Source organism: Hordeum vulgare, chromosome 4H (assembly GCF_904849725.1).
Source record: "Hordeum vulgare subsp. vulgare chromosome 4H, MorexV3_pseudomolecules_assembly, whole genome shotgun sequence".
Taxonomy (NCBI): Eukaryota; Viridiplantae; Streptophyta; class Magnoliopsida; order Poales; family Poaceae; genus Hordeum; species Hordeum vulgare.
The window spans coordinates 564169340-564241428 of NC_058521.1; the positions used below are offsets into that span (position 1 = coordinate 564169340).

Below are 72089 nucleotides of genomic sequence, written 5' to 3' on the forward strand. Positions count from 1 at the left end.
GCCAAGGGAGAGGAGGAGTCCTACTCCAATCCTACTCCAATTAGGATTGGAAACTAGAGTCCTTCTCTTCCTTCCCGCCTTTCTTTTTTTTCTTTTTCTTTGGTTTTCTTTCCTTGGAGCTAAGGCCCTCTTGGGCTGTCCCACCAGCTCACTAAGGGTTGGTGCGCCACCCCTAGGGCCATTGGGCTTCCCCCGGGTGGGTTCCCCCCTCCCGGTGAACTTCCGGAACCCATTCGTCACTCCCGGTACAATGTCGGTAATGCCCGAAAACCTTCCGGTAACCAAATGAAACCATCCTATATATCAATCTTCGTTTCCGGACCATTCCGGAAACCCTCGTGACGTCCGTGGTCTCATCCTGGACTCCGAACAACATTCGGAAACCACACATATAACTCAATTATACTAAAACATCATCGAACCTTAAGTGTGCAGACCCTGTGGGTTCGAGAACTATGTAGACATGCCCTTAGGTACTCCTCGGTCAATATCCAATAGCGGGACTTGGATGCCCATATTGGATCCTACATAGTCTCCGAAGATCTTATTGGTTGAACCTCAGTGCCAAGGATTCATATAATTTCGTATGTCATTCCCTTTGTCCTTCGGTATGTTACTTGCCCAAGATTTGATCGTCCGTATCCGCATACCTATTTCAATCTCGTTACAGGCAAGTCTCTTTACTCGTTCCGTAATAGAAGATCCCGTGACTTCCACTTAGTCACACTTCTTGCAAGGCTTGTGTGTGATGTTGTATTACCGAGTGGGCCCCGAGATACCTCTCCGTCACACGGAGTGACAAATCCCAGTCTTGATCCATACTAACTCAACGGACACCTTCGGAGATACCTGTAGAGCACCTTTATAGTCACCCAGTTACGTTGTGACGTTTGATGCACACAAGGTATTCCTCCGGTGCCAGTGAATTATATGATCTCATGGTCAAAGGAACAAATACTTGACACACAGAAAACAATAGCAATAAAACGACACGATCAACATGCTACGTTCATAGTTTGGGTCTTGTCCATCACATGATTCTGCTAATGATGTGATCCCATTATCAAGTGACAACACTTGTCTATGGTTAGGAAACCTTGTCCATCTTTGATCAACGAGCTAGTCAACTAGAGGCTTACTAGGGACAGTGTTTTGTCTATGTATCCACACATGTATTTGAGTTTCCAATCAATACAACTATAGCATGGATAATAAATGATTATCACGAACAAAGAAATATAATAATACCTAATTTATTATTGCATCTAGGGCATATTTCCAACAAGACAATGATAAAATAGTTATTATTATATTTCATGTTCCAAGATAATCGTTTATTATCCATGATATACTTGTATTGAATGAAAGCATAGATACATGTGTGGATATATAGACAAAACAATGTCCCTAGTAAGCCTCTAGTTGAGCCAGTTGATCAAGGATGGTTAAGGTTTTCTGACCATATGCAAGTGTTGTCACTTAATAACTGGATCACATCATTAGGAGAATGATGTGATGGACAAGACCCAAATTATAAACGTAGCATGTGATCGTGTCATTTTATTGCTATTGTTTTCTGCGTGTCAGGTATTCATTCCTATGACCATGAGATCATGTAACTCACTGACACCGAAGGAATGCCTTGTGTGTATCAAACGTTGCAACGTTACTTGGTGACTATAAAGGTGCTCTACAGGTATCTCTGAAGGTGTCCGTTGAGTTAGCATGGATCAAGACTGGGATTTGTCACTCCGTGTGACAGAGAGGAATCTCGGGGCCCACTCGACAATACAACATCACATATAAGCCTTGCAAGCAATGTGACTCAAGTGTTAGTCACGGGATCTTGTATTACGGATTGAGTAAAGAGACTTTTCGGTAACGAGATTGAAATAGGTATAGGGATACCAACGATCAAATCTCGGGCAAATAACATACCGAAGGACAAAAGGAATGTTATACGGGATTATATGAATCCTTGGCACAGAGGTTGAACTGATAAGATCTTCGTAGAATATGTAGGATCCAATATGGACATCCAGGTCCCGCTATTGGATATTGATCGGGGAGTGTCTTAGGTCATGTCTGCATAGTTCTCGAACTCGCAGGGTCTGCACACTTAAGGTTCAGTGACGTTTTGGTATAGTTGAGTTATGGGTGTTGGTGACCGAAGGTTGTTCAGAGTCCTGGATGAGATCACGGACGTCATGAGGGTTTCCGAAATGGTCCTGAAACGAAGATTGATATATAGGATGGTTTCATTTGGTCTCCGGAAAGTTTTCGGGCATTACCGGCAATGTACCGGGAGTGACGAATGGGTTCCGGATCTTCACCGGGAGGGGCCCGTCCACCCGGGAGTGAGCCTAGTGGCCCAGGGGTGGCGCACCAGCCCTTAGTGGGCTTGTGAGGCCATCCCAAGAGGGCCATGTTGGCTAGGAAGAAAAAACCAAAGAGAAAAAAAAAGAGGGAGGTGGGAAGGGACAGGAAGACTCCTCCTTCCCCAAACCAAATTGGAGTTGGAGTCCTCCTCTCCACTTCGGCCAGCACCCTAGGGGATCCCTTGAGCCCCAAGGATAGACCCTCCCCTCCTCCTATATATACTAGAGGTTTTAGGGTTTTTCAGACACAACTTTTCCACGTGCAACTCAAACCTATACCTCGTAGTTCTTCCTCTAGATCGGTTTTCTGCGGAGCTCGGGCGGAGCCTTGTAGGAATAGATCATTACCATCACCGGCGCGCCGTCACGCTACCGGAGAACTCATCTACTTCCCCGTCTCTCTTGCTGGATCAAGAAGGCGGAGATCCTCATCGAGTTGTACGTGTGCTGAACGCGGAGGTGTCGTTCATTCGGTGCTAGATCGGAACGGATCATGGGAGGACGGTGATTTGAATCAGGAAGCTGAACCACTACATCAACCGCTTTTCTTAACGCTTCCTGCTTATTGATCTACAAGGGTATGTGGATCCGATCTCCCTCTCGTAGATGAACATCACCATGATAGGTCTTCGTGTGCGTAGGAAAATTTTTGTTTCCCATGCAACGTTCCCCAATTGTGGCATCATGAGCTAGGTTCATGCGTAGATGTAATCTTGAGTAGAACACAAAAGTTTTTGTGGGTGTTGATGTTCGATTTTCTACCCTCCTTAGTATTCTCTCGATTCGGTGGATTGTTGGATTGAAGCGGCCCGGACCAACATTACTCGTACGCTTACGAGAGACCGGTTTCATCGACTAACATGTAACTTGTTGCATAAAGATGACTGGCGGGTGCCTATTTCTTCAACTTTAGTTGAATTGTATTTGATTGAGGCGGTCCTTGGAGAAAGGTTAAATAGCAATTTGCACATCTCCATTGTGGTTTTGCGTAAGTAAGATGTGATCATACTAGATACCCATAGCAGCCACGTAAAACATGCAAACAAAAAAATTAGAGGACGTCTAACTTGTTTTTGCAGGGTATCCTTGTGATGTGATATGGCCAAAGACATAATGTGATATATTGGATGTATGATATGATCATGTTGTAATAGTTAATATCGACTTGCACGTCGATGCTACGGCAACCGACAGGAGCCATAGGGTTGTCTTTAAACTAACGTTTGTGTTTGCAGATGCGTTTACTATATTGCTAGGTTCTAGCTTTAGTAGTAATAGCATGGATAGCACGACAACCTCGATGGCGGAACGATGATGGAGATTGTGATGATGGAGATCATGGTGTGGTGTCGGTGATGATGAAGTCATGTCGGTGCTTTGGTGATGGAGATCAAGAAGCACAAGATCATGGTCATATCATGTCACTTATGAATTGCATGTGATGTTAATCCTTTTGTGCACCTTATCTTTCTTAGAACGACGGTAGCATTATAAGGTGATCCCTCACTAAAATTTCAAGATAAAACTGTGTTCTCCCCGACTATGCACTGTTGCGATAGTTCGTCGTTTCGAGACACCACGTGATGATCGAGTGTGATAGACTCAACGTTCACATACAACGGGTGCAAAACAGTAGCACAGCGGAACACTCGGGTTAAACTTGACGAGCCTAGCATCTGCAGACATGGCCTCGGAACACGAGAGACCGAAAGGTCGAGCATGAATCGTATAGTTGATATGATTAGCATAGAGATGTTTACCACTGAAACTTCGCTCAACTCACGTGATGATCGGATTTGAGTTAGTGAATTTGGATCATGCCACACTCAAGTAACTAGAAGGATGTCTATTTGAGTGGGAGTTTATTAGTTAAACACTAATTATCTTGAACATAGTCTAAGTCCACTTTGCAATATTTTATGTTGTAAATCAATGGCTCACGCAATAGCGACCCTGAATTTCAATACGTTCTTAGAGAAAGCTAAGCAGAAAGATGATGGTAGCAACTTTGTAGACTGGGCTCGTAATCTTAGGCTCATCCTACAAGCTGGGAAAAAGAATTATATCCTTGATGCTGCGCTAGGAGATGGACCACCCGCTACGTCTGACCAAGATGTTTTGAACGCTTGGCAATTGCGTAAGGAGGACTACTCAGTAGTTCAATGTGCAGTCTTCTATGGCTTGGAACCGGGACTTCAACGATGCTTTGAACGTCATGGAGCATATGAGATGTTCGAGGAGTTGAAGTTTATCTTTCATAAGAACGGACGGATCGAGAGGTAGGAGACCTCAGATAAATTCTATGCTTGCAAGATGGAGGAGAATTCGTCTGTCAGTGAACACGTGCTCAAAATGTCTGCATACTCAAACCGTCTAGATGAGCTGGGGATTGAACTCCCGCAAGAGGCTATCACTGACAGTATTTTTCAATCACTGCCACCTAGCTACAAGATCTTTGTGTTGAACTATACCATGCAAGGGATGAACAAGTCACCCGGCGAGTTATTCGCGATGCTGAAAGTCGCAGAGTGAGAGCTCCGAAATGAGCATCAAGTGTTGATGGTCATTAAGACCACTGGTTTCAAGAGAAACGGCAAAGGAAAGAAGGGTAACTCCATGAAGAGCGGCAAGACTGTTGCCAATCCGACGAGGAAACCCAAGGCTGGACCTAAGCCGGAGTGCTATTATTGCAAGGAGATGGGTCATACATCCATTTTGCATCGTGCTTTCATGTTGATATTTATCGCTTTATGGACTGTTATTATACTTTGTGGAACCATACTTATGCCTTTTCTCTCTTATTTTGCAAGGTTTATTTGAAGAGGGAGAATACCGGCAGCTGGAATTCTGGACTAGAAAAGGAGCAAGTCTGAGTCCTCTATTCTGCGCAACTCCAAATGCCCTGAAAATCAACGGTGATTTTTTTGGGAATATATAAAAAATACTGGGCGAAAGAAGTGTCAGAGGGGAGCAACCAGGGGCCCACAAGCCCGGTTGCCGCGGCAACAGGGCTTGTGGGCACCCTGGTGGCACACTGACCCCCCTCTTTTGCTATATGAAGGGTTTCGTCCGGAAAAAAATCGTGGTGGAGCTTTTTCGTGGATTCTCCGCCGCCACGAGGCGGAACTTGAGTAGATCCAATCTAGAGCTCCGGCAGGATGATCCTGCTGGGGAAACTTCCCTCCCGGAGGGGGAAATCGTCGCCATTGTCATCACCAACACTCCTCTCGTCGGAGGGGAGTCATCTCCATCAACATCTTCATCAGCACCATCTCCCCTCCAATCCCTAGTTCATCTCTTATAACCAATCTCCGTCTCGCGACTCCGATTGGTACTTGTAAGGTTGTTAGTAGTGTTGATTACTCTTTGTAGTTGATGCTAGTTGGATTACTTGGTGGAAGAGTTTATGTTCAGATCCTTGATGCTATTCATTACACCTCTGATCATGATTATGATTATGCTTTGTGAGTAGTTACTTTTGTTCCTGAGGACATGGGATAAGTCATGCTGATAATAGTCATGTGAATTTGGTATTCGTTCGGTATTTTGATATGCTATATGTTGGGGATATTACCTGTTACTAACCCTCCCTAGTGGGCCGGGTCACCGATTCAGGCGATTCATTTGAGCATGATTCGGGCCTTGGCCTGGCAAGGCCGAAGGTTGTGTGGCAGTTTACAATTTCTGGAAGGTCTCCAAGCTTTGGAAGATGGCGACTTGGAGATGGTAGAGGTCACGATTCGTAGGAAGGAAAGTACCCTTGTAAACCCTAGGGACTCGACCTGTATATAAAGGCGAGTCCCAGGGAAGCAGAGGGCGGGTTAGAAATCATCGAGTGCTAGGTTTGGCGAGTTACGCCCTCCTTGTAATCGAAACCACATCAATACAAACCAAAGCAGGACGTAGGCCTTTACCTCCTCACGAGGGGCCGAACCTGGGTAAATCGCCGTGTCTCTCCTGCTTAACCCCTTTGAGTCGCCACCAAGGTGCGATGGCTCCAGTACTAAGTCCTTTCACGAGGACATCTGCCGTGACAAAACCACGACACTATATGTTGTTTTTCCTCTAGTGGTGTTATGTGAACGTCGACTACATAACACTTCACCATATTTGGGCCTAGAGGAAGGCATTGGGGAGTAGTAAGTAGATGATGGGTTGCTAGAGTGACAGAATCTTAAACCCCAGTATATGTGTTGCTTCGTAAGGGGCTGATTTGGATCCACTAGTTTAATGCTATGGTTAGACGTTGTCTTAATTCTTCTTTCGTAGTTGTGGATGCTTGCGAGAGGGTTAATCATAAGTGGGATGCTTAACCAAGTAAGGGCAGTACCCAAGCGCCGGTCCACCCACATATCAAACTATCAAAGTAACGAACGCGAATCATATGAACATGATGAAACTAGCATGACAGAAATTCCCGTGTGCCCTCGAGAGCGTTTTTCCTCTTACAAGACTTTGTTCAGGCTTGTCCCTTGCTACAACAGGGATTGGGCCACTTGCTGCACCGTTGCTACTACTTGTTACTTGTTACTTTTCGCTTGCTACGTTTCACTTCACTACACCATCACTTGTTACCGCTACTTTCAGTGCTTGCAGTTATTACCTTGCTGAAAACCGTTTATCAGAGCCTTCTTCTCCTCGTTGGGTTCGACACTCTTACTTATCTAAAGGACTACGATTGATCCCCTATACTTGTGGGTCATCAAGACTTTTTTCTGGCGCCGTTGCCGGGGAGGAAAACGCCTTTGGTAAGTGGAATTTGGTAAGGAAACATTTATATATTGTGCTGAAATTTATTGTCACTTGTCACTATGGAAACTGTTCCTTTGAGGAATTTGTTCGGGGTATCTTCACCACGAACAGAAGCACGAGGAGTTACTCCTCAACCTGAGGTACCTACTGAAAATATCTTTTATGAAATTCCTTTGGGTATGCTTGAGAAACTGCTGGCTAATCCTTTTACAAGACATGGATCATCACATCGAGACTTGCATCTAATCTATGTAGATGAAGTTTGTGGTTTATTTAAGCTTGCAGGTTTGCCCGAGGATGAGGTAAATAGGAAAGTATTTCCTTTATCTTTGAAGGATAATGCCTTGACATGGTATAGGCTATGTGATGATACTGGATCATGGGACTACAATCGGTTGAAATTGGAATTTCATCAAAAGTTTTATCCTATGCATTTAGTACATCGTGATCGGAATTATATTTATAACTTTTGGCCTCGTGACAGGGAAAGCATAGCTCAAGCTTGGGGGAGGCTTAAACCAATGCTATATTCATGCCCCAATCATGAGCTCTCGAGAGAAATTATCACTCAAAACTTTTATGCTCGGCTTTCTCATGAAGATCGTACCATGCTTGACACTTCTTGTACCGGTTCTTTTATGAAGAAAGATATTGATCACAAGTGGAATTTATTGGAAAGGATCAAACGTAACTCTGAAGATTGGGAGCTTGAAGAAGGTAAGGAGTCAGGTATGAATTTCCACTTTGATCGCGTTAAATCTTTTGTTGAAACAAACACTTCTAGAGATTTTAGCGCTAAGTATGGACTTGACTCTGAGATAGTAGCTTATCTATGTGAATCTTTTGCTGCTCATGTTGATCTTCCCAAAGAGAAGTGGTTTAAGTATCATCCTCCTGTAGAAATCAACATAGTTAAACCCAATCTAGTTGAAGAGAAAATCATTGCCTTTAGTGATCCTATTGTTCCTTGCGCCTACGCTGAGAAACCACCTTACCCTGCTAGGAAAAAGGATTATTCTAAAGCTCCAACTGTGATACGTAGGGGTTACATTAGACCACTTGCACCCCCTGAGGAAATTAGAGTTGAACCTAGTGTTGCTATTATCAAAGATCTCTTAGCCGAAGACATAGATGGGCATGTTATCAAATTCTGTGAGGACTCCGCTAGAATAGCTAAACCTCACGTGAAAGACAAATACGGACCTGTAGTTGGCCTGCCCGTTGTTTCTGTCAAGATAGGAGATCACTGTTATCATGGTTTATGTGATATGGGTGCTATTGTTAGTGCAATACCCCGGTCCCTATATGATGAAATCAAAGATGAGATTGCACCTGCTGAGTTAGACCCATTGATGTCACTATTACGCTAGCTAATAGAGACACTATCTGTCTCCTGGGAATTGTGAGAGACGTAGAAGTCCTGTGTGGTAAGACGAAGTATCCTACTGATTTCCTCGTCCTTGCTACTACACAAGATAGCTTTTGTCCCATCATATTTGGTAGACCCTTTCTCAACACTGTCAATGCTCACATTGATTGCATTAAACAGACTATCACTGTTAGTTTCGAGGGCGTGTCTCATGAATTTAACTTCTCGAAGTTTGGAAGACAACCCCATGAAAAGGAGTCGTCTGGTAGGGATGAAATCATTGCTCTTGCCTCTATTTCCGTACCTCCTACGGATCCTTTAGAGCAATATCTGCTAGAGCATGAAAATAATATGCATATGGATGAAAGAGATGAGATAGATAAAATTGTCTTAGAACAATATCCTATTCTCAAGAATAATCTGCCTGTTGAACTGCTTGGGGATCCTCCCCCACCAAAGGGTGATCCTGTGTTCGAGCTGAAACAGTTACCAGATACTCTTAAGTATGCCTATCTTGATGAGAAGGAGATATATCCTCTTATTATTAGTGCTCACCTCTCGAATCACGAAGAGAAGAAGTTATTAAAAACTTTGAGGAAGCACCGTGCTGCTATTGGATATACTCTTGATGATCTTAAGGGTATTAGCCCCACTCTATGCCAGCACAAGATTAAAACCGATCCTGATTCTAAGCCAGTTGTTGATCATGAACGGAGACTAAATCCGAGGATGAAAGAGGTCGTGAGAAAAGAAATATTAAAGCTTCTAGAAGCAGGAATCATCTATCCTGTTGCTCATAGTGATTGGGTAAGTCCAGTACATTGTGTACCTAAGAAGGGAGGTATCACCGTCATTCCTAATGATAAGAATGAACTAATCCCACAGAGGATTATTACGGGCTATAGGATGGTGATAGACTTCCAGAAACTGAACAAGGCAACCAGGAAAGACCATTATCCTTTGTCGTTTATCGACCAGATGCTAGAAAGGCTATCTAAACACACAGACTTGTGCTTTCTAGACGGTTATTCTGGTTTCTCGCAAATACCTGTTGCACAATCTGATCAAGAGAAAACCACCATCACATGCCCCTTCGGTACCTTTGCTTATAGACGCATGCCTTTTGGCTTGTGCAATGCACCTGCCACCTTTCAAAAATGTATGATGGCTATATTCTCTGACTTTTGTGAAAAGATTGTTGAGGTTTTCATGGATGATTTCTCCGTTTACGGTTGTTCCTTTGATGATTGCCTCAGCAACCTTGATCGAGTCTTACAGAGATGCAAAGATACCAACCTTGTCTTGAACTGGGAGAAGTGCCACTTCATGGTTAATGAAGGCATCGTCTTAGAACACAAAATCTCCGAGAAAGGCATTGAAGTTGATAAGTCTAAGGTTGATGCAATTGAGAAAATGCCTTGCCCCACAGATATCAGAGGTATACGAAGTTTCGTAGGTCATGCTGGTTTCTATAGAAGGTTCATTAAAGACTTCTCTAAGATTTCTAGGCCTCTTACCAACCTCTTGCAGAAGGATGTTCCTTTTGTTTTTGATGAGGATTGTGAGGAAGCTTTTGAAATACTTAAGAAGGCCTTGATAACCGCACCTATTGTTCAACCACCTCAATGGAACTTGCCCTTTGAAATCGTGTGCGATGCTAGTGATTATGTTGTTGGTGCTGTTATAGGACAAAGAGTTGACAAGAAGTTGAATGTCATTCACTACGCTAGTAAAACTCTAGACAGTGCCCAAAGAAACTACGCCACTACGGAGAAGGAGTTTTTAGCAGTCGTGTTTGCATGCGAAAAGTTCAGATCTTATATAGTCGACTCCAAGGTCACTATTCACTCTGATCATGCTGCTATTAAGTACCTCATGGAGAAGAAGGACGCTAAGCCTAGGCTAATCAGATGGGTTCTGCTGCCACAGGAATTTGATTTGCACGTTGTTGACCGAAAGGGTGCTGATAACCCTGTAGCAGATAACTTGTCTAGGCTAGAGAATGTCCTTGATGACCCACGACCTATTGATGACAGCTTTCCTGATGAGCAATTGAATGTCATCCGCACTTCACATAGTGCACCGTGGTATGCTGATTACGCAAACTATATCGTAGCCAAATACATACCACCAAGTTTCACCTACCAGCAAAAGAAGAAATTCTTCTTTGATTTGAGACACTACTTTTGGGATGATCCTCACCTTTATAACGAAGGAGTAGATGGTGTTATTAGACGTTGTGTGCCTGAACATGAACTGGGACAGATCCTGCAGAAGTGTAATTCCGAGGCCTACGGGGGACACCATTGTTAGAGCATATATCTCCATATGTGGTTTTGGTAATTGATGACAATCCCTATGGACTAATGGGTGCCTTAAGTTATATTTATAGGATTTGTCCATAGGCACTTCTTGAAGTCCATCTGTTGGGTTCAAGGAGTTTATACGATGACCAAGATGGTATTCAAGGTTTTATCCAAGGAATGGTCATAGAGACACTAGGTTGATCAAGATCTTAGACAAAGAGTAAATCAAGATGATCAACACACAAAGCGTATAAGATGTACCGAGAGGGATCAAGTGATCCCATGGTATGGTAAGCATTGTCCATTACGTGTTTGTGTACTAACCCATGGTCTTTGTGAGAGTCCTATGTGGGGGTTAGGTGTGCTTCCATGGGCTTGCGTCAAAAGGAAGATCTCATACAACCCATGAAGGATGACGTCAAGTGGCGATCGTCATCAAGATTGTGGTGTGCAAGTTCAAGTGGATCAGCACGAATATATCATTGAAACTATTGTTAATGATCATGTGTTGATAAGGACAAGCTCATGTGCTAACAAGGACAAGATCAAGATAAGCATTCCTGAGCACTACATGCTTGATTCTTGTGGATGTTCACATGGTGGACAAATGAAGATGAATACATAAGCTAGGCTTTCCACATTGTGTATGGGAGAGCTACTTGAAGACCTCATCATGTCTTGCTTTCAACTTGAGCCAAGAAGGAACAACAACATCAAGCTCAAGTGAAAGGGCTAACTCAAAGGTATCAGTTCCTTTGACGTTAGTTGTGCGGAGTGATGATCAGCGAATAAAAGTATACACTCAAGTATGGATCATCAGTACACCTTTTATGATTCTTGAGTCTTTAGGGATCCCGCACTATTAAGAGGGGATCACAGGTTTTGCGATGAACTTTCTCAAACTACATCGACACTGTTCTGCTCAGACCACATCTCCACTGCTCTGCTGTTATCTGAAAACAGAACCAGTGCCTCGGACATCCGGCTTCCTCCGTACGCCCGAGGGCCGGACGACCGACTGCTTCGGAAATCCGGAATCCTATACCAGAGAAATCAGAGCCATATAACTCGGACTTCCGGCTCCCTCCGGACGTCCGAGGCCCGGATATCCGACCAGCTTCGGAATTCCGGAACTATGCACCAGAGAAACTTGAGCCATATAACTCGGACTTATGGCTCCCTCCGGACGTTCGAGGGCCGGTCAAGGGTCGGACGACCGACAGGCTTCGGAAATCCGGAGCCCTGCACCAGAAGAACTTGAGCCCTATAACTCGGATTTCCGGCTCCCTCCGGACGTCTGAGGGCCGGACGTCCGTCCCCTTTCGGAAATCCGGAACCTCCCACCAGAAGAAGTTGAGTCGAATAACTCGGATTTCCGGCCTTCTCCGGACGTCCGGTCGCGGTTCAATTCATAGTATTTTCAGTAATATCTACAGGCCTCGGACGGCCGACCCCTGTCGGACGTTCGACCCCTCGCGGACGCCCGGACTTCCGGCAACTGTCGGACGTGCGGACCCTGTGTGACTTAAAGTGTCCCCAACGGCTGTTTTTCTCTCCCCACTATAAATACCCCCCTCCCACTTTGTGAGAGGGTTGCTCAACACAGCCTTATCCTCATAAGAACACACTTCTACCTCACACACATTTGCTCACACCAAATCTTAGATCCCAAGAGCATTTGTGAGCCCCTTTGAGAGTTGTTCCAATCAAAAGATAGATCGTCTCCCTCTCCTCCTCTCAACCCAAGCTATTTGAGATTTGAGCAAGTTTTGAGCATTCCCCGTGATCTTGTTACTCTTGGAGGTTGGAGACTCCTAGGCGGTAGGAGTTCTTCGGAGAGGAATCAATCCGTGTGATTACCCCCCGGAAAAGTTTGTGAGGGTTTGGAAGCCACCTCAAAGGCTTACCACTAGTGGTTGAGAAACGCCTTCGTGGTGTTATCTCAAAGGGAGAATAGGGTGAGCCTTCGTGGCGTTGGTGTGCCTTCGTGGTAACATCCACCTCTCTAACGGTGACTAGCTTCCCTCCAAGGAAGTGAACATCGGGATACATCTTCGTCTCAGTGACCTTGGTTATCCTTAACCCTAACTCCTTACTTGTGGTTTACTTGTGTTACTTGAGCATACATACATTGCATATTGTTTGTGCTCATTATATTGTGTTGGCCATTTCTTGTACAAGATTAATCATTCAAGCATACCCTCTATATCCACACGTTCATACTTGCAGCCTTTAATATATCGTGTGATATAGTGTGATCTAGTATCTTGTGTTGTTCACCTACTTGTCATGTGATATAGCTCAAGTAAGTTTGTGTAACTTACTTGTGCTTGTTAGTAACTGTATTGTGTTCATCTTGGTAGATCGTGTTGTTGATACACGTTGCAGTGCCTAGTGCATTTAGGATTTGTGCTTGACAAGTACCCTCTTAGTTTATTTCCGCATTAGTTTCAAGCCAAATCCGAAGAAGTTTTTAAATAGCCTATTCACCCCCCCCCTCTAGGCGTCATCGAGGTCTTTTCAATTGGTATCAGAGCTAGGTCTCTCTTGAATTAGGTTTCACGACCTAGAGAGTATCGATGTCGACTATTGGATTAGTGCACAATGGCATATTTGACTTTGATGACACAAATTATACCCTATGGAGAATTCGTATGCTTCATCACTTTCGGGCCATGGGCCCAAATACTTTACGAATTGTTCTTGTAGGGATTGCCGACAAAAAGGATGATGCATCTTCATCTACTAATGAAATGTATCTTGATTGTGAGGCTTTTCTTGCCATTCATCGAACCATAAGTCCTGAAGTGTTTAAGTCTATCTCGACTTGCAAGTCAGCTCATGAAGTTTGGACTAAACTTGAAGATATATATGGTGGGTCCAATCTTAATGAAGACGGTATTATGATGAAGGAGTTGGTGCATGAGCTCTTCACTCTTTTCGATCTTGAAGAGTCCACCACTACTTCCATATCCGATTGCTTGCACACCTCAGCATCTTCAATCTCACAAGGTAATGACATGGTGAGTGAAGAAATATATGTTGATGAAAATGTCATAGCCTCTATGGACACGAGCATATCTAGCACCACACATAGTGTAAATTATTGTGCTGATAGGTCATGCATTTCACCTAAAGATCCCTCGACAAATGTCTGTGGTGATATGCCTGCTTCCTCGTGTCCTCTTGATCAAAATATCTTGTTTCTCCCTAGTTGCTCTATGACTAATCATTTAGGGGAAATCAAGAAATATGAAGCACTTTTAACTAATGAAGAATCTGATTCACCAAAAGAATCATCATCAACTCCTCCAGTTCACATGTGCCTCATGGCAAGAGGTAATAATGAGGTATCATCTTCCCTGTGCAATAACGATGATATTTGCGATGAGGATGATGATGATGACTTGACTGAAAATATCTATGTGATCAGTAAAATTCTTCATAAAGCTAAAAATAATGCTCTTCAAAGGTTCCAAGATGTTCTTGCTTACTTTGAAAATTGTAATGATTCACTTAATCATGAACAAGCTAAAAGTGAACAACTTGAACATGAACTTGAGAAGAGTCATCAAGCATGTAGAGACTTAAGATCTTCAAAAGGAGAGATTGAAGCTGCTCATGATAAACTTAAAAGGGATTTTGAGGTCATTCTCCTTGAATGCAAGAATGTCAAGGGAGAGCTCGTCAAAACCTCTAAGATATTTGAGGAGCTTCAATCTACTCATGAGAAGTCTCTAATCGCTACTTAATCCTCTCATACTTTCGATGATACTGATGGGAACGTCGCATGGGAAACAAAAAAATTCCTACGCACACGAAGACCTATCATGGTGATGTCCATCTACGAGAGGGGATGAGTGATCTACGTACCCTTGTAGACCGTACAGCAGAAGCGTTAGTGAACGCGGTTGATGTAGTGGAACGTCCTCACGTCCCTCGATCCGCCCCGCGAACTATGCCGCGATCAGTCCCATGATCTAGTGCCGAACGGACGGCACCTCCGCGTTCAGCACACGTACAGCTCGACGATGATCTCGGCCTTCTTGATCCAGCAAGAGAGACGGAGAGGTAGAAGAGTTCTCCGGCAGCGTGACGGCGCTCCGGAGGTTGGTGATGATCTTGTCTCAGCAGGGCTCCGCCCGAGCTCCGCCCGAGCTCCGCAGAAACGCGATCTAGAGGAAAAACCGCGGAGGTATGTGGTCGGGCTGTCGTGAAAAAGTTGTCTCAAATCAGCCCTAAAACCTCCGTATATATAGGTGGGAGAGGGGGGACCTTGCCTTGGGGCTCAAGGAGCCCCAAGGGGGTCGGCCGAGCCAAAGGGGGGAAGGACTCCCCCCCCAAACCGAGTCCTACTTGGTTTGGTGGGTGGAGTCCTTCTTTCCTTTCCCACCTCCTCCTTTTTTTTCTTTTCTCTTTGATTTTTCTTCCAATGCGCATAGGGCCCTTTTGGGCTGTCCCACCAGCCCACTAAGGGCTGGTGCGCCACCCTCAAGGCCTATGGGCTTCCCCGGGGTGGGTTCCCCCCCCCCCGGGTGAACTCCCGGAACCCATTCGTCATTCTCGGTACATTCCCGGTAACTCCGAAAACCTTCCGGTAATCAAATGAGGTCATCCTATATATCAATCTTCGTTTCCGGACCATTCCGGAAACCCTCGTGACGTCCGTGATCTCATCCGGGACTCCGAACAACATTCGGTAACCAACCATATAACTCAAATATGCATAAAACAACGTCGAACCTTAAGTGTGCAGACCCTGCGGGTTCGAGAACTATGTAGACATGACCCGAGAGACTCCCCGGTCAATATCCAATAGCGGGACCTGGATGCCCATATTGGATCCTACATATTCTACGAAGATCTTATCGTTTGAACCTCAGTGCCAAGGATTCATATAATCCCGTATGTCATTCCCTTTGTCCTTCGGTATGTTACTTGCCCGAGATTCGATCGTCAGTATCCGCATACCTATTTCAATATCGTTTACCGGCAAGTCTCTTTACTCGTTCCGTAATACAAGATCCCGCAACTTACACTAAGTCACATTGCTTGCAAGGCTTGTGTGTGATGTTGTATTACCGAGTGGGCCCCGAGATACCTCTCCGTCACACGGAGTGACAAATCCCAGTCTTGATCCATACTAACTCAACGAACACCTTCGGAGATACCTATAGAGCATCTTTATAGTCACCCAGTTACGTTGCAACGTTTGATACACACAAAGTATTCCTCCGGTGTTAGTGAGTTATATGATCTCATGGTCATAGGAACAAATACTTGACACGCAGAAAACAGTAGCAACAAAATGACACGATCAACATGCTACGTCTATTAGTTTGGGTCTAGTCCATCACGTGATTCTCCTAATGACGTGGTCCAGTTATCAAGCAACAACACCTTGTTCATAATCAGAAGACATTGACTATCTTTGATCAACTGGCTAGCCAACTAGAGGCTTGCTAGGGACAGTGTTTTGTCTATGTATCCACACATGTAAATGAGTCTTCATTCAATACAATTATAGCATGGATAATAAACGATTATCTTGATACAGGAATTATAATAATAACTATATGTATTATTGCCTCTAGGGCATAATTCCAACAAATACTTGTACATCTAACCCTATCTCTTTTGAAGTATCAACATTGAAGGAGAATGTTGAGCTACGTGCTCAACTTGATTTACTAACTAGCAATTATGGGAAGTTGGAAGAAAACCATGTAATGCTCACAAGCTCTCATGCCGATCTTCTAACATCCCATAATGTGCAAAAGTTAGCTCATGAGGCTATCATCACCAAGGTAACATCAAGTGAGCCTCATGTGGATAATGGCACTACTTATAGTCAAAGTACTATATTTCCATGTGCTAGTCCTCGTAATTCGTCTACTCATAATGTTGCTACCTCGTGTGATGAATTACTTTCCTTGCCTTGTTGCTCTAACATTGAAGCTTACACTTCCTCTAGTACTTGCATTGATACTAACCGTGCAGAGGAAATCGAAGAGCTCAAGGCCCAAGTCACTTCTTTGAAGAAACACTTGGAACAGTGTCATGAATGGATGTCCACACTCAACAACGTCCTGTGTGAGCAAACATCTCCGAATGACAAAAATGATGTTGGAGTAAACTCAAACAAGAACAAGAGGGGCCTAGAACAAGTCAAGAATTCGGCCAAAATCATTTGCTTCAAGCGCAAAGTTCAAGGGCACCATGTTAGATCTTGCCCTCTGAAGACGAAGTCTCAAAGTCACAAGCAACAAGGGAAGCGGCCACAAACTCAATCACATATTCAACTACAAGTTGAAGGAAGGCCTCTTCCCAATAAGACCCAAGCCAACACTCCCCAAGGTGAGAAATCAACTGAGAAGAAAACAAAGGGTAGATGTTCCTACTTATGTCGTGAGAAGGGTCACGTCGCTTCGTCTTGCACGAGAGGTAACTTATCCAACCCAATCACTATTGATGATACCTATTCCCTTGGGAAGGATAAGGTTGGCAATGTGTTTGCCAAGTTTGTTGGTATTCAAAATGGTGTCAAGAAAAGAACCATTTGGGTTGCCAAGCCTATTGTGATTAACCTCTTAGGACCCAACATAGTTGGGGACCAACAAGCTCAAACTTGATCAATAGGTGACTATGGAGGACATTAGAGACTTGGATACATAATGAAGAATTAAGGAGTCTTCATCATTCATATTATCTCAAGCCAAGTCATTTGGATTATCGAGTTTCTATCTTATATCCAATGTGCCTCCTTACGGTAACTTATACTTAAACTGTTTACATTGTTAGGTGCTTGCCCCTTTGCATGTTGTGGTTTTGTACCTTGCATGCGTTTGTATATGTTGTGCTTCCAACTTGCTTATCTTGAGTAATCGAGTATGGGTATGTTGGTTTGCATATCATGTACATGTGAGTCTTGTATTGAGCCTTTTTGCATCTTGTTTATATATTTTTTTGTTGGCTCTTGTGAGAGATTAATGGATTATCCCATTGTGGGGGAGTGATGTGCTTTGCACACCTCACAATCCTATAAATGTGTATACATGGGGAATACCACTTAGTTTTGATACTTCAAGATTATCTAGTTTCTATGTGGTATGTCTTACTCATGAGAAATTCAAATTCTATATGGTCCATTAAGTATCTCTTGTTGGTGTTAATTTACCACTTGTTAATGTTGTTGGTTTATCACATTATGGGGGAGTAATATGTTATGTGCATATTACAAACCTAGAAAATGTGTACATTTGACGTGTTGCCACTTAGTGTTGATATTATAAATTATCTTGTTCCTAGGTGGCATGTTAGCTCTACAAGTGTCATTTGCTTGCGTTTTATGGGTAAAGGTGATCTTGGATATATTTGTGATCTACCAATGAGTATCACTTCGAAAATACTTCTTGTCCTTGACAATTGGTATTCCCATCATGTGATAGGAATTGATAATCATCTTTACATTGGATTTTGTGTTTCGTTTGTCTCCCTTGCCTCTTATGAATCTATTTTAACATGTCTAGTGTTTTTATAGATATAGAGAAAGTGATGATCCCATCGTGTGCGTTTTGTATTCAAAATGCAAATTCTATATAATGCACGTCCCTTGGGGGAGCTATCCTATTTTCTTTAGAACACTCTCTTTATTCACCCATCATAAAATCTTTTGATCCCCATCAAGTATGTGTTGATGGGAGGCAAGTCTTGCTCTTTATGATGCCTTCTGCCATCATGAAAATTTGTCGAGGGATTGGTCTGTTGGAACCTAGCTCTCTTTTGGAAATTAGATACCTCGTGTTTGTTTTCCTTCAATTGGTTTCTTGTTGCCTTCTATTTGGCATGTGTCAATGGATATCTCATTCCTTGAGGTATCTTTTAATTGATATCCTTCAAGTGATAGTTCTTTTTGTTTTAGGATCTTATTATCACTTGATACCTTGTCTTTTGGTGACTTATCAACTTTGTGTTGAGTTGATTCTTGAGAGTCTTGAGCATGCGTATCTAGCTACTATATACAACTTCTTTTGCTTGCTTTCCTTCTTTGACCCAATATATAAGGGAAACTCCACCTTGTCATAAATTGGCTAAAGTGTGCATGAAATTCAAATTCATATATATATATGCACATATGTATGTGGAGTTTGTCCTATGTATTGCTGGTTTTGTAACTCTTTGGTCCCAATGAGTTTGGGTACCATTTTGTTTGTTTTGTTGTTCCAGGAACAACTGGAGATGCATTGGATGCTCGGCTCACCTATAAGGAAGATGTTGAGACCATGTGATTATTGGAGCCAAGTTAGGATGATCAAAGAACAACTATCTACTACATCAATCCAATGTTGTCTCGGTAACAAGTATCCACTTCATGCATTCTTTTATTGCAAAGGACCCAACCTGTCTTTTCTTTTCCAGGTTGCATCATGGCATGAATCTCTTGATTCGTTCTTGTAGTACTTGTTTGCTTTCTCAAAGCATCCGAACGATGATGTCTTACTACTAGTTGGGATGTCTTTGATGTTCGTATGTTGGAAGTTCATATTATACAATCAGAAAATATTAGGCCATGTGCTATGCTTCCAAGCAAAAGATCTCATTGATATATTTATGACTTCCTCTTTGGATATCTAGTTTGTTCCTTCTTGTAACCATTTTGTGTGTATATCCTTCTTTGTGGATATATATCATTATGATTGTCTTCTACTTAGAATCTTTTACACATAAGAGAAGTTACATCTCTAATTGATATCCTCTTTTTTTTCACGTCCATCGTTACATTCGGTCTGGAAATGAAGATTGATATATAGGATGGTTTCATTTGGTCTCCGAAAAGATTTCGGGCATTACCGGCAATGTACCAGGAGTGACGAATGGGTTCTGGATCTTCACCGGGAGGGGCCCGCCCACCCGGGAGTGATCCTAGTGGCCCTAGGGTGGCACACCAGCCCTTAGTGGGCTGGTGAGGCCATCCCAAGAGCGCCATGTCTGCTAGGAAGAAAAAACCAAAGAGAAAAGAAAAAAAAGAAGAGGGAGGTGGGAAGGGAGAGGAGGACTCCTCCTTCCCCAAACCGAATTGGAGTTGGAGTCCTCCTCTCCACTTCGGTCGGCGCCCTAGGGGATCCCTTGAGCCCCAAGGATAGCCCCTCTCCTCCTCCTATATATACTAGAGGTTTTAGGGTTTTTGAGACACAACTTTGTCACGTGCAACTCAAACCTATACCTCGTAGTTCTTCCTCTAGATCGATTTTCTGTGGAGCTCGGGCGGATCCCTGTAGGAATAGATCATCACCATCACCTGCGCGCCGTCACGCTGGCGGAGAACTCATCTGCTTCCCCGTCTCTCTTGCTGGATCAAGAAGGCGGAGATCCTCATCGAGTTGTACGTGTGCTGAACGCGGAGGTGTCGTCCGTTCAGTGCTAGATCGGGACGGATCGTGGGATGACGGTGATTTGAATGATGAAGCTGTACCACTACATCAACCGCGTTTCATAACGCTTCCCGCTTAGCGATCTACAAGGGTATGTGAATCCGATCTCCCTCTCGGATGAACATCACCATGATAGGTCTTCGTGTGCGTAGGAATTTTTTTTGTTTCCCATGCAACGTTCCCCAACAGTACCAACTTCGGTATTGGTAACCTTGCCTCTAGTCCCCGTGCGGACCTCTCAGAAGAGGAGGAGACCTTTGGCATCTTCCTTGTGCGTGCGGGCTATGAGCCGACTGCACGGTGTCTGCCTGGACGGACTTGTTGTGAATGTGATGCCGCGACTGTGACACTCGGAATTCTGCCGCAGGGTGGTTTTCAACCGAGGATGGATTTATCAAATGTCTTCCCTGGCCGCACTGTCACTCTGCTGAATTGAATCGGCTATTCTAGTGGTCGCGGTCATGTTCAACAAAGGTGTCCGTATCACCTTAATGTGATGCTGGCGGTTGTTCGGAAACAACTGTCGACGACTGTGGCTGGTGCTCGGCTGGTCCCTCGCGGCCCAAGCGTCGAGCGACCGCTGGATTCGCTCGAGTCGCCCGCACTCGACCAGATTGGCCAGGCGCACGTTCTCCAGCGCGATCTCCTACGGGGTATTCCCTATGATGGGGGTGCGGAGAGCTTGATCGCTCCTCCGCCGAAGTTCCTCCCGTTGCTGCTTGGTGAGCGGCTGCGTTACGTGGTGGTTGTTGTCGCCGTGGCTACTTTCTCTTCCATCACGTACGGGGTAGTTTTCCGCGGCGAAACCGATGTTGCCTCCCCTGTTCGTGTCGGACATCAAGACCTCAGTGGCACCCCCACTGCTTTCGCAGTCGAAGTCGACGAGTGACTCCTCGCTTGATGACGGGAAGAGGTTAACGGTGGGCTCATCGGAGATAAGCATAGCCACCTTCCCGGAAATGGCCTGATTGGCCATGGCATGCTTGATCCACCGCTGCATTCGCAAGCACCCGGAGCGCTTGCGACGAACAGTGGCGGGCGCGGGGGCGCCAAGCGATACGGCACCGACGGCTGCCGAATCAGGACTCCATGTGCGATTGCACTGAAATGTGACGTACCTCGAGCAGGGAGGGCGTCGGTGTCCAGTGGCGCATCATGCAGCCACACCGAGTCGTCGACGGTGAAGCTAAGGGAACCGAAGAGGATCTCTCCGCCGAGTGTCATTATGTTGATGAAAAATGCAATAAATCTCCAACAGCGCTGGATTTGCTAGACGCGCAGCCCCATGGTGGGCGCCAACTGTCGTGGGAATGACCCCGAGAATAGTACCTAGGGGTACTAACGAAGGGGCGAAGTCTAACTAGGCGCAACGGGTACACTCGGATGTACGTGTTCATGCCCCAGTCAGAGGTGGTAACATCCCTACGTCTTGAGCCCCGAGCTGGTGTTTTCTTATGGGGTATGAAAGATTACAAGGTGTTGAACCCTTGAGCAGGAGCATGGGAGTGGCTTATATAGAGTGTGCCACGACCGGCCGAGCTTCATTACAAGGGCAATTAATGCTAATAACTATGGAAGTTACTAGAAACTACACCTATAACTCAGCCATTACTGGTAACGCGGGCCTTCACTGCACTTCATGAGGTAGTAGAAGTCCTTAACCGTTGTAGCCTATTCGTTGTCCTCGCCTTGTTGTAGACCAAGTGTCGGAGGGCGTCCGACTGTCGTAAGGCGATCCGAGTGACCTCATGTAACCGAGTGAGGACAGAGTTACCGAGTGAGGTTGAGACTACATCGGTGACTTGTAGGACAATGATGTAGTATCAGGTGGGCCTATGGAAACAGGTCTGTAGGCCTAGCCCTAATGTACAACCCTATCACTAGGCGCTAAAGAGAAGAAAATTTGGATCTGAGATAGTCTTCATGCTCCCAGGTTGCTTCTGCTTTGGTATGGTTGCTCCACTGAACCTTGAAGTACTTGATGGTGTGGCTTCGAGTGCAATGCTCGGCTTCATCCAAGATCCGAACTAGTCTCTAAAGATAAGTAAGGTCTGGCTGGAGGTCGATAGCTTGATGATCGATGTCCTTGTAGAGGTCAGGGCGATTGGGAACTTGGAGGCACTTCCAGAGTTGTGACACATGGAAAACATTGTGCACATCGGATAACTCAAAAGGTAGCTATAACTGGTAGGCAACTTTTGCTTGTCTTGTGGTGATCTTGACGGGGCCAATATATCTTGGTGCAAGCTTTCCCTTGATGTGGAAACGCTTGGTTCCTTTGAGAGGCGTGACTCGGAGATAGACATGATCTCCGATGTTGAGGTTCACTTCTCGGTGGTGGGAAATCGGTGTTGATCTTTTGTCTTGACTAGGCGGTCTCTCGATGTTCTCTGATGAGTTGAACTTGCTCTTGTGCTTTGCGGAGGACATCTGGTCTGAAGACTAGTCCTTCTCCGGTTTTCGACTAGTTGAGGGGAGTGCGACACTTGCATCCGTACAACACCTCAAACGGTGTCATTTGCAGACTGGACTGGTAGTTGTTGTTGTAGGAGAACTCAGCAAAAGGTAAGCAGTCGTCCCATTTGGCTCCATACGCCAATACACAAGCACGAAGCATATCTTTGACTATCTGATTTACTCGTTCCATTTGTCCGCTTGTCTGGGGATGAAAAGCAATACTCAAGGATAGCTTCGTCCCCATGGCTTCTTGAAACTTCTTCGAGAATCTTGAGGTAAATTGGGTACCTCGGTCCGACACATTCTCCTTTGGAACTTCGTGAAGGCTCACGATATGGTTGATGTAGAGGTTGGCTAGATGGCTTCCATCATAGGTAGTCTTGAAGGGAATGAAGTGGGCTAGTTTGGTCAGGTGATCGACAATGACCCAAATGGAATCATGTCCCTTGCTTGACCTGGGCAACCTGGTGATGAAGTCCATCCCAACTTTGTCCCACGTCCATTCAGCTTTCACTCTCTAGCTTATGTCACACTTAGCGACAAAAGTATCCATCTCTCTCTTCATGCCATGCCACCAAAATCTTGCTTTGAGGTCTTGGTACATCTTGGTTCCTCCTGGATGGATGGAATATGGAGTGTCATGGGCTTCTTGCAAGGTCAAATTCTTGAGTTCAACTTTTTTGGGTATGCAAATGCAATTCCCAAACCACATAACTCCATGTTCATCTTGTGAGAATATTTGGGCCTTGCCTGCCTTGATCTTCCTCTTGATGGCTTCAATGCTCTCGTGTCCCTTCTGAGCTTCCTTAATATCATCCATCAAGGTATGCTTTGCTTCGGGGTTGGCCAGAATTCTTGGTGTAACTAGTTCCAAGCCAAAGCTTAAGCTCTTCATACAAGGCGGGTAGCCTTTCCTTAATCATAGCATTTAAGGAACAAGCCTTTCTGCTCAAGGCATCTGCTACCACATTAGCCTTTCTAGGGTGGTACTAAACACTGAGGTCGTAGTCCTTGATCAATTCCAACCATCCTCGTTGCCTCATATTCAACTCCCTTTGAGTGAAAATATACTTCGGACTCTTGTGGTCCGTGTATATCTCCCATCGCTTCCCTAGAAGGTAATGTCGCCACATCTTGAAGGCATGAACTACGACTGCTAACTCAAGATCATGAGTAGCGTAGTTCTCTTCGTGAGGGCGTAGCTGTCTGGACAGATATGCTACGACTCTGCCTACTTGCATCATAACACCACCAAGCCCGGTTCTCGATGCATCACAATATATCACAAAATCCCTGTGAATATTTGTGGTGGCCAACACTAGCGTTATTGTCAATCTTTTCTTGAGCTCTTGGAAGCTCTCTTCGCACTTTGGCATCCCCTCGAACTTATTGTGCTTCTTCAAAAGCCGAGTCACGGACCTAGCAATGCTCGAGAATCCTTCGACGAACTTGCGGTAATATCCCGCTAGTCCGAGCAAGCTTGTAACTTCCTTCACATTGCTTGTGGATTTCCATTCAGTGACAGCTTCATTCTTGGCAGGATCCACTGATAATCCTTCGACAGTCAACACATGACCCAAGAATCCAACTTCATGCAGCCAGAATTCGCACTTGCTGAACTTGACATAAAGTTGGTGCTCTCAAAGCTTATCCAGGACAATTCTCAAGTGTTGCTCATGCTCTTCTTTAGACATGGAGTAGATGAATATGTCGTCATTGAAGACAACGACAAACTTGTCCAAGTACTCCATGAAAACTTTGTTCATGAGGTGCATGAAGTAAGTTGGGGCATTGGTTAACCCAAATGACATGATTGTGTACTCATACATGCCATACTAGGTTACGAATGGCGTCTTCAAAATGTCTTGGGATCTGATCTTCAACTGATAGTACCTAGACCAGAGATCGATCTTGGAAAACACCTTGGCACCATTCAGCTCATCGAACATGTCTCAATCTTGGGAAGTGGGTACTTGTTCTTTGTTGTGACCTCGTTGAGAGACCGGTAATCGACACAGAGTCGGATAGTTCCATCTCTGATTGGTTCTCCAATGTCTCCATGTGTCGACGACGGAAGGAATGAGAGGGTGTGAGAAAAGAGCGGGAAGTGGATGGAGAGCAGCAGGGAATGGAAGAAGAGAAGTGGAGATTTTGGCACGGAAACAATACGTGATGCTACAAAAGCATAGGCTACACCTTCCTTTTGGGTACATCGGGGGGTAGACAACGTCATTTCTCATGTCTGGACTCCCGCAACCCCCTCCCCCCGTGTTTGTCTCCGGTTTGCAGGAGAAATCCTTTCCGGACCGCTCAACGGACTGTTACAAGACCGCGTTGGATGGCTTCCGCGGTCCGGACGGCATGGTCCGGATGGATGCGGGCGGTTAGTGGGTCGGCGTTGGAGATGCCCTTAGTCATTGTTATGGATGAAAAACTTACGTGTGCTTACTTTCTAATGCCAACCCAACTCATGAGCTAAAAGCTTGAAAAGGAGTCTTTTCGACTTACGCGGACCGTTGGCACAAGCAATGCGCTTCTTCAACTCAACAAGAAATCAAATTTTGAAATCCAATTCAAATTCAAACAAGAAACGGGCTCCACGATGCTTGCGTATACCAAATCTCTTGTACGAGTTGATCTATGCATGAGCCTAAACGGCTTCGAAGTATTTTGTACGGGAGAAATCATACATCGAAGCTGCCCAAAAAGGAGAGAGCAAGGAAGAAGAGCAAACATGACATTTTTCACCCAGCAACAAGCAACCGAAGTTGTGCAAACCATTGGCAGAAAACTGCTCTTCTTCGACTCGAGACAAGAGCAAGAACAACAACCCATCACCCATGCTCAAACTTCAGAAGCCATTTCAAACGAGAAACATGTTTCCCGAATGCCCCTCGTGCTAAACCTCGTATAACATCCGATCTATACAAAAGCCTAAACCGTTTCATTTTTCCAAGCGTGGCACGGTCAAACTTTTCATATCAACATCGAATCAACTTCATCAGATTCATCGTGGCACATATTTCCGTTGCAGACATCAGCAATCTTTTCTATAAAGTTGGTCACAACCTAGAGAAGAAGTTTGAATTAGTACAAACCAAGCCTAGTACTCCCTCCGTTTCTAAATATAACTCTTTTTAAAAATTTCACTACGCACTGTATACGAAACAAAACAAATGAATCTATAATCTAAAATATGTCTATATACATCTGTATATAATTCGTGGTAGAATCTTTAAACGGAGGAAGCAGAACTTAAAAAATATTTCGAAACAAGCGGAGCACGCAGGCGAAACCGCGCACCGAATCAGCTGCCCAAAGAGGAGAGACCAAGCAAGAAGAGCCAACAAGCCAGCAAGCGAAGGGGGATGGGAAACGAGCGTAGAATGTGCGTACAGCCTCAGCCAAGCGTTGGGTCGCCACGCAAGGGGGAGGGGGGGGGGGCTGAGGGCGACGCGGGGGGGGCAAAAGCGAGATGGTGGAGCGAATCAAAAACCGCACCCCGGAGGCCACAAACCCAACTTGTGGCTCTCTGCCCGCGCCCGTGGCCCCCACCCCCCCTTTCCCCCTCCTTAAAACTCGACTATCTCCAATCCCATCCACCCTCAGCAGCTCCAGCGACCCGCAGGCACAAAAAAATCTCCCCCTCGATAGCGCCACACCTCGCCGCCTACTGCTGCCCGCTGTTGTCCGGGAGCGAGCGAGCGAGCCTAGCACGGTAGGGGGTAGCTCCGACGACCGGGGAAAAATCTAACCACAGAGCAGACGAGCATAGCCGGAGAAGGAAGCAGGGGGAGAGCATATAGGCAGCCTCGAAGAAAGAAAGAGCGTCGGGGAGTGATGGGGCAGTTCAGGGCGGCGGCGGGAGGCGGCGGAGACTGCCTGATCAAGCTCTTCGGCAAGACCATCCCCGTGCCGGACGCCGGCGCCGGAGACGTCGACAAGGTCGGTGTCCATGCCCCCTCCCCCTCCTCCTTTGTGTTCTTGTGTATGAAATCCCGGGAATTTTGATTGGTTTCTAATAGAGCCTGTGAAAAAAAAAAAGGCCATTTCGAGGCCTGCTTTCTTTGGCTTTGGAGCCGATCATGGCGACGAGTCGTGTTTGGTCTAGTCATCAGGTCTTAAGCATGGAGTTCCCTGCCTGTTTTGGGAGGTACTAGTAAGCGCTAAGCAGGCAGGTTTAGCTTCCATTAGCAAGGGAATTTCGCCTTTGCTGGTCTCTAATAATAATAGCAGTTTCAACAGTTTTAGTATTGCATGATCTAGTCGTCTGAACATCTGGACTTCTGAAAGACAGGCCTTTCTAGGTTATTATCTTGCCTCTTTTAATAGGTCGTTTTCGCGTGCTCCCAAGGATTTTGCTGAAAGTGGCTACTGATATGTGTTGCCGTAACCTACTGGACTTCAGAAGTTCAGATGCGTCCGACTCTGAGTACATCACCCACTGCAAATTAAAGCACCATAGCTTCTTTTTTTTCATTAACAGATATAAGAACTGGAATATGAACAAACTTTGTCAAATTTTACACTTGGAGTCAGATGGGGGAAAGCATGTTGTAGTCACCGGTCAATAACCCGAATATTACACCGTGTTTGTGGACCTCTAATTCACAACAAAATTATTTCAAAGTTAGACTATATATATACAAGGAACTCATCGAGATTTTCTGAATGTTTACAGGACCTTCAGCACAGAGGAAGCACCACGGCTGAACCGAAAGTACAAGAAAGCGCCCCACAGGACTCCACGGGCTCGCCTCCGCAGCCGGAGGTTGTGGACGTCGAGGATCCATCTGCTGTCAAGAACTCAGCAGCAGATCAACAAGAAGAAGAAGAAGAACAGAGTGACACGGCCAACCAGAAGGAGAAGCTCAAGAAGCCTGACAAGATCCTGCCCTGCCCACGCTGTAGCAGCATGGACACCAAGTTCTGCTACTACAACAACTACAACATCAACCAGCCGCGCCACTTCTGCAAGAACTGCCAGAGGTACTGGACGGCCGGCGGGGCCATGCGCAACGTGCCCGTGGGCGCGGGCCGCCGCAAGAGCAAGAGCATATCGGCCGCGTCCCACTTCCTTCAGAGGATAAGGGCCGCTCTGCCCGGTGATCCTCTCTGCACCCCGGTCAACACTAACGGCACGGTGCTCAGCTTCGGCTCCGACGCATCCACCTTGGACGTCGTCTCAGAACAGATGAAGCACATGAAGGAGCTCAGCTCAGTAACCCGGACCGAGAACACCGATGCCCCGTCAGTAGGGTCTTGTGCTGAAGGATGGGCAAAGGGAGAAGAGTCGAGCCAGATGAACTCGAGGGAGAGAGTTGCAGCAGATAGATCGCCAAATTTTGCGCAGCACCCGTGCATGAACGGGGCAGCCATGTGGCCATTCAGTTGTGCACCATCGCCTGCCTATTTCACCCCAAACGTAGCAATTCCATTCTATCCAGCTGCTGCTGCTGCCTACTGGGGCTGCATGGTTCCGGGAGCCTGGAACACTCCATGGCAGCCGCAGCCGCAGCCGCAGCCGCAGTCTCAGTGTCAATCTAGCTCACCACCTAGTGCCGCTTCTCCGGTATCAACAATGTCCAGTTGCTTCCAATCCCGGAAGCATCCTAGAGATGGTGATGAGGAAAGAGATACCAAGGGTAATGGCAAGGTGTGGGTGCCCAAGACGATCCGGATCGATGACGTAGATGAGGTGGCCAGGAGTTCTATCTGGTCACTTATTGGGATCAAGGGCGACAAGGTGGGCACGGATGATGGCAGAGGGTGTAAGCTTGCAAGGGTTTTTGATCCGAAGGATGAGGCGAAGACGACAACTCACAGAGTCGACAATAGCCTGCCATTCTCGAAGGGGAACCCAGCTGCACTGTCGCGCTCAGTGAACTTCCAAGAGAGATCTTGAGCACCATCTTCATGCTGCCTTCTGCTACTATAAAACATGTAGCATGATACAGCTGAAATTTTGTACATTAGATAATTGTATACTAGATAAGAGACATGAGTGTTCAACATAGCTATAATCAGATCCTGTAACTGTAGCTGTACTAGGTAACTTGTAGATAGCTATTTGGGTTGGGGAAGATTGGGAGCAGAAGTTCCCGTATCTGTAGATAAATATGGTATATTGATTGGAATATTTGGCAGGAATATCTTTGGGCGATAGCACCTAAACAATTGGTAGCTGTCTGATTCCATTGTATAAAAATATTCAGTCCACTGCATCCTTGGAAATGTGATACTATGTGTACATATCTCCAGCTTGTTGCCATTCGCCTATTTCTTCTGGTGTTAGAATTTGCAGAGATAAGCAATATCTGATATATTTGTTCCTTTCTCCCTTTCTTTTTCTTTGTTTTCTCTTCCTTATAGTTGAGATAATTGGGTTATGAAAGTGATGCAAAAAGTGGAGGAAGCCATGGAAGAAAGATAGAAAGTGATAGACAACTACCGGATGACCCATTAACCTTAAATGTGACAAGTAATATATTATCTCCTTCACACATACTGCAAGCTGTCCTGCATAAAGAAAACCAATAGGTAGTGATGAGCACAAAGAAAACCTTCCAAATCCATGCATGGTCTCATATGAATATCGTTTTTCATTTCATGGTCATATGAATATCTCAGAGGCGTACTTCAGTAGATCAACGTTTTATCATGTGATAAGGAAGTAAAATCAGGAGCTGACAAAAAAGAAATGCCTGAAACTTGTGCCATCATATCAACAAAGACAACGGTAGTCCTACAAATAAACAGAGTGTGGGCGGCGGGTATAGGCTGGTAGATACCACTAAACAAAATTTTCTATCTGTTAGGTAACATCCTACCTTTCAAACGTTTCCACAACATGCATTATTGTCCCCGGCCATTCTGCTTTTCGGTCATTGACATCTGGCAGTGCTACTTCCACTTACACAATCGTCAACCAGTTTGACCTTTAACAGGCTACCGTTTTTGACCTTCTATCAAACTTCAATGGTTATCTGATTGCCGGTCAATGGTTATCAGAACACAAACAAAATGTGCAGCCCCCTCTCTCCTCTAAGGCAAAGACACAAACAAAATAAAACATAATACGGTAAGAAGAACAGCATAAAGCTTTTCCAACAAAGCATGCCTCTGATTATTAATATTATTGACTCTCTTTTTTCTCTTTCAGCAGTCTTCTGATGGTGAGAACACATGTTTAATATGATGTGCTAAAAAAGTCTATTTTTCTGCATACTTAACAGGAAAATAACCGTATTTCCTCAAGTATTGGGGGCACAGTGGCCATCATGTCTATCCTTGGGACTTTCGGCCACGTTATGAAAGAAGTGATGAAATACTTTAAATAAAAGAGTTAAAGGTCAAACACAACAAGCAGTAGTCACTTTTTTATAGCACCAGTTGCCTTTTGGAGTTTTGGTGTCTTCACATAATTGGCAGCTAAAACCTTAAGGATGTTAACTTTACCAAACTTTTGTAGCGCACTTTCCCATCAAAGGCGCATAACGCAAAAGCTGCACTAGTAGAGTGCTAAAGTGGATAACACTGTTCACTAGGAGAATAACTACTTTCAAGTCCTCAGTCCACACTTAAGTATTTAACAAACTCATCATACTTGCTTTTAAACACTATTTATATGTGAAGACAAGCTTAATACCAAAATAAAAATAAAAATGGAAAGATACATGATAGTGGGATTTCAACATACCCACCATAGACACGGTTACATGCAAGCAAGCTGAGCTCTCGAGTGTTTGACTATGGGTGTGTTTGGTTTGAGAACCAAAAGACATGGCATGTCATGGTCTCGTTCTGAAGGAATGGGTTGGTTCCATTCTTGTGTTCGGTTGAAGATAAAAAATGTCATGGGTTCGTTCCATTCTTGTGTTTGGTTGGTGATATGAAATGAGAAGAATATGACTCAACTCACCTTGTGGGGTTTTTATTTTTCTTTTATCAAAATATTATATAAAATCCAGCAACATTTCCATTGTATTTTTGGTTTTAACAATTATCAGGGATGTTTTCTTTTTTTTCTTCTATCAATAAGAGAAGAATAACCAGGTGATTCCTAAGATTTGGTGGAATCGCTTGATGAAGCATATATAGGGAATATTCCTTTTCTGAGGATCACCCGGTTCCGGTTCCATCCTCAACTAAACACTGGAATGGTGGACTGCGGACGGAATCAACCCGTCTCGTGCAAGTATATCCTCAAAGCAAACACACCGTAAGGGAACACCTAGAACATGCAATTTGTAACAATTAAATTTCAGGATTATCTGTGCATGAATAAGAAAAGAGAAACGGACAGAAACAGTGAGGATTGGGTTACTATTACTCTATTAGTATGTATCATCACTCCTAAAGTTCATCAAGATCTGGAGGATCAGAGGTCTGTATCCTTATGCTATTAATTTAGCTAGCTACAGGTGAAACTTTTGGGGATAATCTCGCAGCATACTTCTTTTCAAATATAAACAAAAATTAGCAAGCAAGATTCGGATGTAACAAATTTTAAACAGTGAAATACGGTAAGCATGTGGCATGGTGTTCTTAGAAAAGAAGATGCATGTCTCAAGGATGGTCACTTGGTGACTTCTGATGAAGTAATTTAGCATATCAGCAATCAATAAAATTATGAAGATAAATATGCCATGATCACTGGACAGTCTCAACATATGAAGCACAGATCTATTTAGACTGCTAAAAAGATAACAGCTATGCAACATTTGTCTATTTCAAACTGTACAAAACATGCAGTGAACTACACTAATTTTCCAGCTCAGACACTGAAGTTAAATTATACAATACAAGAAAAAAAACTTAGGTTTGAAAATTCAGAAGCAGTGTAAGATGTAGAAAAAGGTTTCAGGAAGTACAGCAAAAATCCCAAGACAGCCAGTCATTGTCGCTTCAGTGGTCACCATGCCTTGGATCTGGATATTGCATCATTTGTGAGTTGCAAAGTAAGATTCATATATCTGCATCTGCATGTCTCCACATCCACTCATATATCTGTGGATACAAATGTCAGATCAATCAATTCGCATGGAAAGATTGCATTACCTGTGCAAAATCATGTATGCGGTGACCGCACTATCAAACTGGGGTATTCAACACAAAAAAAGGTAAAACCCTTAAATCAGGATTCAGTATCTGTGCCCATCATTCTGGCGTCCTGACAAGTGCAGCTAAGATGGCACAGCTCACTTAAGTCACAATTCACATCCTGATGGTCAATCCTCTGGAAGATGGATGAAAGAATGCACAAAGCTTCTCAATACACGATAACCTTGCTTAGGTATTTTACAAAAAGAAGCAACCACAAGTCTAAGTATATACAATAGCGCAAACATTAAAATAAAACACACAAAGTTCAGGTGTGAATCTGTAGATTATCTGGATCCCAACATTAAATCAAATTGAACATTATTCCTATGGCCTTCACTCGCATTACTATTTCCAGATAAATTGTAGTAATAGATATATACTCCGTACTGCACACAACATATATCAGGCTGCAAAATAGCAGATTCTTTTTTCTTGGATAATTCACTCAAAGTGTCAAATTACAGACAAATAACTAAACATATTTGACACAATCTCAACCAAGCTTTGTCTTCACTGATTCGAGGCAACTGGTGAAAGTTGGTTAACATCACACATCAGATATGTTCATTTCTTCACTGGATTTTGCAGCCCCCTGAATCTGGCCCTCGTCGAACATTCCCAAAGGCAGAGACTTCGAAAAGATCCATATCACGTCCTGAGGAAATCATAAAGAGTTACTTAGCATGTTGGGTGTCTGAATAAATTATGTGCTCAGTGACTGCTTCACTAAAGGCAGCAGGCTCATTCAAGGTACACATTACTTACCTGAAACCCGGCAATATGCACTTCTCTGCGCCAGTTCAGATTTGGATATCTCAGTATTGTTCCCTTTAGATCGGTTCACAGTAGCCTGCAAGTAGAAATTGATATATCAGTCACGCTCTGCAGAATAAACTGATTCGCATCACAGTAATGAGCAATATACTGGTCAGTAGAACGGATCAGTGGCTGAAGGAAGTAGCACACATGACACATGCACAAACAATGTGCTAACAGGTAGGCATAAAACTGGAAGTTTGGTTCTCTCAGTTGCCTATGAGCATAAACAGAAATAGTCTGCTGGACCATGGTAGTATCCACTATCTTGCTATAGACATAGCACATTTTCAGGCAAACAACACAAACTTGAGTGAGCAAAGAGGGATCTGTGGCTACTAGCGACTACTTCGAAAGATCCGTGGCTGAAGAAAGTAGCACACGTGCACAAACAATATGCAAACAGGTAGGCACAAAATAGGAAGTTTGGTTCTCTCGGTTGCCTATAAACAACAGAAATAGTCTGCTGGACCATGGTAATACCCATTATCTTGCTCTAGACATAAACCAGCACGGCAGTATCCATTATCTCGCTCTAGACATAGCACATTTTCGGATAGACAAGAGAGAACGGAGTGATCAAACATGGAATCTGTACCTGTAAAACCTGGCAGTTCTCCAATGTGCTCTTCCCTCCCTGTCAATTGAAAAGGGTCAGTGATACAACAAGTCAACAAGTTACAGGAAACAAAAAGCGTGAGAGCACGCAAAAGCACTATTGAAATTCAGATGTATCGGGCGAATACTAGCAAGCGAAGTTTTCTTAAGAACAGTTTCGGAATTGGAGTCGGTGTTGGGACCTTGGAGTAGGGCAAGATGTGGTCGTAGTCGTGGCAGAGGCAGCCGGGGCAGCCGACGAGCTTGCGGAAGACGATGTTGCCGAGCGCGTCGCGGCGCCACCTCTCCGGGTCGCGCCCAGGCACCTTCTCGGCCTTCTCCCAGCACTGCTGCTTCACCGCGTGCGGGAAGCTCCGGGGCTCCGACGCGGACGGCGTGTGGAGCAGCTCGTCCAGGTCGGCGACCGCGGAGGCGGAGGTGGAGGAGCGGGGGGAGGTCGGCCGTGCCGTCGCACCGAAGGACTGCGGCGGAGGCGGGTGGTCGGCGCGGCGCCGGCGCATAGGCTTCCGGCCCACCATTATCCTATCTGGAGGAGTCGCTGCGCTGTGTCTGTGGAGAGAATTGACTAGTACTCCGTATTTGTTATTAAGTTCGTTCGAGTTTAATTATATGTACAAAGTTGATTTTTTCTTAACAAAATACTTCCTCCGTTCCTAATAAAATCTTTAAAAAGACTTATATTTAGGAACCGAGGAAGTATTAATTAGGAACTAGATTGTAAGGGATGATTGCTGTTAGGGAAAAAGAAGAAAATCCCATGCGTACACATATCAATCTACAGACAGAACAAATATCAATGGCTACACATGGAAAATTAATATAAAAGGAAAAAATCATGGTGAAGAAAGGAGGAAAGGATTTACCAAGCAGTTTCACAGTTGGTGGACGGTAGATATATGAAAACAAATACAATAATAACTGGAACATATGCTCGGTATCTCAAAATAACAAAATAGCAGTTTAAAGTGTCATCCGGAGTGTTGCATTGAAGAAAATAGGAAATACATAATAAGTAGTTTAGCATGACCATCTACATGCTGCGGTGAGTTCACATCTCACATAATTATTGACAAAATAACTTTCAAAGCCACAAACTTGATAGCATAGAACTTCCAAATGACAGGATCACAAAATTACTCTTCCTGATGACAAAAACGTATATCACATATCAAGTTTCCTCCTCTTCGGTGTGAGCTTTTTTGGAGGATTCTGCACTAAATTTACGGGAGATTTGGATGGTGTATTCGTTGGGGACAATCCAGTTTGGCTCCTTGTAACCGGCCCAGGAGATAATGCAGTTTGACTAGGAAAAAAATAACATCAAAAAAATGCAACATAAAACATTGTAAATAAGAAAGAAAGTAAGTTATTTATTACCTCTTTGTGACAGGTCGAGGACTACTTGCAGCTTCCCATGGAGCCTCGTTTCTCCTACTATTCCTGCCGCATCAAGCAAACACTTATTTGCACAAGGTCGAAAGAACATACATATTTTTGCAGAAGTTGGTTAGATGACTGCACCTTTTCTTTGCCCCATTGTAAGGACATCCAGCTTGCCGATGCCCAAGTTCATGATATTTTTTGCATATGTTCTTTCCACCTACCTTAGGTTTATTACCTGAACCCCCCTCAAGAGCACCTTTTATCCTTAGTTTCTTATGCCTTCCCGCACCTGCTTTCGGTAGTGGCGCTTGCAGAACAAAACCTGGATCCACCGTAGGCCACTGAGTCTTGTCTGTGAGTGGTTCTATTTTCCCTTGATATGTTGCCCTAAATTTTTCAACAGAGTAGCAGTTGTCCACGAAGTCCTCCATTTTGACATTGTAGAGTGCAGTTAGAACAACTAATGCATGTGGACATGGCTTTCCTGTATGTTGCCACTCCAAACAAGTACATTCATGTGCAAGTGCTTTGACTACATGTCTTTTACTCTGTTCTTTCATTGTATGGGTAACCTCAGCAGTCATATCACTTGATACATGTGGTTGTAGATGGCCTAATCCTCTAGTCCTATTGTTCAATTGTTGTATGATGGCTGGCAGAATTTTACCTTGCAAACACTCTCCAATCCTTCTCCTCTTCCTAAAGAGCTCCATAATCATCCCTCTCAGCTTGTCACAAAGTTGGACGATAGGCAAATCCTTTATTTCCCTAACCTAACTATTAAAACATTCTGCAAGATTATTGTGTATGTAATCCACCTTGATACCTGTGTTGAACATGCACCTACAAAAGTAGATTGGATAATGAGACCAAACAACAATAAGAATATATCGTGGTTAAATAAATAAACAATTACTAATAGTTAGAAATATACCTCATCCATAACAGATTGTGGTATTGTTGTAGGTAGTCCTGCACCTTAGGCTCTTCAGTTATTACAAGGTTCATATGATAATCATATGTCGACTTCTTATATGCCATAGCAGCAGGCCACATGCGGAAAATGTTTTCACCACGGAATTTTTTAACTGCATTTCCCATAAGGTGCCTAAAACACTCTCTTTGCTCGGCATTAGGAAAAACATTCTTCACCTGATTCGATTTCCGGGGTTTATTTTGGGCCGTTCATTTCCGAGATATACTTCGAGGTAGGGTCTCTCTCGAAAAGATAGGAAAAGCTCGACCAAAGAGTCGCCTCGCACTAATCTCAAAACAAATTTTTTGATAAAGAACGCTTTTATTATCTTATTAAAATATAGCATCAAACAAAATACAAAGCATTATGAGTAACATCTGATTTCTGCATAACTACGATGCACGCAGTCAATCACGTAAAGTTTTTAAAAAACGACAAATCAACGACAGTAGGGTCATATACTCTTCTCATCACACATTGTCGTTGTTTACTCACGACATAAGCCATGGGTAGGCTAAACATGAGTGGTGGGAACCGAAAGGACACCGCCGGACTCCGGGAACGGGGTTGGTACAAGCGAGGGACACACGATGTACCCAGGTTCGGGGCTCTTCATAGAGATAACACCCCTAGTCCTGCCGGAATGTATAATGCACCAAAGAGGTCACAGTGTGCTCTTTGAGCTGTTCGACGGAGGAGGAAGAAGGAGCTGCCGGCTCGCATCTGCCTCTCCTGTATGGGTGTGTGTGTGAGTAATTGACCGATCCTGTGCATGGAGAAGGATCGGGGGGTTTTATAGACGAACCCACTGACCTACGATAAGGATAAAAGTACAAAGGAGGGACCCGCCTGGCAGCCTCGCCGGCTGGCCAGGGGGTCCACATGGTCTTGTCTTCTCGCTGGATGGGCCCGCCGGCTGCGGGGCCCCGTCTGGCTACGGGACCCGTCGGCCATCCAACGAAGCTCTCGCGTAAGGCCGACGCAGGACACGTGTGGTACGTCCAGCGTCGTCTTGCGAGATTCGTCATGGGTTGCCACTATGGCCGTCTCCACTGTTGCCACGCCAAGCTTAGTAATGGAGTGGGTGCTGATGGACTGGTACTGTGCGGGTTGACATATCGGAGTTGGAGTAGGTCAGCAGCATGGCCGCTGACACTGTACCTGTCATGTGTTCCAACCTTGTACCCGTGCTGACGCGTATTCACCTTTAATCGTAGAGTCTCGTCATGGCTTATGATCTGATGTGACTTGAGCTCCCTGGCCGGCTAGCGGCCTCGCTAGCCGGCCTAGGAACGGCCGTCTCGCCTCTAGCCGGTAGACGCTTCCCAGACGGCCAGAAGGAAGTAGCCGTCTTGCCCCTAGCCGGCAGGTGATTCCTAGCCGGCCAAGAGGAGTTTTGCCGTCTCGCCCCTAGCCTGCAGGGGATTCCTAGTCGGCCAGGGGGATCTGGCCATAGAGAGAGAGTTGTGGTTTTCCTTTAATCTTGAACACAAAGGAGTAGGCTCGATGAACCTACCCCGGGGTTATCCCCATGTCACACATGGCACGATATTTCGTTTCACTTGCCCCTACACTTCGCAACAGAATAGTCGAGCTGAGCGCATCCTTTGCACTCTTAACGATTGTGTTTGTACGCTTCTCTTTCATGCCAATGTGCCTCTGCACTTCTGGCCTCACGCCCTTGCCACCGCATTCCTCCTCCTTAACATTCGCCCTTGTCGTACTCGCGGCAACTTTGCACCTCACCATCTTCTCTTTGGTTGACCACCCTCCTATATTGAGTTTCGCATCTTCCATTGTCTCTGCTACCCTAGCTTCACCGCCACTTCGCCCCATAAGCTCGTACCCTGCTTCGTCATGTGCATCTTCCTTGGCTACCCACCCAACACAAAAGGATACTGCTGTTATGATCTTGTCTCCCACCGTGTCTTCACCTCGCGACACGTTTACTTTGATGAGAAGGTATTTCCATTTCAGCAGGTACCTGCAGCTGTCACATCACCGCCGGCTACCAACGGCCCTCCGACACCCTCTTCTGGTGGCTGGTCTCGGTTGGCTCTTGGAACATCGCCAGGGTTCAGTGCTCCTCGTGTCGTGGACCGGACGACCTACTACGCCTCTTCAACAGCCATGGCTTCAGACTCCATGACCGGCTCCTCTGCCCCGGCTCGGCAGCCGACCAGTCGGTCGCCGGGCCCTCGACAGTTGGCCCCTCGGCGGCCGGCCCCTCGACAGCCGACCCCCTGACGCGGGCTCGGGTCGGTGTCCATCGACCGAACCAGCGGTACTCCAGCGATTAATATCTTCTTGCAGCATCCAACTCCGAGCCGTCGCCGCTTCCTGTTTCTGTGCGGGCAGCGCTCCGTTATCCTCACCGGCTAGCCGCCATGTAGGAAGAGTTTGACGCCCTTCAGCGGAATCGCACTTGGACTTTAGTTCTGCGGCCCCCTTGCGCCAATGTCATCAGCTCTCCTTCAACAGATCACTCTGCGGTTGCGTGACGAGTTTGCCATTAAGGATTTGGGTGCTCTTCATTATTTCCTTGACATTGAGGTCGTTCGTCGACCAGACGGGTTCTTTCTTCATCAACACAAGTATGTGCATGAACTGCTTGAGCGCGCTGGTATGCTCAACTATCATCCTGTTGCTACTCCTATTGACACGAAGGCTGATACGTCCATTTTGCATCATGCTTTCATGTTGATATTTATCACTTTATGGACTGTTATATTACTTTGTGGTGCCATACTTATGTCTTTTCTCTCTTATTTTGCAAGGTTTATTTGAAGAGGGAGAATACAGGTAGCTGGAATTCTGGACTCGAAAAGGAGCAAGTCTGAGTGCTCTATTCTGCGCAACTCCAAATGCCTGAAAATCAACATGGAATTTTTTGGGAATATATAAAAAATACTGGGCGAAAGAAGTGCCAGAGGGGCGCTACCAGGGGCCCACAAGCCTGGTAGCCGCCGCCCCCCTGGTGGCGGCTACAGGGTTTGTGGGCACCCTGGCAGCCCACTAGCCCCCCTCTTTTGCTATATGAAGGGTTTCGTCCAGGAAAAAAATCAGGGTGGAGCTTTTTCGTGGATTCTCCGCCGCCACGAGGCAGAACTTGAGCAGAACCAATCTAGAGCTCCGGCAGGACGATCCTACCGGGGAAACTTCCCTCCCGGAGGGGGAAATCGTCGCCATCGTCATCACCAATACTCCTCTCATCGGAGGGGAGTCATCTTCATCAGCACCATCTCCTCTCCAAACCCTAGTTCATCTCTTGTAACCAATCTCCGTCTCGCGACTCCGATTGGTACTTGTAAGGTTGCTAGTAGTGTTGATTACTCTTTGTAGTTGATGCTAGTTGGATTACTTGGTGGAAGAGTTTATTTTCAGATCCTTGATGATATTCATTACACCTCTGATCATGATTATGATTATGCTTTGTGAGTAGTTGCTTTTGTTCCAAAGGACATGGGATAAGTCATGCTGATAATAGTCATGTGAATTTAGTATTCGTTCGGTATTTTGATATGTTGTATGTTGTTTCCTCTAGTGGTGTTATGTGAACGTCTGATACGTCTCAAACGTATCTATAATTTTTGATGGTTTCACGCTGTTATCTTGTCTTCTTTGGTTGTTTTATGTACCTTTTATATCTTTTTTGGGACTAACTTATTAATTCAGTGCCAAGTGCCACTTCCTGTTTTTTCCGTGTTTTTGACTCTTTTCAGATGTGATTTTGGAACGGAGTCCAAACGGAAGAAAAAGGCCGAAATGATTTTTTCCCGAACGGAAGAAGACCAGGGGGCTTTTGGGCTAAGCCAGGTGGGCTCCAGGGAGCCCACAAGCCCCCACTCCGCCACCAGGAGGAAGGCGGCGGTGGGCAGGCTTGTGGCCTCCCTGGGCGCCCCCTGACCTAGATCTTTGGCCTATAAATTCCCAAATATTCCGCAAAAAATTAGGGGAGCCTCGAAAATACTTTTCCGCCGCTGCAAGCTTCCGTTTCCGCGAGATCTCATCTGGAGACCCTTCCCGGCACCCTGCCGGAGGGGGCTTTGGAGTTGGAGGGCTTCTTCATCATCATCATCGCCCCTGCAATGACTTGTGAGTAGTTCACTTCAAACCTACGGGTCTGTAGTTAGTAGCTAGATGGCTTCTTCTCTCTCTTGGATCTTCAATACAAAGTTCTCCATGATCTTCATTGAGATCTATCCGATGTAATCTTCTTTGGCGGTGTGTTTGTCGAGATCCGATGAATTGTGGAGTTGTGATCAGATTATCTATGATATATATTTGAGTCTTTGCTGATTTCTTATATGCATGATTTGATATCCTTGTAAGTCTCTCCGAGTCTTGGGTTTTGTTTGGCCAAATAGATCTATGATTCTTGCAATGGGAGAAATGCTTGGTTTTGGGTTCTACCATGTGGTGACCTTTCCCAGTGACAGTAAGGGTAGCAAGGCACACATCAAGTAGTTGCCATCAAGGGTAAAAAGATGGGGTTTTTATCATTGGTTTGAGATTATCCCTCTACATCATGTCATCTTGCTTAAGGCGTTACTATGTTCTTATGGACTTAATACACTAGATGCATGTTGGATAGCGGTCGACGTGTGGAGTAATAGTAGTAGATGCAGAAAGTATCGGTCTACTTGTTTCGGACGTGATGCCTATAGAAACAATCATTGCATAGATATCGTCACGACTTTGCGCGGTTCTATCAATTGCTCGACGGTAATTTGTTCACCCACCGTCTACTTGCTTTCATGAGAGAAGCCACTAGTAAACACTACGGCCCCCGGGTCTATTCACATCCATCGTTTACGCCTCCGCTTTTACTTTGCTTTGTTACTTTGTTGCTTTCAGTTCTCACTTGGCAAACAATCTATAAGGGATTGACAACCCCTTCATAGCGTTGGGAGCAAGTTTTTGTGTTTGTGCAGGATCTTGAGATACTCCTCCACTGGATTGATACATTGGTTCTCAAACTGAGGGAAGTACTTACCACCGCTACGCTACATCACCCTTTCCGCTTCGAGGGAACACCAACGCAAGGCTCCAAGGCCATGGGGCTTGTGTGCTTGTTTGTTTGTTGAAGTCATCATGTCTGAAAACACCAAACTTTGGGAATTTTCGAGAACTAATAATAATGATTTTATTAGTACTCCGATTGCTCCCGCCACTAGTGCGGAATCGTATGAAATCAACGCGGCTTTGCTGAATCTTGTTATGAAAGAGCAATTCTCTGGCCTTCCTAGTGAAGATGTCGCATCCCATCTCAATACCTTCATTGAGGTTTGTGATATGCAAAAGAAAAGAGATGTGGATAAGGACGTGATTAAGTTGAAACTTTTTCCTTTCTCGTTGCGAGATCGCGCAAAAACTTGGTTTTCTTCTTTGCCTAAAAATAGTATCGATTCTTGGGATAGGTGCAAATATGCTTACATATCCAAGTATTTTCCGCCGGCTAAGATCATCTCCTTATGTAATGATATCATGAATTTTCAAGCAACTTGATCATGAACACGTTGCACAATCTTAGGAGAGGATGAAGCTTATGATTAGAAATTGTCCCGCTCATGGCTTGAGTTTGTGGATGATTATACAAAACTTTTATGCTGGCTTGAATTTCGCTTCTCACAATATATTGGACTCCGCCTCAGGTGGAACGTTCATGGAAATCACGTTAGGAGACACTACAAAACTCCTAGACAATATCATGACCAACTACTCTCAGTGGCACACTGAAAGGTCGCCTGCTAGCAAAAAGGTGCACGCTATAGAAGAGATTAACTCGCTTAGTGCTAAGATGGATGAGTTTATGAATTTGGTTGCTAGTAGAAATGCTACCGTAGATCCTAATGACATGCCACTATCTTCTTTGATTGAGAGTAGCAACGCTAGTTTGGACGTGAATTTTGTTGGTAGGAACAATTTTGGCAACAACAATGCTTTTAGAGGAAACTATGTTCCTAGGACTTTTCCTAGTAACTCCTCTAACAATTATGGCAATTCCTACGGCAACACTTATGGAAATCACAACAAATTACCCTCTGATTTAGAGAGTAATATCAAAGAGTTCATCAACTCTCAAAAGATTTTCAATGCGTCCATAGAGGAAAAACTACTCAAAATAGACGATTTGGCTAAAAGCGTTGATAGGATGTCTTGTGATATTGATGCTTTGAAAGTTAGATGCGCTCCTCCCAAGATCAACTTGGATGAAACTTTGAAAGCTATGCGTATCTCCATGAATGAGAGCAAAGAAAGAACCGCCCAAATTCGCGCTAGACATGAATGGTTTAAAAGGGTGCGTTCTAGTGATGCAAATCACGAATATATTAAAGTGCTTGGTGTGTCTCCTCTTGAATTTTTGTTTTCGCGTGTCAAACCTACTTATGGAGGGGCTGGATATGAATCCGCTTTGGTTGAAAAACGCCCCAATGATTCGGAGTCCACCTATCTTGATGATAAAGGTGTGGAGAGTGGAGTAGAAGAAGTCAAAATTTTGGGTAGTAATGAAACTCCCACTTTGGATTTCAAGGAATTCAATTATGATAATTGCTCCTTGTTTGAATGCATTTCTTTGATGCAATCCATTGCAAACTCTCAACATGCTTATAGCCAAAGCAAAGCCTTTACCGCGCATATCGTAGATGTTGTGATGAAATCTCTTGAAGAGAAGCTTGAACTAGAAGTCTCTATACCTAGAAAACTTCATGATGAGTGGGAACCTACTATCAAAATCAAGATCAAAAACTATGAGTGCAATGCTTTGTGTGATTTGGGTGCTAGCGTTTCCGCGATTCCAAAGTCTTTATGTGATATTCTTGGTTTTCATGAGATTGAAGAGTGTTCTCTTAATTTGCATCTTGTGGATTCTACTGTCAAGAAAACCATGGGGAGGATCGATGATGTTCTTATTGTTGCAAACAAGAACTATGTACCCGTGGATTTCATTGTACTTGACATAGATTGCAATCCTTCATGTCCCATTATTCTTGGTAGACCTTTCCTAAGGACTATTGGCGCTATCATCGATATGAAGAAAGGGAATGTTAGATTTCAATTTCCTTTAAAGAAGGGCATGGAGCACTTTCCTAGAAAGAAAATAAGATTGCCTTACGAATCTATGATGAGGGCTACTTATGGTTTGAGCACCAAAGATGACTATACGTGATTCCATCACTTTCGCCTAGCTAAAGGCGTTAAACAAAAGTGCTTGTTGGGAGGCAACCCAACGAATCTATCCTTTTTCTTTATGTTTTGTGTTTTCCACACTTTCATAATTCTGCTATGATTGTGTTTTTTGTGTTTATTTTTGCGTTTGTGCCAAGCAAAACCGTTATGATTAGTCTTGGGGATGATCGTTTAGTCATGCTGGAAAAGACAAAAACTTGCTGCTCACGAAAAGAATTTTCTTTTTTTTTCTGTAAGAGCTTTTGAGTTGATTCTTTTTGCTGCTGATTGCTATACAAATTCTTCAGACTGTCGTAATTGGTCAGAAGTTTTGAAGTACCAAAGGTATACGAAACATACAGATTGCTACAGACTGGTCTGCTGTTAACAGATTATGTTTTTGTTGTGTTGGTTGCTTATTTTGATGAAACTATGGATAGTATCGGGGGGTATTAGCTATGGAAGATTGAAAGTACAGTAACCCAACATCAGCACAAGTAGAATTTAAGTTTGCTACAATACCTAAGGAAGTGGTGGTTTGCTTTCTTGTACTAATGTTATCACGAGTTTCTGTTTAAGTTTCGTGTTGTGAAGTTTTCAAGTTTTGGGTGAAGTTCCTATGGACAAAGAGATAAAGAGTGGCAAGAGATCAAGCTTGGGGATTCCCAAGGCACCCCAAGAGATTCAAGGATGCCTTAAAAGCCTAAGTTTGGGGATGCCCCGGGAAGGCATCCCCTCTCTCGTCTTCAATCCATCGGTAACGTTATCGGGGGCTATATTTTTATTCACCACATGTTATGTGTTTTTGCTCGGAGCGTCTTGTATCGTAGGAGTCTTTTATTTTTGTTGTGTCACAATCATCCTTGATGCACACCTAGAGAGAGAGAGACATGCACACACCGTGATTTTGTCGAGCTTCACTTATATCTTTTGGTAGACAATTCAGCTCACATGTGCTTCACTTATACCTTTTGAGCTAGATAATTTTGCTCTATGTGCTTCACTTATATCTTTTAGAGTGCAGCGGTGCGTGGCTTGGTAGTTGATCTATGCTTTGAAAGTAGTCTCAAAAGGGGTAGTTATCCAAAGGGATATGAAAACTTCCACCTTCATGTGCATTGAATAGTTAGAGAAGTTTGATTCATCTCAATTAGTTTTGAGTTGTGGTTATGGTAATATTGAAGTCATGCTAGTAAGGTGTTGTGGATCTAGAAATACTTGTGTTGAAGCTAGTGATTCCCGTAGCATGCACGTATAGTGACCCGCTATGTGATGAAATCTGAGCATGATTAGTATATTGATTGTCATCCTTTGCGTGGCGGTCGGGATCGCGCGATGGTTTATACCTACCAACCCTTCCCCTAGGAGTATGCGTTGAATGCTTTGTTTCGATTACTAATAAAACTTTTGCAACAAGTATATGAGTTCTTCATGACTAATGTTCCATGGTTTAGATGCACTTTCACCTTCCACCATCACTATCTTCTTAGTGTCGTGCAACTTTCGCCGGTGCACAAAACCCACCATTAGCCTCCCTCAAAACAGCCACCATACCTACCTACTATGGCTTTTTCAAAGTCATTCCGAGATATATTGCCATGCAACTAGCACCATGACATGTGCCACCACGTCTACTTTGCCTTTGCATGATCGTAAGATAGCTAGCATGATGTTTCCATTGATGTCTATGCCATACTAGATCATTGCCACGGTATACTACCGAAGGCATTCCATATAGAGTCATCGTTACTCTAAGTTTTGAATTGAAAGTGTGATGATCATCATTATTGGAGCATTGCCCCATGTGAGGAAATAAAAGAGGCCAAAGAAGCCCAAAAAAAGAGGCCAAAGAGCCCACCAAAAAAATGAGAGAAAAAGAGAGAAGGGACAATGCTACCACTTTTTCCACACTTGTGCATATTAAAGCACCATGATCTTCATGATTGAGAGTCTCTCATTTTGTCACTACCATGTACCTAGTGGGAAATTTTCATTATATGACTTGGCTTGTATATTCTAATGATAGGCTTCCTCAAAATTGCCTTAGGTATTCGTGAGCAAGCAAGTTGGATGCACACCCACTAGTTTTCTTTAAGAGCTTTCACTAACTCGTAGCTCTAGTGCATCATTTGTATGACAATCCCTACCCATTCACATTGATATCTATTGATGAGCGTCTCCACAGCTCATTGATATGCCTAGTTAAGGTGACTATCTTCTCCTTTTTGTCTTGCAACCTCCACCACATTCCACACCATCGATAGTGTTATAACCATGGCTCACGCTCATGTATTGCGTGAGAGTTGAAAAGGTTTGAGAAAGTAAAGGTGTGAAACAATTACTTGGCCAATACCGGGGTTGTGCATGATTTAAATTCGTTGTGCAATGATGATAGAGCATAGCCAGACTATATGCTTTTGTAGGGATAACTTTCTTTTGGCCTTGTTATTTTGAACGTTCATGATTACTTTGCTAGTTTGCTTGAATTATTATTGTTTCCACGTCAATAGCAAACTATTGTTTTGAATCTAATGGATCTAAACATTCACGTCACACAAGAGGATTACAAAGGACACCTATGCTAGGTAGCATGAAAGCATAAAAAATTCATTCTTATCACTTCCCTACTCGAGGACGAGCATGAGTTAAGCTTGGGGATGCTTGATACGTCTCAAACGTATCTATAATTTTTTATGGTTTCACGCTGTTATCTTGTCTTCTTTGGTTGTTCTATGTACCTTTTATATCTTTTTTGGGACTAACTTATAAATTCAGTGCCAAGTGCCCGTTCTTGCTTTTTCCGTGTTTTTGACTCTTTTCAGATCTGATTTTGGAACGGAGTCCAAACGGAAGAAAAACCCCGAAATGATTTTTTCCCAAACGGAAGAAGACCAGGGGGCTTTTGGGCTAGGCCAGGTGGGCTCCACGGAGCCCACAAGCCCCCACTCCGCCACCAGGGGGAGGCGGCGATGGGCAGGCTTGTGGCCTCCCTAGCCGCCCCTGACCTAGATCTTTGGCCTATAAATTCCCAAATATTTCCGCAAAAAATCAGGGGAGCCTCGAAAATACTTTTCCGCCGTCGCAAGCTTCCGTTTTCGCGAGATCTCATATGGAGACCCTTCCCAGCACCCTGCCGGAGGGGACTTTGGAGTTGGAGGGCTTCTTCATCATCATCATCGCCCCTCCAATGACTCGTGAGTAGTTCACTTCAGACCTACGGGTCCGTAGTTAGTAGCTAGATAGCTTCTTCTCTCTCTTGGATCTTTAATACAAAGTTCTCCATGATCTTCATGGAGATCTATCTGATGTAATCTTCTTTGGCGGTGTGTTTGTCGAGATCCGATGAATTGTGGAGTTGTGATCAGATTATCTATGATATATATTTGAGTCTTTGCTGATTTCTTTTATGCATGTTTTGATATCCTTGTAAGTCTCTCCGAGTATTGGGTTTTGTTTGGCCAACTAGATCTATGATTCTTGCAATGGGAGAAGTGCTTGGTTTTGGGTTCTACCATGTGGTGACCTTTCCTAGTGAGAGTAGGGGCAGCAAGGCACACATCAAGTAGTTGCCATCAAGGGTAAAAAGATGGGGTTTTTATCATTGGTTTGAGATTATCCCTCTACATCATGTCATCTTGCTTAAGGCGTTACTCTGTTCTTATGGACTTAATACACTAGATGCATGCTGGATAGCGGTCGAATGTGGAGTAATAGTAGTAGATGCATAAAGTATCGGTCTACTTGTTTCGGACATTGTTGGGGATATTATCTATTGGGTAACCCGCCCTAGTTGGGCCGGGTCACCAAAGTTGGCGACTCATCCTCAAGTGGTTCCGGGTTTGGCCCAGCGAGGCCGGGAGCCGGATGGCGGTTCGGGACCTTCGGGAAGAATCCATTGTTGGGAAGATCTCCAAGTCTTGGAAAGATGGCGACTTAGAGATAGGAAGAATCACGATTTATGTAAAGGTAAGGACTCTTGTAAACCCTAAGGGCTCGACGTGTATATAAAGGCGAGTCCCAGGGAAGGAGAGGTAGGTTGGAAATCATCGAGTGCTAGGTCAGGCGAGTTACGCCCCCTTGTAATCGAGACACCATCAATACAAACACCAAGCATGACGTAGGCCTCTACCTCCTCACGAGGGGCCGAACCTGGGTAAATCTCTTTCTCGCTCCTGCATTACCCCTTTGAGTCGCCACCAAGGTGCGATGGCTCCAACACTAAGTCCTTTCACGAGGACATCTGCCGTGACAAAACCACGACAGTTGGCGCCCACCGTGGGGCTCGTGCACGGTGGAGTTGAGTTCTCAAAGGGAGCCCTACCAGGGTCTGGGAGCTACGCGGCAGGGCTCATGACTCAGAGCCGCCGCGGGAAGTACTACATCAATAACTTGCTGTGGGGGCCCGAGGCCGATTCAATCGAATCCGGCTAGAGAATCCCCTTCGGCAAGATCAACGTCTTCTTTGGCATGGTTGGATCTCCTATGCCTGAGCCGGACATCTTCTCCGACATCGTCGAGCCGGCCAGGTACGTCCACCCTGTTGCAACGCCGAACCTAACCCGTCCGGTCTTTGTTGGTTTCACATAGGGATCTGAGGAACCAGTACGGTCGGCGACCCAGGAGACCATGCCGGTCAACACTGATGACGAATCGTCCATGGGCGACTCAGATTCAATTCAGTCTTTACATGGGGGCTGCCTCGGAGGTTTGTCACTAGCCATGGACCCCGAGGTTCTCGACCGGACCCGTCGTTAGATCGCCGTTTACATGGCAGGGGCGACTGAGCCCCCACCAAACCCGGCAGGCGACGATGGGACTGGCGAAACGTCCAGAAGCCCAGCTGCGATCTTGGTGGAGTTGGCGGCAGAGATAACAAGGCTCATGGCAACCCCTATAACGTCAGAAAACCAGGACGCGATAAACACGGAGTTAACAAAACTAAGAGATGGGGTGGCAAAGGCTCAGCGAGACGCCGAGGTGGAAGCTGCTAGGATCGAGACCCGGCAGGCTCAGATTACTGCTGAGGCGGCTCGCTTGAATACCGAAAACTGGCGGCTCGAGAGGCATCAGCGCGCATCTGACGCTGTCCATCAACGGAGGCACCATGGTCGTTTACCCGCTGATCTCAATCCGACCCGCCTATTCGACGCTCCACGAACTCCCGGGGCAGGAGACGCTCCGGGAGGAGGACCGGGCCAGCCACCGAACCCGCCGTTTCAGCCAGCTGTTGATCGCGTCCCCCGATTCCAGACACCTCGAGGTCACTTTTCCAACCCGGTGGAAAACGTCCTTGCCGCGACTCGCCATTTAGAATCCCTCCCGATTCATGGCAACACCCCGGCTGAGATAGAAGCAAGGAACGTCATTGAGATGTTGAAGACGGCGGTGGTTCAAAACGCCCAGTTCTCACACAGCCTAGATCGGCTGCACTCCACTCCCCAGGCAAGCCGCGCCAGGAGTCGGCCAGAGGACCAGTGAAAAGGACGTGGATGTCGCCTAGAGGGGGGGTGAATAGGCGTTTTAAAATAGTTAAGGTTTAGGCTTGAACAAATGCGGAATAAAAGTAACGTTTAATATGTCAAGCAAAAAACCTACAAACAACTAGGCTCACCTATGTGCACCAACAACTTATGCTAAGCAAGATAAACAACTAAGTGATAGCAAGATATATTACAATAAACAATATGTCTATCACAAAGTAAAGTGCATAAGTAAAGGGTTCGGGTAAGAGATAACCGAGGCACGGGGAGACGATGATGTATCCCGAAGTTCACACCCTTGCGGATGCTAATCTCCGTTAGAGCGGTGTGGAGGCACAATGCTCCCCAAGATGCCACTAAGGGCACCGTAATCTCCTCACGCCCTCGCACAATGCAAGATGCCGTGATTCCACTAAGGGACCCTTGAGGGCGGTCACCAAACCCGTACAAATGGCAACCCTTGGGGGCGGTCACCGAACCCGTACACGTGGCAACCCTTGGGGGCGGTTACCGGTACCCGTACAAATTGCTCGGGGCAATCTCCACAACCTAATTGGAGACCCCGATGCTTCCCGGAGCTTCACACCACAATGATTGAGCTCCGAGACACCACCAAGCTTCTAGGACGCCAAAGCATCCACGAAGAACAATATCAAGGGTACTAAGTACCAAAGGTAGTAAGCTTCTCAACTTCTCACTTCCACGTATCACCGTGGAGAACTCAAACCGATGCAACTAATGCAATGGCAAGAACACACGAAGTGGTCAAGTCCCTCACACTCAAATCCCTCCACAACAACAAAAGCTATGGAGAAATATGAGAGGAAGAACAAGGAGCTCACAAAGAACTCCAAGATCAAGATCCAAGGGGTTCCCCTCACATAGAGGAGAAAGTGATTGGTGGAGATGTGGATCTAGATCTCCTCTCTCTTTTCCCTCAAGAACAAGCAAGAATCATTGGAGGGATAGAGAGTAATCAAGCTCTAAGAATGTCAACAATGGAGGTAGAACAAGAGCTCAACGGATGGATAAAACCAAGGGGGAAGAAGACCCCCTTTATATAGTGGGGGAAGGAATCAGATCGTTACCCCCACTCTCTGCCCGAGTTCCAGCGGTACTACCGCTGGCTGCAGCGGTACTACCGCTGGCACTCCAGCGGTACTACCGCTACTACCGCTGGCACTCCAGCGGTACTACCGCCAGCTAGTGGTACTACCGCTGGCTGCAGTGGTACTACCGCTGGCACTCTAGCGGTACTACCGCTGGCCCGAGCGGTACTACCGCTGGGCCCTTGGTAGTGCAAAGGCACTACCACCGCCAAGAAAGTCTTCGCAAAAAGGTCCGTCCACGAACAACCGCTAGGCAGGCGGTACTAAGCTCCTGGAGCGGTACTACCGCTGACCAGGGGCGGTACTACCGCCAGCCAGCGGTACTACCGCTAGGGCCAGCGGTACTACCGCCAACTCTAGCGGTACTACCGCTAGGTCCAGCGGTACTACCGCTAGGTCCAGCGGTACTACCGCTCGCCACTGAAACAGCCATAACTTTCGCATACGAGCTCCGAATCGAGCAAACCCAAGCTTGTTGGATTCAGGACGACAAGGGCTATCCAAACAGATCTTAAGACCATGCGGTTATGAATATGCCAAAGATATAGAGATGTGAGTCCTCTATGAATGAAGAACCGGCAAAAACTCCAACATCGAAAACATCATAGTAGATGCATATGGACTCCGTTTTCGATGAACTCGAGCTTGTCACGAAGATGACCATAAGCTCTAAAACTCACAAAGAGAAACACCAAACAAGAACCAAGAAGTATGATGCAAGGATGCAAATGGTTTGAGCTCTCAACGAATGATACGATCAAGCTACTCACTTGAGAGCCCCCTTGATAGTACAGCAATCTATCCTAATCAGAAAACCTATCAAGGGCAAACCTATACCTTGCACCTCGTCCTCTTGAGCTGGATGATGATGATCTTGGCTTCCTCAAGATGGACCACCTTTCTTGATTTTGTTGGCTTGATGAAGACTAGTTGATTGCTCCCCCATACTCACTATGGGTGAGCCATTCTTCAGCATATCTTCACAAGTCCATTGCCACCACAATGGACGGCAAGCTTCAAGCATGATATCTTCGTGCTGATCCACTTGAACTTGCACATCGCAATCTTGATGACGATCACAACTTGACGTCATACTTCATGGGTTGTATGAGATCTTCCCTTTGACGCAAGCCCATGGAAACACACCTAACCCCCACATAGAACTCTCACAAAGACCGTGGGTTAGTACACAAACACGTAATGGACAATGCTTACCATACCATGGGATCACTTGATCCCTCTCGGTACATTTTGTACGCTTTGTGTGTTGATCATCTTGATTTACTCTTTGTCTGAGATCTTGATCAACCATGTGTCTCTATGACCATTCTTTGGATAATACCTTGAATACCATCTTGGTAATCATATAAACTCCTTGAACCCAACAGATGGACTTCAAGAAGTGCCTATGGACAAATCCTATAAATGTAACTTAAGGCAACCATTAGTCCATAGGAATTGTCATCAATTACCAAAACCACATATGGAGATATATGCTCTAACAACCAGCCCGCCATAACCAGCGGACCGCGACCCTTTCCCCAGGTCAACTCGCCTGATCACCGAGACCCGCCAGGTCGGGATCACCCGGACACCCAAGTTGCCCCAGCGCCTCTTGTTGGAAGCGGCATGCAAGTGGGGGTGCCATGCTTGTCCCCCGCCCTTCGCAATGAACGAATGCCGAAGGATTTTAAAGGACCAAGAAAGGTGCCTAACTACACCCCGGACCTTGAGCCGGCGTCATGGGTCGAGAGTTACGAAATCGCCATGGACATGCTCGACGTAAGTGAAGCAGTCTGCGCCAGGTACTTCACATTGATGCTCGAAGGGATGGCGCGTACTTGGTTAAAGAACTTGCCCCCAAACTCCATCCAGACTTGGGCTGAATTGAAAGAGCGTTTCATCAAAAACTTCTGGGGGACCTGCAAGCGCCCGATGACAATAGTCGATTTACAGCACTGCGTTCAACGCCTGGATGAGTCGGCCCACCACTGGACGCAGCGGGTCACGGAAATCATTCATTCGTCGGATGGTATCACGGTGGCTCAGGCTATGCTGATCCTGGAGCAGAACTGCCACTATGAGCCCTTGGTGCAGAAGTTGGGACAACTCAAGCGAAAAGTCCAAGATATGGGGGAGTTAATGGACACCCTCACTAGGTACGCTGAGGCGGACGACACCAAAGATCCAGGAGAAGATGGTGGCAAGGCCAACTCGCCAAGGAAAGGCGAGTCATCCAAAAATCATACCCGGTTCCAGGGACGCGCCCGCCATAATCATGGAGCGAACGGCAAAAGAAGGCAGCAGGAAGAGTCTTCGGACTTAGTCGCCAACACCAACGCCAACAACGGCAACCATCGCCAGAAGAAGAGGGGTTACAGTGGCAAAAAGCCACGCAATTATAACGAGATACTCAAGGGCCCCTGCCCGCACCACGCCATGGCAGACGGACCGGCGACTCATTCCTGGGAAGACTGCTACGTGATGCGAGAGTTTCGGGCGGAGGCGATCAAAAAAGGGCAAAGCGGTGACTCGAACTAGCGGCAGGAACAGTTCGGTGCGCCCAATCAATGCCAGAACCCGTTCGGCGGCTTCCCCGAACCGGGGGCTCAGGGCGGCTCGCAGCCGAGCAGTGGCCAGTATCCAGTGCATAACCAACGGTGGTATAACCCGCCCGGAGTTTTTCAACAGCCGCCCCCACAGGGGGCTCCGCAGGGGCAGGATGACAATGGCAGTTTCCGCAACATCCCAAGCAATTAAGCAATGGGCAGTACCATGTCTTCACCACCAATGCCTGCAGGCGTGACAAAAAAGTGAATCACCGAGCATACAGTGTGTCTGAGCCGGCCTTCCCTAGGTATCTCCATTGGTCCGAGCAGATTATATCATGGAGTAGGGAGGATCACCCGCCCAGAGTCGACAACCCTGGCGACCTAGCGCTGGTCGTGGCTCCTCAAGTCGGGGGATATACCTTATCGAAGGTATTAATGGATGGCGGTAGCTGTTGGGGAACGTCGCATGGGAAACAAAATTTTTCCTACGCGCACGAAGACCTATCATGGTGATGTCCATCTACGAGAGGGGATGAGTGATCTACGTACCCTTGTAGACCGTACAGCAGAAGCGTTAGTGAACGAGGTTGATGTAGTGGAACGTCCTCACGTCCCTCGATCCGCCCCGCGAACAATCCCGCGATCAGTCCCACGATCTAGTACCGAACGGACGGCACCTCCGCGTTCAGCACACGTACAGCTCGACGATGATCTCGGCCTTCTTGATCCAGCAAGAGAGACGGAGAGGTAGAAGAGTTCTCCGGCAGCGTGACGGCGCTCCGGAGGTTGGTGATGACCTTGTCTCAGCAGGGCTCCACCCGAGCTCCGCAGAAACGCGATCTAGAGGAAAAACCGTGGAGGTATGTGGTCGGGCTGCCGTGGAAAAGTCGTCTCAAATCAGCCCTAAAACCTCCGTATATATAGGTGGGAGGGAGGGGACCTTGCCTTGGGGCTCAAGGAGCCCCAAGGGGGTCGGCCGAGTCCAAGGGGGAAGGTCTCCCCCCCAAACCGAGTTGGACTTGGTTTGGTGGGTGGGAGTCCTTCCTTCCCTTCCCACCTCCTCTTTTTTTTCTCTTTGATTTTCTTTCCTAGGCGCATAGGGCCCTTTTGGGCTGCCCCACCAGCCCACTAAGGGCTGGTGCGCCACCCTTAAGGCCTATGGGCTTCCCCGTGGTGGGTTGCCCCCCCCCGGTGAACTCCCGGAACCCATTCGTCATTCCCGGTACATTCCCGGTAACTCCGAAAACCTTCCGGTAATCAAATGAGGTCATCCTATATATCAATCTTCGTTTTCGAACCATTCCGGAAACCCTCGTGACGTCCGTGATCTCATCCAGGACTCCGAACAACATTCGATAACCAACCATATAACTCAAATACGCATAAAACAACGTCGAACCTTAAGTGTGCAGACCCTGCGGGTTCGAGAACTATGTATACATGACCCGAGAGACTCCTCGGTCAATATCTAATAGGGGGACCTGGATGCCCATATTGGATCCTACATATTCTATGAAGATCTTATCGTTTGAACCTCAGTGCCAAGGATTCATATAATCCCGTTTGTCATTCCCTTTGTCCTTCGGTATGTTACTTGCCCGAGATTCGATCGTCAGTATCCGCATACCTATTTCAATCTCGTTTATCGGCAAGTCTCTTTACTCGTTCCGTAATACAAGATCCCGCAACTTACACTAAGTCACATTGCTTGCAAGGCTTGTGAGTGATGTTGTATTACCGAGTGGGCCCCGAGATACCTCTCCGTCACACGGAGTGACAAATCCCAGTCTCGATCCATACTAACTCAACGAACACCTTCGGAGATACCTGTAGAGCATCTTTATATTCACCCAGTTACATTGCGACGTTTGATACACACAAAGCATTCCTCCGGTGTCCGTGAGTTATATGATCTCATGGTCATAGGAACAAATACTTGACACGCAGAAAACAGTAGCAACAAAATGACACGATCAACATGCTACGTCTATTAGTTTGGGTCTAGTCCATCACATGATTCTCCTAATGATGTGATCCCATTATCAAGTGAAAACACTTGCCTATGGCCAGGAAACCTTGACCATCTTTGATCAACGAGCTAGTCAACTAGAGGCTTACTAGGGACAGTGTTTTGTCTATGTATCCACACAAGTATTGTGTTTCCAATCAATACAATTATAGCATGGATAATAAACGATTATCATGAACTAAGAAATATAATAATAACTAATTTATTATTGCCTCTAGGGCATATTTCCAACAGTCTCCCACTTGCACTAGAGTCAATAATCTAGTTCACATCACCATGTGATTCCAACGAATCCAACACCCATATAGTTATGGGGTCTGATCACGTCTTGCTCGTGAGAGAGGTTTTAGTCAACGGTTCTGAAACTTTCAGATCCGTGCGTTCTTTACAAATCTTTATGTCATCTTATAGATGTTGCTACTACGTGCTATTCGGAAATGCTCCAAATATCTACTCTACTATATGAATCCGTTTCACTACTCATAGTTATTCGGATTAGTGTCAAAGCTTGCATCGACGTAACCCTTTACGACGAACTCTTTAACCACCTCCATAATCGAGAAAAATTCCTTAGTCCATTTGTTACTAAGGATAAATTTTGACCGCTGCTAGTGATTCAATCATGGATCACTCTCTGTACCTCTCAACAGACTTTGAGTCAAGGCACACATCAGGTGCGGTACACAGCATGGCATACTTTAGATTCTACGGCTAAAGCATAGAAGACGACCTTCGTCTATTCTCTTTTATTCTGCCGTGGTCGGGTTTTGAGTCTTACTCAAATTCACACCTTACAACGCAACCAAGAACTCCTTCTTTACTGATCTATTTTGAACTCCTTCAAAAACTTGTCAAGGCATGCATCTTGTTGAAACTTCTATTAAGCGCTTTCGATCTATCTCCATAGATCTTTGATGCTCAACGTTCAAGTAGCGCAATCTAGGTATTCCTTTGAAAAACTCCTTTCAAACAACCTTGTATGCTTTACAGAAATTCTACATTACTTCTGATCCACAATATGTCAACCACATATACTTATCAGAAATTCTATAGTGCTCCCACTCACTTCTTTGGAAATACAAGTTTCTCATAAACCTTGTACAAACCCAAAATCTTTGATCATCTCATCAAAGTATATATATTCCAACTCCGAGATGCTTGCACCAGTCCATTGAAGGATCGCTGGAGCTTGCATACTTGCTAGTATCTTTAGGATCGACAAAACCTCCTGGTTGTATCACATACAATGTTTGCTCAAGGAAACCGTCGAGGAAACAATGTTTTGACATCCTACGTGCAATATTTCATAAATAATGCATCAACAACTAACATAATTCTAACAGACCTTTAGCATCGCTACGAGTGAGAAAGTCTCATCATAGTCAACTGTTTGATCTTGTCGAAAACATCTTTGCGACAAGTCGAGCTTTTCTTAATAGTGACTTATCACCATCATCGTCTGTTTTCCTTTAATGATCCATCTTTACTCAATAGTCCTATGACCATCAAGTAATTATTCCAAAGTCTACACTTTGTTTTCATCCATGGATCCTCTCTCGGATTTCATGGCTTCCAGCCATTTGTCGGAATCTGGGCCCACCATCGCTTTCTCCATAACTCGTAGGTTCACTCTTGCTCAACAACATGACCTCCAAGACAGGGTTACCGTACTACTCTGCAGCAGTACGCGACCTTGTCGACCTACGAGGTTTGTAGTAACTTGATTCGAAGCTCAATGATCACCATCATCAGCTTCCACTTCAATTGGTGTAGGCACCACAGGAACAACTTCCTGCGCCCTGCTACACACTGGTTGAAGTGATGGTTCAATAACCTCATCAAGTTCTACTACCCTCCCACTCAATTCTTTCGAGAGAAACCTTTCCTCAAGAAAGGATCCGTTTCTAGAAACAAACACTTTGCTTTCGGATCTGAGATAGGAGATGTACCCAACTGTTTTGGATACCCTATGAAGAAGCATTTATCCGCTTTGGGTTCGAGCTTATCAGACTGAAACTTTTTCACATAAGTGTCGAAACCCCAAACTTTCAAGAAACGACAGTTTAGATTTCACTAAACCTCAGTCTATACTGTGTCATCTCAACGGAAATACGCGGTGCCCTATTTAAAGTGAGTGCGGTTGTCTCTAATGCATAACCCATAAACGATAGTGGTAATTCGATAAGAGACATCATAGTACGCACCATACCAAATAGTGCGTGGCTATGACGTTCAGACACATCATCACACTATGATGTTCCAGGTGGCATGAACTGCGAAACAATTTCCACATTGTCTTAACTGCGTACCAAAACTCGTAACTCAGATATTCATTTCTATGATCATATCGTAGACAGTTTATCCTCTTGTTACGACGAACTTCACTCTGAAACGGATTTGAACTTTTCAACATTTCAGACTTGTGATTCATTAAGTAAATACTCCTGTATCTACTCAAATCGTCAGTGAAGTAAGAACATAATAATATCCACTGCGTGCCTCAGTACCCATTGGACTGCATACATCAAAATGTATCACTTCCAACAAGTTACTATCTTATTTCATCTCAATGAAAACAAGGCCTTGCTCATGTGGTATGGTTTGCATGTCACTAGTGATTCGAAATCAGGTGAGTACAAAGATCCATCAGCATGGAGCCTCTTCATGCAATTTATACTAACATGATTCAAGCGGCAGTGCCACAAGTAAGTGGTACTATCATCATTAACTCGTATCTTTTTGGCACCAATATTATGAACATGTGTAACACTACGATCGAGATTCAATAAACCATTGAAGGTGATTATTCAAGAAAATAGAGTAACCATTATTCTCTTTAAATGAATAATCGTATTGCAATAAACACGATCCAATCATGTTCATGCTTAACGCAAGCACCAAATAACAATTATTTAGGTTTAACACCAATCCCGATGGTAGAGGGAGCGTGCGACGTTTGATCATATCATCCTTGGAAACACTTCCAACACGTATCGTCACCTCGCCTTTAGCTAGTCTCCGTTTATGCCGTAGCTTTCATTTCGTGTTACTAATCACTTAGCAACCGAACCGGTATCCAATACCCTCATGCTACTAGGAGTACTAGTAAAGTACACATCAACATCATGTATATCTAATATACTTCTCTTGACTTTTGCCAGCCTTCTTATCAACCAAGTATCTAGAGTTGCTCCGCCTCAGTGACTGTTCCCCTCATTACAGAAGCACTTAGTCTCGGGTTTGGGTTTAATCTTGGGTCTCTTCATTAGTGCAGCAACTGTTTTGCCGTTTCACGAAGTATCCCTTCTAGCCCTTGCCTTTCTTGAAACTTAGTGGTTTTACAAACCATCAACTATTGATGCTCCTTCTTGATTTCTACTTTCGTAGTGTCAAACATCGCGAATCGTTCAAGGATCATTGTATGTATCCTTGATATGTTATAGTTCATCACGAAGCTCTCACAGCTTGGTGGCAGTGACTTTGGAGAACTATCACTACCTCATCTGGAAGATTAACTCCCACTTGATTCAAGCGATTGTCGTACTCAGACAATCTGAGCACACGCTCAACGATTGAGCCTTTCTCCTTTACTTTGTGGACAAAGAATCTTGTCGGAGGTCTCGTACCTCTTAACAAGGGCACAAGCATGAAATCACAATTTCATCTCTTTAGAACATCACTTATGTTCCGTGACGTTTTACAACGTTTTCGGCGCCTTGCTTCTAAGCCATTAAGTATTTTGCACTGAACTATCGTGTAGTCATCAAAACATGTATGTCGGATGTTCATAGCATCCACAAACGACGCTCGAGGTGTAGCACACCGAGTGGTGCATTAAGGACATAATCCTTCTGCGCAGCAACGAGGACAATCCTCGGTTTTACAGACCCAGTCTGCAAAGTTTTGCTACTATCAATAACTAAACTTTTTCTAGGAACATATAAATACAGTAGAGCTATGGCGCAAGCTACATCGTAATTCGCAAAGACCATTAGACTATGTTCATGACAATTAGTTCAATTAATCATATTACTTAAGAACTCCCACTCAAAAAGTACATCTCTCTAGTCATTTGAGTGGTACATGATCCAAATCCACTATCTCAAGTCCGATCATCACGTGAGTCGAGAATAGTTTCAGTGGTAAGCATCTCTATGCTAATCATATCAACTATACGATTCATGCTCGACCTTTCGGTCTCATGTGTTCCGAGGCCATGTCTGCACATGCTAGGCTCGTCAAGCTTAACCCGAGTGTTCCGCGTGCGCAACCGTTTTGCACCCGTTGTATGTGAACGTTGAGTCTATCACACCCGATCATCACGTGGTGTCTCGAAACAACGAACTGTAGCAACGGTGCATAGTCGGGGAGAACACAATTTCGTCTTGAAATTTTAGTGAGAGATCACCTCATAATGCTACCGTCGTTCTAAGCAAAATAAGGTGCATAAAAGGATTAACATCACATGCAATTCATAAGTGACATGATATGGCCATCATCACGTGCTTCTTGATCTCCATCACCAAAGCACCGGCACGATCTTCTTGTCACCGGCGTCACACCATGATCTCCATCATCATGATCTCCATCAACGTGTCGCCATCGGGTTGTCGTGCTACTCATGCTATTACTACTAAAACTACGTCCTAGCAAAATAGTAAACGCATCTGCAAGCACAAACGTTAGTTATAAAGACAACCCCATGGCTCCTGCCGGTTGCCGTACCATCGACGTGCAAGTCGATATTAACTATTACAACATGATCATCTCATACATCCAATATATCACATCACATCGTTGGCCATATCACATCACAAGCATACCCTGCAAAAACAAGTTAGACGTCCTCTAATTTTGTTGTTTGCATGTTTTACGTGGTGACCATGGGTATCTAGTAGGATCGCATCTTACTTACGCAAACACCACAACGGAGATATATGAATTGCTATTTAACCTCATCCTAGGACCTCCTCGGTCAATTCCGATTCAACTAAAGTTGGAGAAACTGACACCCGCCAGTCATCTTTGAGCAACGGAGTTACGCGTAGCGATGAAACCAGTCTCTCGTAAGCGTACGAGTAATGTCGGTCCGAGCCGCTTCGATCCAACAATACCGCGGAATCAAGAAAAGACTAAGGAGGGCAGCAAAACGCACATCACCGCCCACAAAAACTTTTGTGTTCTACTCGATAAGACATCTACGCATGAACCTAGCTCATGATGCCACTGTTGGGGAACGTCGCATGGGAAACAAAAATTTTCCTACGCGCACGAAGACCTATCATGGTGATGTCCATCTACGAGAGGGGATGAGTGATCTACGTACCCTTGTAGACCGTACAGCAGAAGCGTTAGTGAACGCGGTTGATGTAGTGGAACGTCCTCACGTCCCTCGATCCGCCCCGCGAACAATCCCGCGATCAGTCCCACGATCTAGTACCGAACGGACGGCACCTCCGCGTTCAGCACACGTACAGCTCGACGATGATCTCGGCCTTCTTGATCCAGCAAGAGAGACAGAGAGGTAGAAGAGTTCTCCGGCAGCGTGACGGCGCTCCGGAGGTTGGTGATGACCTTGTCTCAGCAGGGCTCCGCCCGAGCTCCGCAGAAACGCGATCTAGAGGAAAAACCGTGGAGGTATGTGGTCGGGCTGCCGTGGAAAAGTCGTCTCAAATCAGCCCTAAAACCTCCGTATATATAGGTGGGAGGGAGGGGACCTTGCCTTGGGGCTCAAGGAGCCCCAAGGGGGTCGGCCGGGTCCAAGGGGGAAGGTCTCCCCCCCCCAAACCGAGTTGGACTTGGTTTGGTGGGTGGGAGTCCTTCCTTCCCTTCCCACCTCCTCTTTTTTTTTCTCTTTGATTTTCTTTCCTAGGCGCATAGGGCCCTTTTGGGCTGCCCCACCAGCCCACTAAGGGCTGGTGCGCCACCCTTAAGGCCTATGGGCTTCCCCGGGGTGGGTTGCCCCCCCCCCCCGGTGAACTCCCGGAACCCATTCGTCACTCCCGGTACATTCCCGGTAACTCCGAAAACCTTCCGGTAATCAAATGAGGTCATCCTATATATCAATCTTCGTTTCCGGACCATTCCGGAAACCCTCGTGACGTCCGTGATCTCATCCGGGACTCCGAACAACATTCGGTAACCAACCATATAACTCAAATACGCATAAAACAACGTCGAACCTTAAGTGTGCAGACCCTGCGGGTTCGAGAACTATGTAGACATGACCCGAGAGACTCCTCGGTCATTATCCAATAGCGGGACCTGGATGCCCATATCGGATCCTACATATTCTACGAAGATCTTATCGTTTGAACCTCAGTGCCAAGGATTCATATAATCCCGTATGTCATTCTCTTTGTCCTTCGGTATGTTACTTGCCCGAGATTCGATCGTCAGTATCCGCATACCTATTTCAATGTCGTTTACCGGCAAGTCTCTTTACTCGTTCCGTAATACAAGATCCCGCAACTTACACTAAGTCACATTGCTTGCAAGGCTTGTGAGTGATGTTGTATTACCGAGTGGGCCCCGAGATACCTCTCCGTCACACGGAGTGACAAATCCTAGTCTCGATCCATACTAACTCAACGAACACCTTCGGAGATACCTGTAGAGCATCATTATAGTCACCTAGTTACGTTGCGACGTTTGATACACACAAAGCATTCCTCCGGTGTCCGTGAGTTATATGATCTCATGGTCATAGGAACAAATACTTGACACGCAGAAAACAATAGCAACAAAATGACACGATCAACATGCTACGTCTATTAGTTTGGGTCTAGTCCATCACATGATTCTCCTAATGATGTGATCCCATTATCAAGTGACAACACTTGCCTATGGCCAGGAAACCTTGACCATCTTTGATCAACGAGCTAGTCAACTAGAGGCTTACTAGGGACAGTGTTTTGTCTATGTATCCACACAAGTATTGTGTTTCCAATCAATACAATTATAGCATGGATAATAAACGATTATCATAAACTAAGAAATATAATAATAACTAATTTATTATTGCCTCTAGGGCATATTTCCAACAGTCTCCCACTTGCACTAGAGTCAATAATCTAGTTCACATCACCATGTGAGAATCGGGACATCTTCACATCGAAACCTTCTGACATGCCTGGTGTGCCGAGAGAATTCGCTGAGCACCACCTTAATGTTGACCCAAAAGCAAAACCGATTCAGCAATATCTTCGCAGGTTCAATGAGGAACGACGCAAGGCAATCGGGGAAGAAGTTGCCTGTCTCTTGGCCGCCGGATTCATTATAGAGGTCTTCCACCCCAAATGGTTGGCTAACCCGGTCCTGGTGCTCAAGAAGAACGGTACCTTCCGCATGTGCATTGATTACACAGATCTTAACAGAGATTGTCCAAAGGATCCATTCGTCCTTCCCCGTATCAATCAAATTATTGATTCAGTGGCGGGATGCGAGCGTTTGTGCTTCCTGGACGCTTATTCCGGATATCACCAAATCAAGATGGTTGTGGAAGATCAGGAGAAAATAGCTTTTATAACCCCCTTCGGGGATTTTTGCTATGTGTCCATGCCATTTGGGCTCAAGAGTGCAGGGGCGACTTACCAGCGCTGCATCCAAAATTGCCTCCGTGGCCAAATCGGACGCAACGTCCATGCTTACGTTGACGACATTGTGGTTAAAACTCACAGGAAGGAAACACTACTGGGAGACCTAAGGGAAACTTTTGACAATCTGCGGGTATACCGGATGAAGGTTAATCCCACCAAGTGTGTCTTTGGCGTTCCTGCAGGAAAATTGCTGGGTTTCCTGGTATGTGAGCGCGGCATTGAAGCTAACCCGGACAAAATTGAGGCGGTTACTTCACTTGGGAAACCAGCGAATATCAATCAAGTTCAACGAATGGCGGGTCGTATCGCGGCTTTAAGTCGCTTCATAAGCCGTTTGGGAGAAAAGGCTATTCCCCTTTATCAATTGCTTAAGAAATCTGACCATTTTGTTTGGACAGACGAAGCCAACGAAGCTTTTGAAGCCTTAAAGCAGCAGCTGGTCAACCCGCCGGTTTTGGCCGCCCCGACTGAGAAAGAGCCTATGCTTCTGTATATTGCGGAAAACTCCAAAGCGGTGAGTGTGGCAGTGGTCGTCGAAAGGAAGGAAGAAGGGAAGGAATATCCAGTGCAACGCCCGGTATATTTCATTAGTGAGGTGCTAACTCTCTCCAAGCAGCGATACCCACACTGGCAGAAGTTAGTCTATGGGGTCTTTATGGCAAGTTGAAAGCTCAAACACTATTTCCAAGAGCATACCATCACGGTGGTTAGCTCCGCTCCCCTCGGAGACATCATTCAGAACAGGGAAGCGACAGGGCGAATCGCCAAGTGGGCGATCGAACTTGGGCCGCACCACGTGCGATACACCCCTCGCACGGCTATCAAGTCTCAGGCCTTGGTTGATTTCATCAACGATTGGACCGAGTTACAGATCCCGGACGACAGGCCTGACCTTACATATTGGACTATTTATTTTGACGGGTCTAGACAATTGGAAGGCACGGGGGCTGGCGTGGTGCTGATATCGCCCCAAGGAGACAAATTCTGCTATGTCCTCCGACTCATGTTTCCATGTACGAACAACGCTGCGGAATATGAAGCCTTGCTTCATGGCTTGCGTCTCGCCAAGGAGATGAACCTCACGTGGGTCAGATGTTTTGGCGATTCTGATCTGGTGGCTCAGCAAGTTTCAGGTACTTGGGATTCTCCGGACCCCCTGATGGCGGCTTACAGGAGGGTGTGTCTGATGTGGCGGGTCACTTCCATGGCTATCAGGTTGATCATATCGACCGGTGCCTTAACAAAGCAGCTGATGCCCTTTCACGTCTCGGTTTGCAGTGTAAGCCGGTTCCCCCCAATGTCTTTCTGGATACTTTGCATAATCCTTCCGTAAGGTTACCCTCAGAGGAGGAGTTGGCAATACCAGACCCTGAGTCTCAGTTCGTGGCGGCTCTACATGTTACGCCAGATTGGATTCTTCCATATCTGGCATATCTCGCCCGAGGCGAGTTACCTTCGGATGAAGTATTGGCTCGCCAAATCGTTCGTCGAAGCAAATCCATGGTCATCATCAATGGCGAATTATATAAACGGAGCACTTCCGGGGTGTTCCAACGATGTGTTTCCTCTAAAGAAGGATGCGTAATTCTAAACGACATCCATTCTGGAGATTGTGGGCATCATGCCGGGTCATGCTCCTTAGTTTCAAAGGCGTTTCGTCATGGTTTCTTCTGGTTGACGGCCCATGCAGATGCAGAGGAGATAGTTCGTCGATGTGACAGTTGCCAACGTTATGGACGACACACCCATGTGTCGGCTCAAGAACTAAGGATGATACCTATTACTTGGCCTTTTGCAGTCTGGGGGTTAGACATGGTTGGCCCCTTTAAGATGTTGTCCAACAAAAAACCTCATCTGCTGGTGGCGGTTGATAAATTTACCAAGTGGGTCGAAGAAGAACCTGTTGGTGCTTGTGATGCGGAGACAGTGGTCAAATTCTTGAAAAAGTTGATCTTCTGGTTCGGATATCCACACAGCATTATTACTGATAATGGTACTAATCTATCACAAGGAGCAATGCAGGAGTTTTGTCATCGTGAGCACATCTGGCTTGATGTCTCTGAAGTGGCTCATCCACAATCTAATGGGCAGGCCGAACGGGCGAATCAGGAAGTGTTGCAAGGAATCAAGCCCCGACTCATGGTTGCCCTGAAACGCACCCCAGGGTGTTAGGTTGAGGATTTACCTTCAGTACTATGGAGCATCCGGACCACCCCAAACCGTTCTAAGGGTTTTATCCCCTTTTTCTGGTATATGGAGCAGAAGTTGTTCTTCCCCACTGACATTAGGCATGACTCGCCCAGATTTGCCGCTTATGTGGAACAGGACAACGAGTTGGCGCGTCAAGATTCTTTGGACGCTTTGGAGGAAGCACGCGATATGGGTGCCGCTCAATCGGCAATTTATCAGCAGGACTTGCGGCATTATCACAGCCGTCGGGTCAAGAGCCGAACCTTTCAGGAGGGCGACTTAGTGCTTTGATTGATACAAGATCGCACTGGCATGCATAAGTTATCACCACCATGGGAAGGACCGTTCGTCGTCAGCAAAAGCCTTCGCAACGGGTCGTACTATCTGGTGGATCTGCGGCCTGATCGGCCAACCACGGAGGCTGAGTCAACTCGCCCCTGGAACATAGCCCACTTGCGGCCTTATTACACTTGAGCTATTAGCTTTGTTTTTTGTAAGCTTTTCATTTTTTATGAAGCAATAAAATTGATGCCTCCAAGCATGGGGGCTTTCCTGCTTTTTCATCTTATTGAAAGTATGGATCTTTATTTTGCTCTTCAACAAAGTCGCCCAAGCATGGACGCTATCCATACCAAAGAGCATAAGTCGCCATGATGCGCTTATTACAAAACTGGGTATCGATAAGCCAAAGAGGATCGAAGTCGCTACAAGGCGCGTGATTCAAACATGGGCACCTTATACGATTCAGTGGATTAGGCCTGCTTACTTGGGGACAGTTTGTTCTCAAGTCGTTTTGTGGTAATAGCGTATACGCTTCTACAATCCTATGACCGGTCTTTCCCTTAATCATAGGTCACTTGGGGGCTTCCTCTCACTGAGATCAGCCTTACTACCCATTTGGCCTGCGAAAAATTACCGCATTACAAATGGTTATACTGGACTGTGTGTCGGCCGAATCGCCATATGGACCCATGAACTCTTGGCGAGTTACTCCGCTTTATGGACCCTGAACTTGCCTTGGTTAAAACATGTCTGGTACCGGCTAGCGCCCCACATGGAAAATAGAGAAACCATTGGTTCACTGAACCCGCTTCACTGAAGCTTGACTCGTCCCTGATCAGCCGGTCTAAATACTCGAGCTTTTTATACAAAAATCTCCCTCGGGTAGCACTTGAGTTTATATAACTCGTCCTATCCTGTCGCGACCTGATGAGCCGACGAAATTGTTATTTTTTTACCTTCCTCGCACTGCCACAAGGTTTTTCAGATTTTTTCTGACTCGCCTTAAATATCTTGGGTCGATTATTGTTTATTATCATCCATTACTCACTGAGATGGTTTGATATATGTTTTTAAGCCTAACAGGTTGATGATCAAACTCATTATAGCCACGGCGGGTCAAGCATCATAAAAACGCCCTAAGGGCGGGTCAATCATTCTAAGGCACCCTAAGGGCGACATAAGGGTTTTTAAGACATCACAGAAGCAATTTAATCTCTATAAAAGACTTATTACATGGCTCTTGTGGCCAAATCCATGAAGGATTATTCTACTGATGTCCTCGGGTCAGCCTGCTTCGAGCTCTGGCCGACTTCAATTTGCAAGTCGCCCAGTACCCAGTTACACTTGGATAATGTGGCGAACTCATCTTCATCGGTCAGCACTGATGAGAGATCCACCTCCAAGTCAAAATGATTCTTGGTTCGACGCGGAGTGAAGCTGGTTGTCACAAAGGTTGGCGGATTAATTTTCTTGTTCTTGTCGTCATAGGCGGCTTGATATTTTGATAAATCCAAGCTTGGTGCAAGCTGAGTCGCCGCCAAACGGGATTCTTTGACAACATGCTGGTAATCCTCTTGAGCAAATTCTGACCCGTCATCCTTGAGCTGCGGAAAGCCTGCCGCTACTTCTTCAGGTTTTAATTCTAGAGCATACGCCAGACACCGACTCGGTGTAGTCAGTGCCCCTTTTCGGGCAGCTGACCGGGTTAGCTCACCGATCTGAGGAGGAAGAGTAGATAAGCAGCCAAGCATCTTCTTTATTGATGTTATGGGTTCCTTGGCACCCATCACTGCTTTCACGGTCATCACACTTCCGGTATATAGCTGCTCCATTAACGTGTAAATCGCCTTCAGCATCAGGACACAATCGCTCTAAAGATTGGCGGCTCTCGGACCTACATAAGGAATAATGATGGTCAACAACTTCTTCATACTAAGTTATTTATTTACAAAATGCAAGGTCAGGGTTTGGTTTTTTTACCAAAGACAACTTGTGCCATGTTGGAGATATGTCGCTTTAAGCCGGCCAGCTCTTGTTGCACAGTATCCAACTTAGCTTCAGCTTTTTCTGCTCGCTTTACCAGGGCGTCTTGATCAGCTTGAGCCTTTTTTAAGTCGGCTTTCAGCTTCTCCATCTCAGATAAGATCATTTGACACTTCTCTTCTGATTTTGCCCGGGCATCCTGCTGATCGGCTAAATTCTTCTTTAAATCGCCAAATGTTGATTCAGCTTGGGTAAGTGATTCCTGTCGAAATATATTATCAAGGAGCAAGTCTCAGAATTATTGCAAGCAACATCCCTGACACTTTGGGGCTAATGTATAATTTTTTAGACAAAATTATACAATATCAAGACCCGGCTCATCTTTTTACAGATGACCCGGCCCTTGGGGGTTACAGGTCGAAAGTTTTCTTCAGATTATCAAGACCCGTCTCATCTTTTTACAGATGACCCGGCCCTTGGGGGTTACAGGTCGAAAGTTTTCTTCAGATTATCAAGACCCGGCTCATCTTTTTTACAGATGACCCGACCCTTGGGGGTTATAGGTTGAAAGTTTTCTTCAGATTATCAAGACCCGGATCATCTTTTTACAGATGACCCGGCCCTTGGGGGTTACAGGTCGAAAGTTTTCTTCAGATTATCAAGACCCGGCTCATCTTTTTACAGATGACCCGGCCCTTGGGGGTTACAGGTCGAAATTTTTCTTCAGATTATCAAAGGCTTGGCTCATCTTTTTATAGATGACCCGGCCCTTGGGGGTTAATGAGGATAATACAGTATGCAGTAAGGCGTACCTCATGTCTGTTTTTCATCATGAGGAGCAGACTCTTTTCCATTTCGTAACTCGCCTCCAGGCGACTTGCAAAGCCGGAGCAAAGTTCTCTAAATTCAAGATTCTCATACTCGGAGAGTTTAGCCTTGGAAAGTTCATACTCAATAGAAGGTTGAGTCGATGATGATGCATGCTTCGACAAAATTGTTGAGGCCGGCTTAAAAAAGCGAGTACCACTGATTACCACAACATCTGGATCTTCTGCCGTTTTCAATGGACTTGGGGGATTAGGCGTTTCCATGGTTTCCTTGGGCGAGTTCGGGAGATCCACTTGATCTTCAGGCTTATCTTCGGCCGGGTTATCCTGAATCGGCGCAGATTTCTCAATAGGCTCTGAAGTTGTAATGGGATTTGACCCGCCAGTTTTCCTCTTCTTCGCTTGTGCCCTAATAGGAAAAAGGGGTGCACTTAAAAAACAGACTATTATTATCAAGACAATGTAAGTATTATAAAGGACTTGCCCTGGAACGCGGATCATCGGCGGAAGCGCTGACATCACTGAGTCGCCTGATGAAGGAGGAGAATTCTACAAAAGTAACACCTCAAGATATGAGCGAGTTATAAATATGATCCAAGAGGAAATGAAAAAAAGATGCTATTAAAAAGGTATCTCATTTTGCCTTTTCTTGGTTTTCGTTGGTAACCCGGACACCAAGTCTCCAGAATGACTCCGAGTTTTCCGATTGGAAGCATGTTGCGCTTTCTTCAAAAGGAAATTAGGATCCAAACAAGCATTTGGGTGAGAGAAGGGAACTTTCCCACAAATCCGCCTGGCCGGCTTAGGTGGAGGAGAAGATGAGTCGGAGGAAACAGAAATTACCTCTACGGAGTCTTCCTGGCTTTCATTATCCTGTTCTACACAAGAGATATGGAAGTGTAAACACAAAATTATAACAATGAATGGCGAGTTAAAGAAGATGGATTTTTACCTCTGAAAGTACGTCGCCGACTTGGGATTCGTCGGTGTCAGACGGCTCGGTAACGGCGGCTTTGCCTTTACCCCTGGATTTCTCCTTCGGGGGCGGCCTCGCTTGCTTCAGGGCCATCTTTTTTGGCCTTCTGGACCAGAATTTGTCGCCCTTCTGAGATGGCTTTTTCATTATGAGAATCATAGCTCAAATAAGTCGGGAGGAATAAAGTAAAGGCGGGTTAAGTTATTACCTTTGGCGCCGGGTTGATCTTGCAAAACGGCTTAAGACTTATTTGGCCACACTTGTCCAAGGGCTCACCGGTCAATTTCTTGATGATAGAGACGATGTCATTTTCCGTCCGTGCTGTATGGAAATAACATTGGGGATGGTCCAAAGTGCCATCGAACTCACACATTAATCCATCCCGACGACTTAAGGGGAGGATGCGCCATTCAACCCAGCAGCGGATTAAGTCGACCCGAGTAAGGTTGTTGTTTGTCAGAGATCTTAACTCGGACAGTACTGGGATAAGATCTGACTCCTCTTCTTAGGTAAGCTTGTCTGGGAGTTTGAAGTTTGTTGGAAGGCGCCCCTCCCTATAGCCAAGGAGCTTGTTCTCACCCTTAGGAGAAGTTTCCTGGCAGTAAAACCAAGACTCGCCCCAGCCTTTGGGATGGCTTGGCATGGTGAGTGACAGGAATGGACTGTCCCTACGGCGTTGAACATTGACGCCTCCAAGTTCCAAGCTAGGGCCGTTGGAAAATTCTGTCTGGCGATTCAAATGAAAGAAGTACCAGAATAAAGGAACTGGAGGTTCCATCCGCAAATAGGCATCACAGAACACTTGGAACTGACATAGGTTGCTCATCGAGTTAGGCCCTAAGTCTTGGAGGCGGACATTCATAAAGGTCATGGCGTCTCTGAGGAATTTTGATCCAGGCGGCTTAAAACTCCGTTCGAGGTGCTCAACAAAAACGACTATTTCTCCTTCCTTCGTTTGGGATCTCTTGTCCCAACCCGGAATGCCAACCGATAACTTCTTTGGGGTCCAGATTCCCCGTTTTCACACAGTTGTTGAGAAGAGTTTCATCAACCTTGGTCGGGAGCCAATCATTTTTGAAAACGGTACCCATGCTACAAAGGGAAGAAATTACGGGTAAATTAACTCGCCAAGCGCTTACTAAATGATAAAACAGATCCATTGACTCGCCAAAAATTTGCCTAATAGCTAATGGAGTTTATTGACTCGCCGATAAAGGGCCGGGTCAGAGTACCAGGGCGACTTATGAATTTATTATTACTTAAAGAAAGATGGTTCAGAGCTTCAGAGGTGTTTGCTAAAATGGTGAAATATGGATCTACAAACAGGTTTCATACGACAGGCAGTGATATATGGATCTACGGAGTAGGCAAAAATGAATGAGAAAAGCCTGGATAAAACAGCCTATGGCTAGTGTAGAAACAATACAGTTGATCTGGCGAAACCCTTTCTAGATCTTCAAACCGAGGCTAGGTAACTAAGGGTATGGAGACTGCTGTTGTGCTCACTATCGTCATCATGAACTAACCGGCGATTACACAGCCGTTCAAAGTGTTCTAAGGAAATGGCAGACATGAGCCCCGAGGAGCTAAAGATCTGCCTCTAATGGCGGGAGACTGGCCTAGTAATGGCAGCTGGGGGCGACCGAGGAAAGATCTGCGGCGAGCGTCGCGCGTTCAGCGAGCGTCGGAGTGCGTCGGATGCGGCGGTTGGAGACGAAGGTCTTCGGACGGTGACGAAGCTCTCGGGCGGCGACGAAGCTCTCGGTGCGGTGGCGAGGAAGAAGGGGGCGAAAATACGGGTAGGTGGAAATGTGCCCTATCCCCTCCTCCCGCCTATTTATCAGGTCAGGCACTGGGATCGAGGCGCCACGAGCGGGAACTGCCAAAAAAGATAAAGATTTGCCATGATGGCGCCCAAAATTTTCGGGATATCAATGCCGAAGGATCCGTTGGGGATTACGTCATTATCTCTGCCGAGATTAAAGGGATAAGAAGATGCGAACAAGAAGTGGTTCGACAACTTGGGTATTTCCGCAACAGACGGCGGTTTAAGTGCATGGTGCATAAAAAGAGTGAGATGACTCGCCCCTAACTAGGTGAGGATATTGGCGTGAAAAAATTCAAGTCAATCTGGGGCCTAATGTTGGGGATATTATCTGTTGGGTAACCCGCCCTAGTTGGGCCGGGTCACCAAAGTTGGCGACTCGTCCTCAAGTGGTTCCGGGTTTGGCCCAGCGAGGCCGGGAGCCGGATGGCGGTTCGGGACTTTCGGGAAGAATCCATTGTTGGGAAGATCTCCAAGTCTTGGAAAGATGGCGACTTAGAGATAGGAAGAATCACGATTTATGTAAAGGTAAGGACTCTTGTAAACCCTAAGGGCTCGACCTGTATATAAAGGCGAGTCCGAGGGAAGGAGAGGTAGGTTAGAAATCATCGAGTGCTAGGTCAGGAGAGTTACGCCCCCTTGTAATTGAGACACCATCAATACAAACACGAAGCAGGACGTAGGCCTTTACCTCCTCACGAGGGGCCGAACCTGGGTAAATCTCTGTCTCGCTCCCGCATAACCCCTTTGAGTCGCCACCAAGGTGCGATGGCTCCAACACTAAGTCCTTTCACGAGGACATCTGCCGTGACAAAACCACGACAGACGTGATGCCTATAGAAACAATCATTGCAAAGATATCGTCACGACTTTGCGCGGTTCTATCAATTGCTCGACAGTAATTTGTTCACCCACCGTCTACTTGCTTTCATGAGAGAAGCCACTAAACACTACGGCCCCCGGGTCTATTCACATCCATCGTTTACACCTCCGCTTTTACTTTGCTTTGTTACTTTGTTGCTTTCAGTTCTCACTTGGCAAACAATCTATAAGGGATTGACAACACCTTCATAGCGTTGGTAGCAAGTTTTTGTGTTTGTGCAGGATCTTGAGATACTCCTCCACTGGATTGATACCTTGGTTCTCAAACTGAGGGAAGTACTTACCACCGCTACGCTACATCACCCTTTCCGCTTCGAGGGAACACCAACGCAAGGCTCCAAGGCCACGGGGAAAATCCTTTGCATACTTGCCTAGGAAGTCCCTTAAGGCGTATACGCAGCTGAAGGATTCCTGGTGCCGTTGCTGAGGAATATCAAGCAACACTCCTATTTTTGGCGCTGTTGGAAGGTCTTTTGTTGCAGTAGCAACGTCGACTACATAACACTTCACCATCTTTGGGCCTAGAGGAAGGCATTGGGGAGTAGTAAGTAGATGATGGGTTGCTAGAGTGACCGAAGCTTAAACCCCAGTCTATGCGTTGCTTCGCAAGGGGCTGATTTGGATCCACTAGTTTAATGCTATGGTTATCATAGATAGGAGGCATGCAATAGTCATAGGAAATTTGATCACTCAAAGTGGGGGGGCTAAAAGGATCATCTTCACATAACGAAGCATCCCCAAGCTTGGGACAAATTTTAATTGTAGCAAATATATTCTCAAACATGGCATCCCCAAGCTTGTGCTTTTGCAAATCAAAGACATAATCACTCTCATCATTAATAGCATGAATAGCACCAAGAATATAGCAATTATTATCATGCTCCACATTTATACCGATTGGGAGAGATGCCTCTTTACCTTTAGTTTTTCTTCTTTTCTTCTTCTTCACCCCATGTGAAGATTTACTTAATTCTTCTAAGCTTCCTTTTGGAGAGGTTGGTTGAATGGAGAGCTCCTCCTCCTTACCTGATTCATCATAAGAAATAATAGGAGGGTATTGGGAAACCTCTTCCCCTTCGTTAGTATTATCTTTATCTTCCATTTGTTTTCTTGCCTTTAAGTAATTGGCAATATAAGGATTCTCAATGCAATTAACCGCACAATATAAATAAATTTCTTCTAGATCATAATCAAGCATTTTCATGACAGCCCAATCTGGAAGGTGCTTAGTTATACGTTTCATTTCTTCATATCTCAGAACCAAACTAAGTTCATTGTGATACGCAAGGGAAATCAAGTCATCACAATTTTTGGACACGATTTGATCATGAAACAATTTGCATTGTAGATTTAAATGACCATGTTCATTGCAAAGTTCACAAGGACGGCTATCAATATTAAATACTTCAGCACAATCATCTAGCCTCACATGCAACGACTTAGTTTCTAAATACTTATGCGTCTTGCAAAATCTATCTTCTCTTTTTGGTATATATTTGCAAACTCTATGTATACCACATAAATCAACGTGCTTATAGGAGACATTTTCATCATGAATAGTGCAATCGCAATTAGCATCATGGATATTCAAAGTA

The 72089-nt window shown here is 45.4% G+C and overlaps 2 protein-coding genes across 2 annotated transcripts; one reads left to right on the forward strand and one right to left on the reverse strand.

Moving 5' to 3' along the window:
* The first annotated feature begins 26274 nt into the window (after positions 1 to 26274).
* On the forward strand, positions 26275 to 28947 carry LOC123449559 (cyclic dof factor 1-like). The gene is made up of 2 exons (XM_045126816.1): positions 26275 to 26638; positions 27375 to 28947. The coding sequence occupies exons 1-2, from the start codon at positions 26534 to 26536 to the stop codon at positions 28596 to 28598; spliced, it is 1329 nt and encodes a 442-aa protein (XP_044982751.1). The 5' UTR covers positions 26275 to 26533; the 3' UTR covers positions 28599 to 28947.
* A 3251-nt stretch (positions 28948 to 32198) lies between these two features.
* LOC123449560 lies at positions 32199 to 33780 on the reverse strand. The gene is made up of 4 exons (XM_045126817.1): positions 33415 to 33780; positions 33213 to 33251; positions 32564 to 32648; positions 32199 to 32453 (listed from the first exon to the last, which is right to left on the reverse strand). The coding sequence occupies exons 1-4, from the start codon at positions 33748 to 33750 to the stop codon at positions 32371 to 32373; spliced, it is 543 nt and encodes a 180-aa protein (XP_044982752.1). The 5' UTR covers positions 33751 to 33780; the 3' UTR covers positions 32199 to 32370.
* Between the last annotated feature and the right edge of the window lie 38309 nt (positions 33781 to 72089).

Excerpts from the sequence above, each read along its gene's own strand:
- LOC123449559 (XM_045126816.1), top strand. The coding sequence starts at position 26,534 with ATGGGGCAGTTCAGGGCGGCGGCGGGAGGCGGCGGAGACTGCCTGATC. Across the intron at positions 26,639-27,374 it reads GCGCCGGAGACGTCGACAAG|GACCTTCAGCACAGAGGAAG; the intron begins GTCGGTGTCCAT and ends GAATGTTTACAG.
- LOC123449560 (XM_045126817.1), bottom strand. The coding sequence starts at position 33,750 with ATGGTGGGCCGGAAGCCTATGCGCCGGCGCCGCGCCGACCACCCGCCT. Across the intron at positions 33,252-33,414 it reads ACATCTTGCCCTACTCCAAG|GGAGGGAAGAGCACATTGGA; the intron begins GTCCCAACACCG and ends TTCAATTGACAG. Across the intron at positions 32,454-32,563 it reads TGCATATTGCCGGGTTTCAG|GACGTGATATGGATCTTTTC; the intron begins GTAAGTAATGTG and ends TGATTTCCTCAG.